The sequence below is a fragment of the Hibiscus syriacus genome, unplaced genomic scaffold, assembly GCF_006381635.1.
Source record: "Hibiscus syriacus cultivar Baekdansim isolate YM2019G1 unplaced genomic scaffold, ASM638163v2 tig00110597_pilon, whole genome shotgun sequence".
Taxonomy (NCBI): Eukaryota; Viridiplantae; Streptophyta; class Magnoliopsida; order Malvales; family Malvaceae; genus Hibiscus; species Hibiscus syriacus.
Window position 1 is genome coordinate 2,944,596 of NW_024062795.1, and position 57,603 is coordinate 3,002,198.

Here is a 57,603-nt window from a genome sequence, read left to right on the forward strand (position 1 = left end):
GATAGGAAAAGCACCTCCGGGACTTGCCAATTCCTTGGAAATATGCTGATTTATTGGTTTTCAAAGAAACAAAATTGTGTTGCATTATCTACCGCTAAAGTCGAATACATTTAAGCTGGTAGTTATTGTGCACAAGTTTTATGGATGAAACAATAACTTTTTGATTATGGAATTGAAGTTGGTACCATTGCTATCAAGTGTGACAATACTAGTGCTATTTGTCTCACTAAAAATCTCATCCAACACTCTAGAACTAAGCACATTGAAATAAGACATCACTTCATTAGAGACCATGTCACTAAGGAAGATGTAGTTCTAGAATTTATTGATACTTTGCACCAATTAGTGGATATCTTTACAAAACCTTTAGACAAGGAAAGATTTTGGACACTTAGGAGAGAATTAGGTTTGACCAATCTATCTTCACTTAGTGTTTAAAATAATTTTAGCACTTTTAAGACTAAATGAAAAATGCTTAGAATAGAAATTTTTGATTGCATTCATTGCTATTAGTTAGGGGGAGTTTATGATTCTTGATGAAAATTAACTTTATGTTCAAATATAGTTTAAAGATTAATTTGATTGTTTGAACGTAATTAATTTTCAATATATGAGTTGTCAATACCACTAGAGAAAATTAATTTAGCATTTTGAGTGTTTAAAATCGGATTTTAGCATTTTGGTGTTGAGGGAACCGATTCCCCCTTTGAAGGGGAACCGATTCCCCCTAGGGGAATCGATACCCCCCATGGGGTTCTGGTTTTATCGGGCAGAACCCTTGTTTTTGCCTCAAATCCTCTTTCTCTTTTCACGCCATTTTTCCTCTCCATTCTCTCAAATCTCCACTTTGCCTCAAAACAACGTTTTTAATCAGAATTCTCTTCAAATATCATCTTATAAACCTGCTAGCATCATTAAAATCGTGCAAACAACATCAAAATCCACTCAATCTCATCTTTCAAGGTAGAATTTTCTAAACTCTCTATTTCATTGATTTTAAACATAGTACTAGTTTTAATTAGTTCTAGATAGAAATAGTGATCGGACATTGATTTGTTTAGTGATTAGAAACTAGATATTACAACTAATTTCATCAAAAACACAAGAATTTTCCAAAAATTTTGAAATTTTCGAAATAAAAAAAAATGTTTTTCAAATTATTGTGTTTTAATTGAATTATGTTGTTTTTAGGAAAACTATACATATATTGTTTTTCAAAATCTTATTTTTCAATAGTTTTCAAAAACTTTGCCCATTAAGATTGATTTAGAGAACCATGAAATATTGAGGACTCAATTGAGTTTTGGGATTGATTGAATTGCATATATGTGTTTTTTAAATTGCAGGTTATCCATTCTATTTCGATTTCCTAAAACATGCCCAATTCTAAACGTGCTAGGTCATCATCTAGTCGCTCACACCGTCAACCAAATCCACCTCCAAATCCTCCTCCTATTCCTAAAATTCCAATTCCTAATCATAATCCAGTTGATCCCAATTTAACTATCCAAAATTCATGCTTCAATCATCCTGGTCACAGAAATCATCGTTTTTGGTATTATCAGTATTTCGACTCTTACAAAATTAGAGAAGAACGTATCCCTTCTCGTCAAGCTATGTTAGATATTAATTTTAAATATCTTCATCTTTTACAATAGTGGAAATTCGATAAACTTTGTGATCTTGAACCTATAGTTTACCATCAACTTGTTCGAATCTTTTATTCTAATGTCGTTTGTGTCAAAAACCGAGCTCAAACTGAGAACATAGAAGTTCGTTCCTACCTCCTAGGACAATTCTTACATATTAACCCTGCTTACATAGCCAAGGCATTAGGATTAGATAACGATGGTATTTCAAATGAAAAGTAAATTTTAGGTTCTCGTTATAAAGGAAGGGATAGTGCGAGTGTCTTAGACCTTCATGAACGTTTTCTTCACCTAATGATTTCTTGGTGGTTTTGACCATCCGGAGGTCGTTATTCTACTCTTAGAGCCTTGGATCTTTGGTGGTTACATTGTTTCGAAAACATTATTAAAATAAACCTACCTCAGATCATTTTTGCTGAAATTGTTGAAACCGTAAATCTTGTTCCTAACAAGAAACTTTGTTCATCTCTAGTTTACGGTTGCATTTTGAGTAATCTATTTTCTAAAGCCAGGCTTATAGTAGGTCTAGATGCCTCCTTTCCTCTAAAGAAACAAATTAATCTTCTTTCCTTAACGAGAGCGGGATGGATAAAAGATAAGGAAACCGGTGAATGGGTTCGATCTTCTGAAAATACTCCGGGAGCTAGTTCTTCACGAGCTCAACCAGAAGCTGACGACGATCCCGAGCTTGAACAATTAATGCGAGACATCGATGAAGTCGAAGATGAGCCTGAACAGCCCGAGGAGCAAGCACAACAAACGCATCAAATGCCTCCATATTTTCAATCTTTTATGAAGACATTCGATTTCCGATATGCTACCATGGATTCGCGCTTTACTTCTATAGAGTCTCATTTATCCACAATGGGAGCTCAACAATTAGAAATTCTCCGAGAGATGCGCACAAACAACGCTTCGATGAATGAATGTATTGATGCACTCTCACATGAGATGGCCGCTATGCGAGCTCGTTTTCCTCCTCCCGATCCGGATGTTTGATTCTGTGTTTAGCTTTAGAACATTGAACTAAAATATTATTGTTTCAACATTTTGAATATTTTGGAATGTTTGATTTTGTGGATTGTTAGACTTTGGATTTGTTTGGATGTTTGAATTTATATATTTGGTTTAGTTAAATTTATTGCATCATTTACATCATGTTAGATATATGACCAATTTTTCCATGTCACATTGTTTATGAATATTGATTATGAAACTAATGGCTAACGTTTCTCTTGATTGTGATCTTAGTAGCTTAAACTATATATAATCAATTGGCTAAATGATTTCAAAAACCTTGTTTAAAATCTTTTACGAGTCTTTTTGATTTAACAAAAAGGGGAAGAAGTGTTAAATGTTTTAAATGGTTTTAAATGGGAGAAGTGTTATTTTAAATGAGAGAAGTGTTAAAGTAAGGGGGAGTAATTTCAAAACTTGAATTCAAAATCTTAAAATTACTAAAATGTTTTGTTATATCAAAAAGGGGGAGATTGTTGAAAACATTTTGATATTTCGATATAACAAATTAAGTTAAATGAATTTTAAGATTTTCGAAAAAGATTTTCTAAGTATATTCGATATAATTATTCAAATATCAAAATATTACTCCAAATCTTTCAAATTTCATTTTTAATCCTTACTCAAGTGTAAAATTAAGTTTTAATCTTAAAGTAATTTCAAAACGATTTTACAAAATATTTCGAACCATCTCAAAGCCAAAAATTCCAGATTGCTCAGAGGGAACCGATTCCCCCCAAAGGGGTACCGATTCCCCCTGAATGGTTTGGCTCCGAGAATTCCAGTATGCTCGGAGGGAACCGATTCCCCCCAGGGGTACCGATTCCCCCCACTGTTCAACGGTCGAAATATTTGAATTTTACACTTAGGGAACCGATTCCCCATCAGGGGTACCAATTCCCCCCACGCTCCAAGCATAAATATTAATTGTTTTCACACTTAAACGGCTCCAAAAACTTCATTAATGATCCCCAACGTTCAGAAGTGATTCAAGATGTATTTAAGCAAGCTTAGAAGCCATTTATCAATAACAAGAAACATCAAGCAACTAGAATCAAGAGAGAATCAAAGAGAAAGCATCAAACCTCAAGTTTGAGCATTTCAAGTCTATTTTTCATTCAATATTCATTTTGCTTTCAAGAACACTTATTGTGCTCAATTGTATTCATTCTTGAGTGTTCTTTTCTTTGTTCTAGAATTGTGCAACAATCTACCTTGTGAGGATTTTCTTGTAAGTTTGCAAATTTGTATTGTTCTCTTTGGGAGAGAGTGTACTCAAGAATTTGGGGTATAATTCTTGAGGGTTTATAAGGTTACTCTTTGTCCTCAAAAGAAAGACAAATTAGTGAATTTGTGGAAAATCCTTAGTGTGGATAGCTAAGGTAGTGGATGTAGACTTTGGTTGAGAAAGTCGAACCACTCTAAATCGCTGTGCAATTTCTTTCAATGTTCTACAAAAGCTTCCACCAAAATTTTAATTACCAATTCACCCCCCTCTTGGCCATATTCGTCAATCGATTAACTCAACAATATATTTTCTAATTAAATATAAATTAACGTATATTAATTCATATAGGGTAAACTATACGTTTGGTAACTGAACTTTACTCTCTCTCTCCTATTTCACTCATTGTACTTTCAATTTTTTTCAATTTACTCATTGAACTTTATAGATTGAAATTTTTTGGTCACTATGCTTTTAAAAAATTAATGGTGTTATGGCATGGTCGTATTTTAATCAAAATGATGTTGTTTAGTCTAAAATTTAATTTTTTTTTCAATAATTCAAAACGACGTCGTTTTGATGTATTTCTTAATTTCATAACGTCATTTAATTATTTAACGGCTGAGCGATCAAAAAAATTCAATCTATAAAATTTAGTGAGTAAATAAAAAAATGAAAGTAAAGGGAGTGAAATAGGAGAAAAATAAAGTTCAGTTACCAAATTTGTAATTTACCCATTCGTATAAAATCTGACACTCAAAATCAAAATTTTATTTCTCAAGCCCAAATCCAGGCCTACTAAGTCAAATGAACTCCCAGCCCTTGCACATAATTCAGATTATACGCGGTTGACTTTATTTGTCTCTCCAAATCTTCATAATTACCAGCTTCTTCTATTAAAATTAGCATTATAAACAATTGAAAATACAGACTTTAAATAAGCTGAAGTATGGGATCGTCGATGATTTGCAATAAATTTAGAGCATTGAAGCTAAAAAGATAATTGTTGAAATTAATAATCTAAAAATCATAAAGATGTTCGAAAACTATAACATCAACATACATTTATATGCTATAATCAAAACGATCACAAGGAACGATATCATTTAGCCGATTTCATGATTGCTTTTAGTGCGAATAAACAGATGGACTAACATATGTTTAGTTCTATTCCAGATGAAATGTTGCGTATTTTACGTAATAAATGTTTCACCTCTTTATCTGTCTTCTTTTCTCTTGTAGAAAAAAAATGAAACATACCATAATTACAAAAGAAGACAACATGACTACCCATTTTTAATCTTAAATGCACGCCACCAGAATCGAATCCAGGTGTCTCCCGTCACTGGCCTTAGGCCTTACCCACCAATAACTACACTCTAGTGCGATGACCGTGACAATAATATGATTGTGGTTTCATATGAGAGAGATCTGTGACATTGATATTGTTGATAGCAATCAATTTATCTCGTGATCGTTGGCGGTTTATTGATGAGAGAGTTAAAAGTAAAAAGGACATGGTCAAGGAGAAAGTCTCTAACTCTCGTTTAATTTTGACCGAAGGAAGTTTATAATGGTGTTCAGGTGTAAGGAATTTTATAGATTTTATCTATGTATTATAGTTTATCCGAAAGTTATTAAAGATATTCAGTGATACATTCATAAATATTTTTAAGGATAAATACATATATATTAACAATATAATTTTCTATTCGTACAAATAAAATTTCATGAAGACGCTATCAACAAAATGGATAACTTACAAAATTTAATACTAAGCTAGGCACTTGTTCACCTCGAAACACATCTACATCCATGATTTTTTGAAGGTAAAAAATCCTTCTGTAACTTGGACGAACGGAAAAAATGTAAGATCTTTAGTTGGCAGAAAACTAGTAATTTCTTAAAGTCATCTTCGAAAGTAGAAGCTATTAATTTCAGAGATGGAGGCAAATTAAAGCAGATGGAAAAAGCCATGACATAGATCCATGATGGAATTAGAAGAAAGCATGATGGAAATGTGTGTGTGATGAGCTGTTAAGCTTCAACCCCATCCAAGCTGTAAACAAAGAATGCTCCGAAGTGGGGGGACAGCAGCATTAACAATGCCACCAGATCTGTCAGCCGAATCACCACACCAATCTTCATTCTACACTTCACCATTTGCACCATTCATTTCCTTTCCACCTAGACACTGCCTTCACACATTTCGTCAATTTATATGGTGATTTGATTAAACTGATACCTTTTAGCCGTAATTTTTTTTAACACCTTTTGACCAATATTTTTCGAAGTAGTACCATTTCGATTGAGGTAGCACAAAAGCGTATTACCGGAGATGTGCTTTACCTGATTTTTGCTGATTAGGATGCCACTCGTGTAAGGCGAATTCCCAGGGATGTGCTTTATATGGAATTTGTTGAGTCGGATGTCACGTGGGTAAGGTGCATCCCCGAGGACGCGCTTTCACCATTATGCCTCAGAAATAATAGATACTGACATGAATAGTTCTCTAGGGGACATGAGTGACATAATAGGACAATGATAATATATTATCTGACAAAATAATATAAGGCGCCCCCGGGAACGCACTTTCACCACTTTGGGTACTGACATGAATAGTGTCCCCGAGAGACATGAGTGACATAATAGGGTAATAATAACATAGTCCCGAGGGACATGGGTGACATAATAGGGCAATGATAACATATTCTCTGACAAAATAATGGAAGGTACGCCCCCGGGAACGCGCTTTCACATTCGCATTTAGACTACAAAAATTATGTTGATCCTGTATATCAACTTTCACAAGTATTCAATGTATATGAATTTGAGTTTCCGCCCATAGGAAACGAAAGAGACCAATATGAGATTCAAACTTGGCTTACAATTATATCAGATCCATTGCTATTGAGGGACTCATGTCGTCCAAAATCTACTAGAATACATTATGATATGGATATTCGAGAGAAGTCAACAGAACAAAAACAAAGTGGACATTGTAGAAACATCGGGCACAATAGAAAAAAATGTTCAGCTCTGTTATCATCACATAATCGTTAACCCTTATGTAATTAATATTATATTTAAATGAATGTTTTTGTTTCTAATAATTAAATGTAATTGCATTTTCTATAATTTCTCAATGTATGTACACCTAAATAATTTTTTTTAATTTTTATTTAAAAATTATTTTATTATATTTATTTAATATAATAATTAATATTATTTATTATAAAAAATTAATTATTAATTTTCAAATATTATAATAATTCCACCTTCTACGTAGAGACAAAAATATTAAATTAAACAAATTAAAAGTTATAAAAAAATTTATGTATATGATGACACATTTCATGTTCTGATTGGAGGATTAAATTTATTAAATTAAATTAAAAGTAAGACTAAATTGATTAAATATGTAAGTATTGAAGATTAAATGTGTAATTATACTAATTTTATTAACTTATGCATCAATATTTTCGTTAAATATTGATAACATATGACTAGATTGATAACATTTAAATAATTAAGTGATAAAATTAATAGATCGATAATCAAAATAAAAAAAATAATAGACATATAACCATACGTACAATATTATAATTTCATACATTTTTCCTATAACTACAATAAGATCAAAGCTGGTTTTGATCTATTGTTCCATCCGATTAATGTCGCATGGAATGGGTGAATGCCAAAGTCCCTGAAACATATAAAACTAAAACATAAATTCACTTCACCTTTAACACACATTTAAAAAATACATTCGATAATTCTTAAATTATAACCGAAACACTTTACCTAATATATTAATAATTTATAATAACAATAAAAATAATTTTTTTTATTATTAAAAAAAATAACAGTGTGACATCCGCTTTAGCAGATCCCATATAAAGCGCATCTCCGGGAATGCGCATTACACGTGTGGCATCCCAGTCAGTAAAAATCAGATAAAGTGTGTCCCTGGGAATGTGTCTTTGTGCCACCTTAACCGAAAGGGTACTACTTTAAGACATATTGATCAAAGGTGTTATAAAAGGAAAATTTCACACCTTCATTTCCATATGACCCAACATGTGGATGCAGCTCGCCTGTACAATATTTCAACACTTTCTACATACATTCAACAATAATTGATAGGTTTAAGTATATTACATGTATCTGTATTATTTTAAAAATTAATATTTAATTCTTATATTTTATTTTTTACGAAATTGAGTATATGTATCATTTTTTAATTTGAAAATCTTTATTTTTCTCTATTTTTATTTAGTTCCATCATTAATTGTTGATTTAATAATTATAAAAGGGGTAAAGGATTTCATTTATGAAATAAGTCAAAATATACAAATGTAAACTTAAATAGCTTGGTAAAATAATCAAAACTAATTAAAGAGAATCAAAGGATGACAATATCTAATAGCATATCACATAAGATCACATCTAATTACTTTAATAAATATGACATATATCTATCTATAATGAGAATGACATATTTTTTTAATCCAATCGATCCAACCGTATCAAAGTATAGTCCAATGGTACATTAATGGCATAAAGATACTCGAATCTCATCTCATCACCAAATAAAATACAATAAATATCGTACTTTCACTTCGTTGAGACCATATTTCAAATATACATCTTTTTATCTATTTAAAGATTAAAGTCTATACAAAACTCGTACAAAAATGTCAATTATATACGAGAATCGACTAAATGATCAATGACATAATTTATCCAAGATCAAACCTTATATCATAACCATCGCATGATAGATTTTCACAAAATTCATATTATCACAAAATAAGAGCACATAGTTCAATTTAGTCTGATTTCATACACCAAACTCTAGATTCGCATAGCATGCGATCATTTTCATAATCGGAACAAAATATAGTACGTTCAATTTTACATGTCACCAATTGAAATTTACCCAATCAACAAGATTGTCATCTAAAATGCTTTAATTGAGTCATTGCACGTAGTTTACTACAAATATATATATGCCAACCTATACAATCAAAACTGAAACACCTATATACAATCACAAAGACTTAATTATGACCAAAACAAAAACATGAGTATAGATAATAATCAAATATATAATTCACCCTTTTATTTAAAATTTTAAAAATTGTTTTCTATTTAATCTACAAGACTAAAAAATTACAGTGACAATTTCACGTTACTCATGATAAAATATTATATTTGTTACAATACAACTATAATTTTAGCACTTCATCAATACTGTCAGATTAATCGACTGTCAATGTTTGGTTGATTTTGACTCTCATCAAAATAAAATAGTATCAAATGGTGCTAAATTTATATCGAAAATAATTCCTTCTAATCCAAGGCACTTTAATATTTTTAGGACCACATAATAAGGCTTAAGGAAGGTCCCAAAAAAAAACTCTATTATGAGGTGCTTTACCTTTCTTTAAAAACAATAAATAAGGACCAACAAGGTTTATTTCTAGTGATAAGTAGTTTGATATCGTTTAAGTATGTTTTGAGTTCGAGTATGTGTATGCAGAAAATATCCGCAGGGAGATTCACTTACCAAAGTCAGGTGTACGACCCGTAGGGATGACAAAAAAACCCGAACCCGACGGAAAAAACCGAAAACCGAATTAAACGGGGACGTGGAAAAATTGTTTATGTTAAACGGGGACGGGGACGGGTTTAGTAATCTCCGCCCGATTACCCGGCCCGATAAATATTAAAAATAATTATTATATATATATATAATATTAATAAATTTAATTTAAATTAATATATATATATATAATATTTATATATTTAATTTAAATATATATACCTGGCCCGATACCCGTTTATGCTAAACGGGGGATACCCATTTCCCTGCGGTTTTCCCCGATTACCCGATGGAGATCCCCGTTTAAATCCTCATGATTTTTTATACGGGGACGGATATGGGTTTTTTAAATGGGGACAGGGACGGGGGACCAATACCCGGCCCGTTGCCATCCCTAACGACCCGGGTCGGTCTGGATTAATCAGAATGAAGCATTGAGAATAAGGCGGACAACAGAAAAACAATAAATAAGATCCAATTTTAAAAGTATATAAATAGGGAAAATAGTCATAAATTTTAAATATAAAAAATAAAATTTTCTTAAATAATATACTTACATTAATAAAAAATTATAAATAATACAAATATTTCAAATAATAAACTTCAATCAAGCAATATGATATCATTAATTTTTGTTTAAGATTCTTTATATTATTAATATACAAAATCTTTTAAATCCCAAAGCCCAAAATTATAAATATGTTAGAAGTTGATGGACAAATTTGAAGCATAATTAGAGGTTATAAACAACATGTAAAACAAGTTAACAACCATTAGAAGAATTTGATTTCGTATAAAAAAATAAAGGGAAAGAATATTCGTTCCTACCGAAGAAAAAAGACCTCTCCACGCGAAACTATAATTCGTAAACTACTGTCCTCAAAAACAAGGAATTCTTAAACAATTCGAAAACTTAACTAGTAAGCACTATTTTACAGATTTACCCTTGTATTATTAGTGGGGAATTCTCAATAATCGAGAACGGGCCCCGCTTGGACCCACCAAAAACTCCCAACAATTTAATAAGTTTGCAAACATAACGCGATGAATAGAGTATTTCAAAGATATTCCCTTTAAGAGTACGGGAATAACTTTTAAGTCCTAATTTGCGTATAATTCTTCTTCTCCTTTTTGAAGTAATTCGTGTATAAATATACGTTTATATATCATCAATTACATTACATAAGTCTCTCCCTCTTCTCCTCCCTCGCTGACCTCGAAAACCTCAGCCGCCACCAGAATCGGTGTTTCACGGTGGTCCTAAACCCAATGTCGAGACGTTACGCGCCTTCGCTACCCGCTCACACGCTTCAACGAAGCGCTTTACGCAAGCAGCGATCATGGTGTCCTGACGCGGAGCGAGAAGAGGCGTGGCTCAGGAAGAAGGAGCTTTATGGCCGGGGAATCCGCCGTACTCAGAGCTTGACCGATCATGATATAGAGGAGCTCAAAGGCTGTATAGATTTAGGTTTCGGCTTCGAACCAGATTCGCCTGAATTGGATCCGAAACTATCCCAAACTCTACCCGCTTTGGAGTTTTACTGTGCCATTAATCGCCAATTTAACGGTGGAATGTCGAGGTCTTCGTCCATGTCATCGATGGACACTTTAAGTGACGCTGGTAGCACTACCTCGATAATTGATCAAGGTAAAATTTAGTATCGAAGTAATTTTCTTATTAAGTTCAATCAAACTAAACTCGCATCGTGTTCTTAATTGTTCGATTTTGATTTCCCCCCCCCCCCTGATATTTTAGGCGACGATCCGGAGATGGTTAAAACTAGGTTGCGTCAATGGGCGCAAGTGGTAGCATGTTCGGTGCGGCAGATTTCAAGGGAACCTAAGTGATTCACCGTGGAGGTTCTCTTTTATTTTTTGTATAGAGGCTTCAATAATATTCGAGATAATAATTAGTTTTTCTTTCGGTTTTAGGTTTAAACTTCAATTTTGCATCCTAATACATAATTTAGGTTTAGGGTTTAGGATTTGGATTTATCATATAATGCAAAAACTATAAATTTTCAAGGTGCCGGATTGATTGCGAGTTCGAATTTAAAATTTCTATTGAAAATCTTTGAGCTTATTACTATGTTCTTCAATTGTTTACTTCCTTTACATGTTCAAGAAATCTACTGGAGAAGTAGTAAGATCTTATATTGTAGGTAAGTACAGAGAAGCATCCCTTGCTGCAGTGGTAAATCTAATTGAGCCTCAATCTGCTACCATGTTTTTTGTCTTCATTTTTTACGTTTGTTACCCTGTTCCGTGCTAACTCCTCTATGCTTTTTAACTTTTGCATTGTGCTTTTTCCGTGAACCTGCATCGTTTTCCTGCACGTGTAAATAAACAAACACGTTATCTGCCCCTAACATTGACAAGCTTTTTTGGTTAGGTTACTGGTTTAAAACCGGTGAAGGTCTGTCATCGCGATCTCTCTCTCTCTGAACATCACATGATTGGTACAGTAACTTCATGATTTAGTTGCCAACTTGCCTTGGTTCTGTGTACCTTCGAATTTAGTGAATATACAGCCTGATATCTGCCTGGATTTTGTAGCTAATTACTATCACAAAAGATGATTGATTCCGGAGAAATGAGGATTTGTAGTTGTATGGTTCGTTATTTTTTGGGTAGAAGAATGGATTGGACGAAGATGCAGTGGGGATTGGGGTGACTCCACTCCACTTAACCCTAGGTTTCCATTTTACCCAAAGACTATGTAGTATGATTTTATGTAGGGAAAAATTATATTAAAAATTTTAGACTGAAATTATAAAATTTTAGGAGTGCAAAATTAGATCACTAATAGAAAATATGAAGAAAATATTTAAATTATATAAAAGCTTAAATTTTTTATGAGTTGAATCGCGCCCTAGCGTTTCTCGATTCATCCCTTACTCGATCATATCCACACACACTAGAAATGGAAACATGCCCTGTAAGGAAGAAGAATTGTTTCGGTAAAGGTCCAGCGTTAAGGAACATAATGATGCGACCTGTTTTTGCAGTACTAAAGGTGACTCTAAAAATGATGTTAACTTATTGAGCTTGTTCTAAAAAGCAATTGAGATTTCAATGCCTGCTTTGCTCTGTAACTGTAAATGGTTGGTTGTAGATTTGTGATGCAGACGCGTAAACAGAGTACGATATGTTTACTGTTTAGGACGAAGTTAAAATTGAATATTAGAAGACACAAAGGTGTATTAAATATTTAAATAAAAAAAATTAAGAGAAAATAATATTTTTATTTAATTAATATATAAACTAAATAATATCTAAAATGTTATTATATCAAAATATTTAAAAGGGCCGATACCTCTGCCATGCAAAGAATGATACCGTCTAGGTATGTTTTACCAATGCCGAACAAGATTATATATAATATTATAACTAAGATATGCTCGACTAATATATATTATAAAATTGTAACTTGGATGGGTTCTCTGCATTAAAACAAAAAAAAATATCATTTTAAGAATATTATAACATTTATGTAATAATTAATTATATAATTGTTATTACATACAAATTTAAATTATATAATATAGATGAATTTAAAAAAAAAAATTCAGTTTAAACTGAATTTGAACAAACATAAAAATATATTAATCATATTCATAAACTCAACCAGAACCATTAACTACTTACAAGTTAGGACTTCAGAGTCTTCCCTTTTGTCTTCCAATTAACTCTGTCATGGAGTCCAAACTCCAAAGCCAAATTGCGAAAAAATTGCGAAAAGTCCCAAAATAATTTTCAACAAAAATGCAGTCTGTCAGCATCTTCCATAGACCCCCGTCCCCTTGGACTTTCTGAGCGACCAGGAGCATCAAGTTATTAGCTTCTTTTGTATGACAACTCTTCATCAGAATCAGTTTCTTTTTCTTAATCTCCTTAGAAAGAACCATACGCCAAATTTCATCTCACTAATATCTTGACATTTAAAGAAAATCAGGTTTACTACCTCTTTTCTCCTGTTTTAACACTGAAGTCCCCGAGCTAGATTGTGAGAGACAGAGATAAAGACTCTGTTTTTGATTGATGGGTATTATCTCAAACCTAAGAGGGTCAAGAACCCAAGAAGGCTTGCCATCTTCTACATCTGTTTCCAACAGGAGAAAATGGTCCAATTTGATGCCCTTAGTTGTGGCCCTCGTTGTCATTGCTGAAATTTCGTTTCTTGGTCGCCTTGACATCGCTAAAAACGCCGCCTTTTTAGATGCCTGGCCCGACATGTTTCATAGGTCACGCTCTTCTGATGAAGTAGAGGTTGCTGGCGATCAGAACTCGGTTACAGAGAGCTGTGAGGAATGGCTTGAGAGAGAAGATGCCGTGGTTCATTCAAGGAATTTTAGCAAAGATCCCATCTGGGTTTCTGGCAATGAGCAGGTCCCTTCACTACTTGTGCTTCTTTTACAATTTCCTTAGATATTTATATTAAACACTATAGCTTAGCTTTCAAGATATTGAACTTTTCAGTGATTGTCTGTGCAATTGTGAGGATACTATTAGTGTTATTTGCAGATAACTATTGACCATATCACACTCCATTGTTTTTTATATGGATAATAGGATGCAGGGCTTTGTAAAAGTTCTTTATTCTCCTACTAACAGTAGTTTTAGGTTTAATTATGTCTCATTGTGTATTGTTGGCTTCCTCTTCATGGTATGTAGGAATGGAAAACTTGTAAGTTGTATGTTTGGACTTGATCCCAATAGGAAACTTGATGCTGCCTTTGGTTTGCCTCAAGAATCCGGGGTAGCAAGTGTGCTGCGCTGAATGGAATCAGCTTCACACTATTCAGATAATAATATTGCTAAGTCACGGTGGGTAAACAAACACATATTTTGCCCATGATATTGTGGACTACTTTGATTCTCTACTGTCTCTTTTAACAAGCCTTTTCCCCCTATGAAAGATTTTAATATTGAATAAGATATTATGTGGATTACTCTTCAAAGCTATGATATTTGGACAACAACACTAACGTGATGCTTCATCACAGACATGTTTGATGTTTCCGGGAATCCAGGCTTATGAGCATGGCAATACACGTTCCATTATATTCAGTATAAATGAATTTTACTATTTCCTTTCGCTACTGGGAATGTGCTCGTTTTTTCATTGGAAAGCTAGGCTCCAAAGTGGATTCTAGTTACTGGGGAAGTCTCTGTAAAACTAACAGATTTTTTGACCTTTTGATTTAGGCGGGGTTATAATATTGTAATGACAACTAGCCTCTCGTCGGATGTTCCTGTTGGATATTTTTCATGGGCTGAGTATGATATCATGGCACCAGTGATGGCAAAGACTGAGAAGGCCTTGGCCGCTGCTTTCATTTCCAACTGTGATGCCCGCAACTTTCGTTTGGGAGCTCTTGTTGGGCTTCAAAAGATGAGTATCAAGATAGATTCTTATGGTGGTTGCCATAGAAATCGCAATGGAGAAGGTGAATTTTTGTATCTTTATGCTCTTTATTTTAATTATAAACATCACTTTGAAGTTGATACTGCTAAATGTTGTATATTCTTAATTTTCAGTATGTCCTATATGTTGTCTCATAAGTTATTATTGTCTACATTTTTGTTTAGTTTAAATATTTTCCTGCATTTCTGAGGTTACCGGTTCTCTATGCCCCAAGGTTTCCTTTTTTTATTTAAATCTTGCAGTGGAGAAACTGGAAGCTCTTAAATGATATAAATTTAGCTTGGCTCTTGAGAACTCCAACGAGGAGGATTATGTCACCGAGAAATTTTTCCAGTCTCTTGTTGCAGGTATGAACATTACTTTGATGTTTGATGTAATGACCGAGTCTCTTAAATTGAACTTAAATGTTACCATAAGGATTTCTTTTTGTGTTTTTTGCCAAAAATTGGAAAACAATTGTTACAACCGATTTATCGAAAAGCTTCAAGAAATAGGATAGGGAAAATTGCAATCCGGGCTGGAACGAATTCATGCACTTGTTCTGGACTTGAATATGACGATACCAATTGTTTTTTTTTGTTGAAACCTTTGATTACTGAAATGTTAAACTTTTATAGGAACTATACCTGTGGTGGTTGGTGCTCCAAATAATGAAGATTTTGCTCCTCCTTCCGGTTCAGTTTTACATATTAAGGAATTAGCGGATGTTCAATCAGTTGCAAAAAGAACGAAGTATCTTGCAGAAAACCCTGATGCATATAATCAATCATAAAGGTGTAGCATGGTTCAATCCCCGGAACAAATTATGCCGATTTACGAGAAGCTTACTTTGTATTTTGGAATAGTTGCACAAATCCCTCTCCTCTTATGATGTTTGTTGATGGTTTATGAGTTATGTTTCGGTCCTTAAACTTTTCAATGTTCCAATTTCATCCAAAAATTATGACTATCATTTTAAATTAATCCTCAAACTTTTAAACAGTTTAGTTTCATCCTCAGACTATATAACCTTCATTCTAAGTTGGTTAACCCATAAACATTAAATGCTAGAAAGTGATTATATATATTGAATAGTTTGAGTGATTATAATATAATTTTTACTCATTGACAATGCACATGTATTTTACATATATAAATACTCGAATCTAGAGCCTCAAGAGAGAACAATACTCCCTTTAACCACTAAAATTATTTAATAATATATATAAATTGAAAAAAATAGAAACGGTACATTAGATATTATTTTATATAAAAGCTATTAAAAAGTGTGGCGGTGGTTTTGAATGATAAGCCCACATGTTTAATATTTGTTAGTAATTGAAAGCGAACAAACAAATGAAGTGATCCTGAAGCAGTGGCGGCGAGTCAACCAAAGTGCCCCTTGGCTCATTGTAAAGGCTCCAAAAGTAAATTAGTAGAACTCTGCGTGTGTGGTGCCCCTTTACAAACACAAGCATACATGAATGGTCATCTCATCATCCTCTTTACTATATAATTAGTCTTATGTTTAAAAATAAAATATCCATATTTTTTTTAATAATTAGAGGTGAACATGGATGATAATACAACTATTAATACTAAAAGGTAGAAATTAAATGATTTTATTTCCCAATTTTTTGAAGTTAATTGATGGTGATGATAATAATAAAAGGGTTTGGATGGGATGAAACTTGAAAGTAGCGGCGGAACCAATTGACCCTATGCCGCCCGCAAGTGAGGTCCAACTGAGAAGCAAAAACAAAACCAAACACCTCGATTCCCATTCATTCTTAATATTAATTAAATTATTATGAGGAAATCTTTTTCATTAAGGAAAACAAATTTCAGTGCAAATTAAAATCCAGTTACAAGAATTGAATGCTTTATAATTTTCCATTTTCACAAATTTCTTAATATATATTTGTATCCTTTTATATATTCATTTTATTATTTAGGTTTGGGATTTGTACCTATTTCTCTAAACACGCTGTATGATTATTGACTTTTCTTAGTTAATTATTTTTTAATCCACTCATAAACTAAATATAAAAAACAAGGTCGGATAAATACAATTCTAGAAGAAAATCATAAGGATAAATTACACAGCTAGTAGCTAAACTTTAAGGTTGTATATCAATTATGTCACTAAAATTTAAAAACAAATCAATTTAAGCATTGAGATTTAGTTTGAGATCCAATTAGGGTACTAAACCATTAAATCGTTAACAATATGATGACATGACCATATATTCTCTATTTTTGTATAGAAAATCATCAACTTCTCTTATTGTTCTTGTCGATCAATCATTGTCCATCATCGGTTGTCATTTATTGCAAGATTTGTAACAATTTGTTCGTATTTCACTTCTACATCCCTTTCATATATTGATTTTTTCACAAAATTCACTCAAAACTAATGAATAAAACACTTTGAGATTAAATGTGTTGATGCTTCGATCTCCTCCAACAACTGCCCAATGAGACTAGTTTAAAGATATGTTGTTTATCTTCTCAAAAGAATGTTTCTCATTATTTGAATTTTCGAACAAACACTCCAAACTCGTTAAATTCGAGAAAGCCTTCAAATCCTCAAAAATAGTGATTTTTTTGTGTTTAATTTCATGAGGTTTTAAAAGATTCTAAATTGATAAAAGATGATGAGATAAGTTCATCAATATTTAAGACAACCATATAAAAAGAAAGACTTTGAAGAATAATTTCAAGGAATAAATAGGAATATTTAAAATGAAAATCTTAATTTTAACGAAGAATATGGTGAAATAAAAAATATGTTTGAATTCCATCACCATACCAACATCAAAATTGTTGAATCATTACACCGTTTCGAATTTAACGCCCCAGTGCTCTAATAAACCATACCAACTAAAATTTAATTCTTAAATTAAACTATTTTAAAGTTCAGTGACAAACTTAATACGTAACATAAAGTTTAGTACCTAATGATATATTTTACCTTAAAAATAATATTAAATCGAAATTAAACTAAAAACAAAACCACCAGTTGCCATGTTTCTCAGCTCCTTCTTACAAGGGGCTTGCGAGCTTGACCCTTAACACCATCGAAGAGTCCCCTTTCCCCAAAAAAAACTTCTCCTCTGCTCTTAAGGTCCCCTTGTTTCCATTACAAAAATGTCCAAAACTCTTATATCCCTTCACTTATCTTTCCACCACCACCACAATTCTCACTTCCAGCTTCTCAAACAACTAATCCCACCCCATGTCTTCCTTTTCAGTTCGTTTCTTTACGCCACAAGCGCTTCCTTCCACCACTTCCTCTGTCAGGCCCAGAACATGGGTTCTCGCCGCTCCCACGTCGGCTCCTGCGGCTTCGGTGGATGTCGACGCCGCGAGGTTGCAACCCCGAGTGGAAGAAAGAGATGGTTACTTCGTGTTGAAAGAGAAGTTCAGAGAAGGCATCAACCCCCAAGAGAAAGTCAAGATTGAGAAAGACCCTTTGAAGCTTTTCATGGAAGGAGGGATTGATGAGCTTGCGAACATGTCGCTTGAGGAGATTGAGAAATCTAAGCACACAAAGGATGATATTGATGTTAGACTCAAATGGCTCGGTTTGTTCCATCGCAGGAAGCATCAATGTAAAGCCTTTTTTTCTCCTTGATTTTGAGTTTTTGTTTTTTAAGCAATTGATTATGTTGAATTTCTCTTCTGTTATTGATGGTGCAGATGGAAGATTTATGATGAGATTGAAGCTACCAAATGGAGTAACCACGAGTGCTCAAACACGGTACCTAGCTAGCGTGATCAGGAAATACGGGAAAGAAGGGTGTGCCGACGTTACGACCAGGCAAAACTGGCAAATCCGTGGGGTCGTGTTACCCGATGTGCCGGAAATACTCAAAGGTCTAGAAGAAGTAGGCTTGACAAGTCTGCAAAGTGGCATGGACAATGTGAGGAACCCTGTTGGCAACCCTCTCGCCGGCATAGACCCCGAAGAGATCGTCGATACACGACCTTACACGAACTTGTTATCGCAATTCATTACCGCCAATTCCCGTGGCAATCCGGCCTTTGCCAACTTGTAAGTTTTCATTTACAAATCCATTGTTCCTAGAAACTATAATGTGTCTTGTTTTTTGATGTTATGTTTTGGTTCGAATAGGCCTAGGAAATGGAATGCTTGTGTGGTGGGGTCTCATGATCTTTACGAACATCCCCACATCAACGATCTTGCTTACATGCCGGCCACAAAAGACGGACGATTCGGGTTCAATTTACTGGTTGGTGGGTTCTTCAGCGGCAAGAGATGTGATGAGGCCATTCCTCTTGATGTTTGGATCCCTGCTGATGATGTGATCCCATTGTGCAAAGCTATGTTGGAAGCCTTTAGGGATCTTGGTTTCAGGGGCAATAGACAAAAGACAAGAATGATGTGGCTGATTGATGAACTAGTGAGTGACGCACTTTAATTTCATTGGTTTTGTTTTTCATTTTCGTATTCGTATTCAATTGTTTCCGGGATTGTAGCCTCATAAACATCGTTAAAATGCAGGGCCTTGAAGTATTTAGATCGGAGGTAGCCAAAAGAATGCCTCAAAAAGAGTTAGAGAGAGCATCTCCTGAAGATTTAGTTCAAAAGCATTGGGAAAGGAGAGACTACTTTGGTGTCCATCCACAGAAACAAGAAGGTTTCAGCTACGTCGGTATTCACATTCCAGTTGGTCGAGTACAAGCCGACGACATGGATGAACTAGCTCAGTTAGCCGACACATACGGCTCGGGCGAACTCAGACTCACTGTGGAACAAAACATCATAATCCCGAACGTCAAGAACTCGAAAATAGAAGCATTGCTTAACGAGCCTCTATTGAAAGACCAGTTTTTGCCCGAACCGAGCATTCTCATGAAAGGGCTAGTTGCTTGTACAGGGAACCAGTTCTGTGGACAAGCCATTATCGAGACAAAGGCTAGGGCCTTGAAGGTAACAGAGGAGGTGGAAAGGCTAGTGTCGGTAACCCGGCCGGTGAGGATGCATTGGACCGGTTGCCCCAATTCATGCGGACAGGTTCAAGTTGCCGACATAGGTTTCATGGGGTGCATGGCAAGGGATGAGAATGGGAAGCCATGTGAAGGAGCAGATATATTCTTGGGAGGGAGAATTGGGAGTGACTCACATTTGGGACAAATCTATAAGAAGGCTGTTCCTTGCAAGGACTTGGTACCTGTAGTTGCTGATATTTTGGTGGAACAATTTGGAGCTGTCCCTAGAGAGAGGGAAGAAGGGGAAGATTGAATCAAAATCAAGTTTGTTCATTACTTTTTTAAATTTGTTTTTTTTAAAGCAAGCTTTGCCTGGAAGAAAAAATGGAGCTTTTAAATGGTACCGGGGTGGATAGTGATCAGTCAGTGGGATGATCAAATCAGAATCTCATGTTTCTAACAGCTTGGTGTATGATAAAATGTATTAACATTTTCAGCATATGTATCGGAATAAAGTTACTGATAATATATATTCAGTTCAAGATTTTCTTTTTCCCATTTGGTTAAGTCGTGTATGTAAATTGTAATTAAATATACGTTAAAAAGCAATGAACTGAAAAATAATGAAATTTACAAGTCTAATGAACGGAACTGGATCCTTATTTACTTGGTTTAGATAGAATATATTCAAATTGCTTGACGTAATTGTAATAGGAATGATTAGATTATTTTCAAAAAGTTATAGATTTAATTTTTTAAATATAATTATCGATATTTCATTTATTTACTAACTAATTCAATAAAATATTATAGAGGTTTGTTATGAATATAATCGTCTTAAAATGTTGTTAGTGGGCTGAGATGACGAATATTTAAAGGCTTCCTAGAGGGGTTATCGTCAAGCAATACACATATAACTTTCTGGGCTCACAACCCAAGTATTGCTATATTTGTAAGGGAAGCACGACGACAATGGCCACCATAATCTCTGCAGTGATTGTCGAGAGCGACTCGACAAATTTGGTTCATCAATTGCTTATCGCCACCATGATCTCTCTACGGTAAGTTTTTACATGGTTGAAGCACGACGAATGCTCGACGACAATGGCCACATCCATCTTTAACATGTTCGGCAAACGTTACAGCTCACACCCTCCCTCGATGGGTTGCTTCCACTCGATCAATTACTTATTTCTCTTCTGATCATTCAGAATGTATTTATGATATTGTTCGTACTAATGTCGCTTTCAGCTAATCTTATAAAATATGGTTAACTTACTTTCCAAAAAAAAAAACAACAACAAAGGAAGCAAATATGTAAAAGTTAAGAATGATAAATCTGATTCATATATTTCATTGGGACAACCCCACATATTTGCTCCATTGCTCGATGAGTTTGAATCAAAGAGCTCTCAATAATCCATCCACAATCACATTAATGAGAGATCAATACCTGACCAGAAGAAGATAACAAAAAATCAACCAATCTCGTGAGAATCCAACCGGCCTTATTAGATCTCGAAAACGATAAATCGTCGGATTTATTGTCCCTGAGAAAAAAACGACTCTCTTTCTCCGAGACTATTGATTTCGATCAGCCACATATGTTGCAATCAGTCCCTGCAAGTTTGCGGAGTTGGTCAATTGATGTCGTATTGTTTTAGAAATGTCTAAGGAAAGACAACCTAATATAAGGTTAATAAAAGATATTACCGGAAATGTTATAACATTTCCGGTAGAGTGCTACTTAAAATGTTATTTTTTCTACCGGAAATATTAATGTCGGACGCTACCTAAAATGTTATTTTATCTACCGAAAATATTAACATCGAAAATATTCATTTTAGGTAACGAAATTAACATTTCCAATATAAAAAATAAATATCGCTTTCTTATTTGCTGCGGTTTTACGATATTTCCCGGTACTGGGAGACATCTGCAAACTTCATTGCCTTCCAATTTCCGACATTAATCTCCGTTAATGAAAGGGAACAAATATCATATAATTATAATATTAGGATCACATTTAAAAATATATAATAACAATAATAATAGTACATGTATCTTATGAACCAAAATTCATCTTTTCATTAGTTATGTTTAAAAAATATTTATTTATAAAATTAAATTAAAATAAAATTTGAATAGAGCAATAAATGATTAAAATATTGATTTCCAATGTAAAAAAGGCAAATGTCTGAAGACAGGGAAACCACTGCACTTTCAGTGTTAGAGAGTCTGCAATGTGGCATGTAAGAATCTGGACTAAATCCGACCGATCTTGTGAATTCCCTCAAAGGTAAATTACACGTTTAGTAACTCAACTATCACTTTTATTATGTTTTAGTCACCTAACTACTTTTTAAAATCATATATAAGATTTAGTTTTGGTTTCATTTTAGCCACTAGCTGTTATAAAATTAACGATAATGCTAACGTGTCACCATAAAGTAGTGTCACATTATCATTGAAAAATCAAAAAAATGATGCACCAATAAATTTGTTATTTTTTTAACAATTGATGACTAAAATAAAATGTAACTTTAGGCATAATTTTGAAAACAAAATAATTGAGTGACCAAAACAAAATAAACTTGATAGTTGAGGTTTTGAACGTATAGCTAACCCAAAATTTAAAGGTTGATTATAATATTTTTTAATTACTATTTTAACAAGTCTCCACCAAATGTTTCAAAATAATTGGTGAAATATTAGCATGCATCCGTCTCTCTTCATTATTTACAAGTTAAATCAACCATAGTGGGGGGGGGGATATTTTTTATACTAGTTTGTTCACAAAATTAATAATTTCCTCTATATTATAGGGAAAGAAAATTTTCCAAAAAATATAGTTAAAATATAAATATTATTCTTTGAGATATTTACGGTAAAAAAATTCTTCACAAATGATATTAATATATCGTTATGAGTTTTTAATTAATATTTTAAATAAATACAAAATACATATAACGATGTATTAATGTTACTTATGAAGATTTTTTTATATTAATATATCAAATAATTATTTAAAATTTATATTAATTTATAATATGATACATAGTTTTTTTTAATTACATTGTGTTTTCACTAACTACCTACCACCATTACTTGATAGTATTTTAAATAAAGATATGATACTTTTATATCATGTAGTTTTTTTTTAGTTTTACACAGATTTAAAAATATCGAATGAATAGAAATAGACGGGTGAGATTAATAATAAAAAATGAGAAGATATTCACTGAAAAAAAAATAATGAGTTAATATCGACCATCTATTTTCATTCATCCAATGATCCTAAATTTGTATAAAACTAAAAGAGTTTTATATTGTGTAAGTGAATTCTAAATATACATAATTGAATATACAAACAAATTATTTTTATATAAAAATAACTAGATTTATTACCTATTAATTCAATATTTTAATAAAAAAAAATTGTTCCGAAGACACCACTAAATTATTTTAAGAAATCTTAAGATTTATTTGAATATCTAGTTTCGGAACGACCTATCGAGGAGATCACTTGAAGTTATATAATTTTGATTCTTCTTAAATACGGCACTCAAATAATAATTAATAAGAGATTCATTGTTCAATATAAAAAAAGATAAAAGAAAATAAATTCAAGCTATCAGATCTTAGGTTCCTCGTCCAACAATCTCTTATCATCATGATATCCCAAGTCGATAACTATCACTCATGAGGAAAATTGAGGACAAGAGAGGGATGTGAAAGGGCATCTTTTTTGCTCTATCCTTCCATATGAACCCATTTATCCATAATGAAAAAGGTTTTGATATGTTAACAGCTCATAACCTGTAATTTATGAGATTATTTACTCAAATAATTAGAAAAATAAAAATTTCAAATTATTCAATTAAGAATATTTCTCAGTTTAAAATATATTAAAGTCACATATAAGTATAAACTCTTATAAAATAATAAAAAATTATAAGTGAAGGATTAATTTACTCAATTGTAAAATATTCTTTTTCTCTACTATTGCATGGTCATGTTAGTATTATTGTGGTATAAATAAATATTTAATTTTTTTAGTATAACTATCGATATTCGATCTATTGATCAATTAATTCGGATCGAGTATCGCAGAGGCAATGACGACAATTACGACTCTCTCAGTCCAGTTTGCTCCATTCGCAAATGTCAACATTCGAACATCTAACCTTACTTAAGGAATCTAGTACTTCATCTCATTAGACCATCTAGTTGTTGGTAACAAATGTCTAACTTTGAATATAATTTTTTTTATTAATATTATGATATATAAAATATAAAATTTGATATATATTCTTTGTAGCAATTAATTTCAATTAATACATAAAGTATATTATAAGAAATGTACTCTGTAAAATTCATTTTATAAAAATTGAGCTATTACTTGAATTAATAATTTATTAATTTACTATAATTGTGGACCTAATATGATGTTGACTTAGTGGAAGTAAGACACATATCGTTGTTTAGTAGTCATGAAAATAACACAAATCTTAGCACTACATATTATGGTAAAGAAAGTGATGGATGGTTAATAATTGAGCATTAAACCCAAGTATTCAAGGATTTTTATTTTGATTTTCCACATTGTTTCTTTTGTACGTGGTTAGAATATATTGGAAAGGGCAAAGTTGTAATCAAATGATAAGCGACGAGCAAATTCGTGCGAACCATGTGTTTATTAATGTCAAAATAATAATCGTTAACAAAGTATTTTTTTTTATATAAAGCATTCTAAAAAAAAGTTAATATTATTATTCTATATATTTGATAATGAAAATTTTTAATTCCACAAATGATTTTAATCTATCTTTGTATGTTTTATTTATATAGTATCAATCGAATTATTATTTTACATATTGACAGTCAGTGCAATAGTAATTAAGAAAAAATAGTAATTAATAATTTAATAAAACTTCACAACTTTTTTTCCTGAAATCAAACATTTTAAATATTAATTTAAAATATATAATAATAAAATAAGATAATTAATAAAAATAAAAATTTTACTATAAATATATCAAATAATTATTTAAAATGTTATTATATTCTTAGAAATTTCCACGTGGACTGAGAATAAATAAGCCAGCAATAAAGTTTAATTTTGGATAGAAATAGAATATTTGAAGTCTTGAAACAAAGAAAGCGACAACGTAATTGTGGGTATCGAACCTTCTATTTCCAAATTTCTACCTTAAAAAGGAAATATTGGCCCTCGGTGAAAAAGATTTTCAAGCACCCTAAATTGAAAGGTAAAATTATAATTTTGGTTCCTATAATGTTTTTATAATTTACGTCTAGGCTTTATATTTTAATTTGGTATAATTTGATGTCTCTGCTTTAATGATGTCATTAGTTGGTCAATGAATGTACCTTGCAGATCCTTCTATTATAGGATTCGAGTCTAATTAGATCCTCTACCATTAAATTGATCATTTTAGTCCTTGTACTCATAAAAGGATTTAAATAAGGCTAAATTTTTACAAAGTTAACGTTTACTATTTAAGAAAAATGTCTATTATCTTTTTACAAAATTAACATTTTTATAGATTTTATAGTTATACAAATAAAATATTCTGTTTAGGGTTGAACCGCAAATTAAAAAAAAAGTATGTCATATTTTAAACAATAAATGTTAACTCTATTAAAATTTGGCCTTATTGATTATTTACATTAATATAGAATCGATCAATTTAGTAATAGAAGGACTAGTTTGAACCAATTCCTATAATAGAAGAACTCGACATGTGCTTTCTCTTTAGCTAGTCCAAACAACAACACAATTAACTATTCTATTCAAATTATTGACTTGCATTTTTATTTTTTTTATTTGACATCATTTTATCTCTTCACTAATGTAATTAGTTGGTCCAAATATATAATGAGTTGGTTAAGAAAGATGGGTGAATGGAATGTTATTCTCCCTAGAGATTATGGGTTCGAGCAATCGTGTCTGCAAGATGTTTATGCGTTATCAATTGGTTAATAAAGTTTTAAATATATAATATATTATAATCACACCAGACTAATAAAAAAACCCACTTTAGTAGTTTAAGTGAATAGTTAATGTGTTAATTGTTTAGATTAAGTGTATACAATAAAGTAGTTATCAAATTGTATCAAATTAAAGTATTGTAATTGAATTTCAAATTTGAGCATATTGGAGGGATCAAAATCATTGTTTGACCTGAATGGAATACCTTAACCTAATTTGTGCTGCTTGCTAATGCGTGCGTGATTGCTATCCAGATATTGACAAGCTAGAATTCAAAACTTGAGAATCAGTCACCTCTTCTTTATGGAAAACCAGTGGGTTAAAACCATGTGTGTTAATGACAATGTCCTCAATCCCATAATTAAAATTTACTCCCTCCATAGCAAACAAGAGCCGTACAACACCAAAGCTTATCGAAAGTGATGTTATAACCGATCCATTTCATATCTTTCTAAAGTTAAATCATAAATAAAGTTTGTCGGTTATTTTTTTTATTTTATATATTATTTATTAATTGAATAATTCAAATCGAATATTATAAAAATTTATTATAAATGAATCTTTGACAATTCATATTCTTGTATTTATAAAGTCAATATTTAAATTTTCGACTTTACTTAAGAGATTTAATGTCTCATTTTACTAGATGAAATTATAATTTTTTTAAGTGCCCTTCATGTTCCAAGACTTTGTCTTGACTAATCCAGACCGACCTACGTCGCACACTTGGCTTTGGTGGGTGAGTCTCCCAACAAGGATTTTTTGCATATACAATGATTCAAACTCGAAACCTTACTTAAGCAATATTAAATTGCTTACCACTTGAACCAACCCTTATTGTCCAAACTGAGATAAGTATCTAAACATGAAGAAAACTAAGATAAGGGGGACACATCTAGAATAAACCTTTTAAACATGAAGAAAACTCATTACACTAATTGAATGCTTAACCACACGGCATACACACTCGTGTGCCACCATCTAATGTTGTTCCACTTGATTTGTTGTAAATATGTACCTTTAACACGCACTATACATTATATTTATTATTTTTAGACAAAATTTATATATATATATCTATTTTTTTAAAATTTTTAACCTTTTTTTTATCTAATCTGTGATAAGACTTTTGCAATCATATCGTTACGTAAACAGAACACGTGTCCTATAGGTCACACTTTTAAAGATATGTTTGACGTGATCTATCTTTACTTTACGTTACATAAAGAATGTTAATCTTGAAAATAATTTAAAATAAATGTTAATCTCAAAAAATAATTGTTATCAGGTTGATATTTAAGTTAAAAAACCTAGGTTTAAAAGCTATTTTAATATAGATATATATACACTAATGATTAATAGCTTCCCTTCTTTAGTTGTTTCATGCATCAGCATAACATGTGCAATGTGTCACAAGTGGAATAAATAGTGCATATTTAGCCATGTTTTTGCAGTGCCCATCGTTGGAGAGAAAAAAGTGAGAAGGATGGAGAGATTTCAGTGCCGTACTGCTCTGGTCTTTCTCTCTTTACTCAACCATGAATCGGAATGAAATCTATATGAAGGATTTTCCAATCCTTTTCTTCTTCTGTTTCAAGACCAGCCTAGTAAGCCTACATGTCCCTAAATTATGTGGTCCATCAATGCTAAACATTGACATCATTACAAGCATGGAGATGGAAAGAAGTTTGAAGCACTCCCATGCCTTGGATCTCCTGGATATGATTTAATTTTGGACCAGTTCTGATTCCAATTTCTGAACAATATCAAGTTGAATTGCGTGTTGCCTAAGCCCTAGCCCCAATCTTCTTGCTAATCAATCCAACAAAACATTCACTACTTTGCATATATCCCATCGAAGAACTCACCATCCCTTATTCCCTTAGTGATGCTCAAATCCTTGTAACACTAAAATTATTTTTTTTAATAGTCTGGAGTGATTATAAGTTATTATTTGTTCAAAGTTTTCTTAATCCATCGACAATGTATAAATTACTTTATAGTCGTGACTACTCAAATCCAAAATCTCTAAGATAATATTTATTTCTACCATCGAAGTCATTTGATGAATTCACCAAACATGTTTATTAAAGTTTGTTTATGTTAATTACTTCACTAAGTACTGTCGCCATTAATATAGCCTCTGGACTGTACAATTTTGAAACAACAAACGTATGTTGGCTCTTCCTATAAATAGATAAAGCCAAACCAGTTTGATCAATTTAAGTCAAAACCTGCCCATAACTAGAATCTCCAATTTATTGATTTACTCTGGATTCGATTAAAGCCATGGAGAAATGGCCATGCACCAAATCAAAATAATTATATAAAAAGACCAGACAAAATAGGCCGCCTGAATTATTGTTGATGTGGAATAGAACCTATTTTATATTCGTTATATAATTCATATTCGAAGATTATAATTGTTTCTCTCAGTAATATTCTTTTTATGATTTAAATCTAATTTTTTTCTTTAAAAATATAATGCATTTTATCACTGTACTTTACCACTTATTAATATTTCGAAAGAAATGTTGGAATGCATCGTGTATGGTTAACTTTTAAAGTTGGGCTTGGGATTTGATTAATTGACGTTTTGATTAGATAAGTATTTTTTTTATAGAAACTTTTTAATAAAAGTATAAAATATCAAAATTACGATGGAAGTTTATAATCACTGTTGCAAATTAAATATATAATGAATATATTTTTCTTATAATCATTAACATAAGAAAACTAGTCACCTAAGATCTCACAAGGGCCATAAAAGGAGAAAGATAAAAAATAATCAAATAAACTCGAATAAAAGGTAAATATGAACATATATGTCCACATCGATAAACAAATCACAAAAAAAATCAAGCTATTGAAAGACAACCGATGAATGACAAATCAGAGTCGAGTGACGTAAAAAAACTACCCATGAATGCAAATCGCGTATCCAAATCCAATCCGAAAGTGCAAAGCAGTGAAGAGCAATATGATAATAAATAAGAGTCATCTTGATTAATTGTGACGATGTCAAATCCAACTATAAGAAAAATGATAAATGAAAACAATGGCAAAAAAATGTTTCATAAAGACAGAAAAATGTGCCATAAAAACATAGAAAACGAATCATAAAGACTGAATTATTAAAAATTTAAAAATAAATAAATTTATTCTATAATAAAATAAAATAAATATTGGCGGTCAACGAACAACACTAAGAATAATATCATCACTTATCACAAAGATTTGATAAGTAAATTAACAATTAGAACATGGGAAAAAGTGGGTAAAGAGAGAAATTATATTAGAAAAGAGTGCAATTAGGACATGATTTCCTATTGCTTTCTCAAGCTTCTTTGCCTAAACATCTTTTTAAGTTGGTAAGCGCATGGATTGCAAAGTTCCACATACACATTAATTAGGTTATGTATGAGTTGTTTAGTTGATATTATTGTTGTTGTAATATTTAAGAGATTGTGACTTCAAATATATTTAAATATAATTATCTAGGATTTAGTAGTTAACAAGTTATGAGTCATTTAAGTATCTTATTTTGTATATAAAAAGTATTGGTTTGTATTTGTCAATATAGTATATAATAAAAAATAATCATATTAATATGAAACATGTCAATAATTAAAACTATTTTAATTATGAATGGTAGAACGTGAATTGTTAATAAAATACAAAATTTCTAAACATATATTACCTTATAATTATTTCATATTATTTAAAAAAAATATGAATGGTAGATCCATAAGTATTAGATGAAGTAATAAAAACACATTATACTTCATGATATACATGAAAAATATTAAAGAAAAACAACATAACATAGATTATACTTTAGGATAAATTATACCAAATATGACTAACCTTTAACATGTATATTATCTTTATTATTGAACTTTAAATTACTTAAATTTGAATATTAAGCTTTAGCTTCGGGTTTAATTAGGGTACTAGATCATTAAATCATTAACAACATGGTCATCAAAGTTATTTTTTTGGTTTCATCAAAAGGTAGAGTCGATATTGATCGTGTTGAGCTAAGTATAACAGAGTACTTTCAGTTACAATCTGCGTCTTTATCTAAGATAAAAAAATAAGATTAAAAATCAATTACGTTGAACAAAATTGAAATTCCCTACTATATCTAAAATTTATATCTTGTAAAGAAAATATATCTCATTCTTTTAAAAAAGAAATGAAACATACACGTACCAAGAAAAAATCATAACATAATTAACTACATTCGGACTTTGGCCTTTGGCCTTTGGCCTTTGGTAGACGACCATTGCCTCTTGTTTTACTGATGTTGTATAAGCAATTAAGCACACTCGGCAACTCAGATGTAAACTGCTTTGGTTTCGGCTCTCCGTCTCCTAACTCTCTCGCTCTAGATCACCAGATTCAGAACACGTGTACGTTCCAGCTATGCTTTGACCCTGGCTCCACCACTGTGATTCTTATTTCACATGTTTTTATGGGGAAATTCTCAGGTGGGTCCCTTTTCCCGTTTGCCGTCTCACACTCGCGAAGCTTCCACGTCTGCTTTCCCACGAGGAATTCGGTACCCCATGACGTGGCATGGGCCCTGGCTGATCTGGTTGTTTTTAACGAGAAGATCCTAACGGCTCGACCTTGTGAGCTATGATGCACCGCAAGTATCACTAATGGGTCCCGCCTCGGCCGAGTAGACTCGATTTGCCTTTAAAATGCGTCGAGTTTAAGTTAGTGTTCATTGCTCACTAGTAAATAGATATTATCAGTTTCGGTCAGCGAATAGATTGTACTACCAATTTATTGGTTTAACCGATTGAAACGATTAGATCGGTCAGAAGAATCGGACGACATCATAATTATTTAAAAATTAAATAAAAATACGAAAAATATTTAATAAAAAACTAAAAAACATTTAGGTTGAACCGGTTCGAACGGTTCACAGTCGATTCAGTGGTTCTTTACGGTTTACTAATAGCGGTTTAATCGGGGTAAAATGAACTAGACTAGGCAGCGATTCCCGATTGAACCGACCGATCCGATCCAGTTTTAAAAAACACTGCTTAATACGGTAGAGCTCAGTTACCTGCTCTTACTATGCCTTTTGTACTAACTACTTAACGAAATTAATTCTATTAAAAAGGAAATTTAAAATAAATTTAGTTTTTGAAAAATGTAGTTTTTTTATTTCTTCAATTTTATTAAGATATATTAAAATAAATTTAAAAGTTAATAAAATATATATATTTTTAAAAAATATACAAACATTCACACATCAAATTATCACAATTATGATTCTCTTAATTTTAGTTGAAAAATGAATTATTTTCCGTAACAAAAAATATGTTCCATCCTTTAAAAACAAGAGACTTAATGAATTACTTTATTTCATTGATTGAAAATCACATTACCGGCAATTAAAAAACCTAATCTAAATCTAATTAATTTTATTTTATTTATTATTATAATTTAATAAATATATGTGATTATGTTAATTATATTTATAAAATAACTATATATATATCATCTTTAGACTGTAAGAAAAGTGAAAAAATTATACATATATAAAGAAGAAGATAAGGTTAGTATCAGCCTACCAATAAGATATGGAATTTATATATTCCCTTTATGTGGAATTTACATTTTTTATTTTTATATGAAATTTATGTCTATATTATTGAATTTTTATTATGACTAGATTTAATATCAATTTAGTTTAAAAAAACATTTTAAAGTTATTGTTAAAATTATAATCAGTTTTAATTTAATTTGATTTTGTCTCTACCAGTGGTGTCTGACTTTATTCGAAACCCGGAAGCTATCGTTCGTGGGGTGCTGTAATGGAGATTTCTGGTGCTGCGATTTTGAGCTGTTTGTTTTAGCTTTGTGTGGTTCACTTTGGCTTTTGCTTTGGGTGGACCAGTCTGGCTACTGATTTCGAATTGGAATTTCGTGAGGGCTGCTCGATCATGTAGCATCTTTCTTTGAAGTTTTTCAGCACTGTTTTATTGTTGAAGAGTTTTTCCTGATTCTTCTCGTTCGTCTCTTGGTGCTATCTTGTTTTGGTCTGCAGTATGTTTTGTTTTTGGTCGTGTATTCAACCGAATGTCTTTCCTTCTGTGTTGTTCTTTTCTAATGTTCATCAAGCAGCTCCAACAGGGGGTAATACGTATCCATTCATTTGTAGCTTGTTATGAGCGGTTCTGGTGGTATAGTATTCGGTTCAGGTTTTGTTGTAATTGGGTTCTTCTTGTCTTTATAGTCTTCTTCCATCCCAAGGTTCACTTTTTTTCCTCTAATTAGGTCTAGAGAGGTTTTTTAATGAGATCCTTGGGGTGGTGTACTTTGGTTGCCTAATACAAAGTACCCATTTTTCAAAAAAAAAAAAAAAAAACTTTTATCATTAATTATATTTGTCTTCTTTAAATTGATATCTTAGTTCTATCCATGTCATTGACTGACAACATGTGAATATTATTATACAGGAACCAAGACCACAATAAGACTAACTGTAAATTACATGTTATTATATTGCAAACGTAAAATTCCAATTGACAACATGTTCAAACAAGAACAACTTGGGGAAAATTGACTGAATGTTCAAACAAGTAGTGGGCAACTAAATGATTGGGATCATACTCTTGTGGAATCGATTAAGCTAAGTAGAAAACAACAGTTGGGAGAGAATTTATTTACCGATTCTCCTGCTATAGTGAATTTTGTCGATTCGATTGAGTAATTTCTAGGAGTTTTTTCTTTTCTACTTGAGAATTGAGATTCTTTTAACTTCTTGTAAAAGCCTAATTACATAGACAATCCTTCCAAAACCACAAATAATGAATTTTGTCCCTATCAAACTTTCTGCCATTCATTTAATCCCGCTCTATATAAAGTACTCCCCCATAACCTTCTCAACTTCAAACCAAAGTATATCGTTCACCATTGATGTTTGTGTTTTTCCTGTAACCTCTTCCCTGCTAGTTGCAACACCACAATTTCATCAGATAAAGAAAAAGGAAATTAAGGATTTCATTTTTTTTCCCAATGGAAACTACACTTTTCATTTTACTATACGTGATTCTCTTTCTTTCAACTCTTCTTTCATATCCATTTCTTAGGAAGAAGAAGAGAGGGTTTCGTATAGGAAGACCTAAGCTTCCACCAGGTTCAATGGGTTGGCCATATATTGGGGAAACTCTTCAGCTTTACTCTCAAGACCCAAATATATTCTTTCTTACAAAACAAAGAAGGTTTCCGTTGTTCTTACCTTACCAGGCTTTGTTCTTCATTTTCCTTTGTTCTGGTATACTGAACTCGGATGGTGCCTGCTGCCATTGTTTGTTTCTTTGTTTTCCCTTTTGATGTTTCAGATATGGAGAAATATTCAAAACCCAAATACTTGGTTGTCCATGTGTCATGCTGGCTAGCCCTGAAGCTGCAAGGTTCGTGCTGTTGACTCATGCTCACTTGTTCAAACCAACTTACCCCAAAAGCAAAGAGAAGATGATTGGCCCTTGCGCGCTCTTCTTTCACCAGGGCGAGTACCACACTCGGCTAAGGAAGTTGGTTCAAAGGTCGCTATCCCCTGATTCCATCAGGAAGCTAATTCCCGATATCCAACGCATAGCTCTCTCTGCCTTGGACTCATTGGCTGCCTCTGGACAAGTTATGAACACCTTTTCTGAGATGAAGAAGGTATTTTTAAACATATTTCTAACCTGTTTAAAGAGTGCTTTTTTTTTGGCTAATCTAAATTGCCCTACAGTGTTCTTCACTTTTCTCACATTGTATCATGATTTTATAACATGTACAGTTCGCTTTCGATGTCGGCATTCTTTCAATTTTTGGTCACTTGGATGGAGGCTACAAGGAGAAGTTAGAGGAGAACTACCGGATATTGGATAAAGGTTACAACTCTCTTCCCACAAAAATTCCTGGGAGTGCATATCATAAAGCACTCCAGGTAAGAACTCCTTACCATAGAAAGATATGTGTATATGATACCTCAAGAGGCAATTCTAAATTGTTTTCCTCCTCATTGAAAAGGCAAGGAAAAGGTTGAATCAGATTCTGGGTGAAATAATTCGTGAGAGGAAGGAGAAAAGGTTGGTGGAGAAGGATCTTTTGGGACATCTGTTGAACTTCAAGGATGAAAAGGGACAAATTTTGACTGAAGATCAGATTGCTGATAACATCATTGGAGTACTTTTTGCTGCACAGGACACCACTGCCAGTGTCATAACATGGATTCTTAAATTCCTCCATGATGACCCCAAGCTTCTCGAAGCTTTCAAGGTAAATCATCCTACTATTCCACTCGAAGACGACTTAAAAAAATCGAACGTCTCGATTCATGGTTTCTCACAATTGTTGCAGACGGAGCAAAAGGCCATAAGCCAGTCAAACAGTGGAAGAGAGGGGCATCTAACATGGGCACAAACAAGGAACATGACTCTTACACACAGGGTATAAACTGTTCAAAGTCATACATGTTGTTTCAACCAAGGATTTCAAGAAACCTCTAAGGTTTTGAGGATTTAATTTCAGGTCTTACTAGAGAGCTTGAGGATGGCAAGCATCATATCTTTCACATTCAGGGAAGCAGTAGTTGATGTGGAATACAAGGGTAAATAAATTGAAGACTTAACTGGAATATTCTCTTATATGTATTGGATTCAAGGTGGCATTAATTAATTACTGTTCTTTTAACTTTTACATGTGCAGGATACCTAATACCCAAGGGTTGGAAAGTGATGCCATTGTTCAGGAATATTCATCATAACCCAGAATTCTTTTCTGAACCTCAACGCTTTGATCCATCTAGATTTAAGGTACTTACTGTTTTTTTATAAAGATTATAGGCAAATGATTGGCATAGGCTTACTGTTGTTGTTGTTCCCCCCCCCCCCCTTTCCTGTATATGGGTTCAAGCAGGCAGCTCCAAAACCCAATACCTTCATGCCATTTGGCAGTGGTGTACATGCCTGTCCAGGCAACGAACTAGCCAAGCTGGAGGCTCTTATTTTCATCCATCATCTAGTAACACGGTTCAGGTATAATTCACTCGAACTAGATTAGATATCTAGTAACACAATTCTGGTATAATTTACTCAGATGACAAAATATGATTGAATTAGTTATCTAGTAACACAATTCATGTATAATTCACTCGGACTACAAAATATTACTGAATTGAATATCTAGAATAATTCACTCAGATTATAAAACATAACTGAATTGAACATCTAGTAACCCAATGTATAATTTACTTGGATTACAATATGTTATTTGCAGGTGGGAGGTGGTGGGCTGTGAAAGTGGGATCCAATATGGCCCATTTCCAGTACCTCAAGGAGGACTCCCAGCCAGATTTTGGAAACAATCCAGCTGTTCTTCCCAAGGTATGTGCCCATAACTGACGAATTTGGGAAATAAATCAAAGAATCCATCCAGCAGTGCAGCAACCAGAACTTTTCCTGCTTCCTAACCAAACCCTGCTATTTTTTTTATCCATCATATCAGATCAGATTTCACCTTCATTTACTACAATTATTAACTTATTGTAATTTATGCAGCTAGTAACTGTTTAACTTTTCCTTTAGAATATGTATTTATATTATCGATTACAATAAAAAAATAGTAATGAAAAAAATGATTTCTCCAATTTTCTCACAACTACTCCTTCAAGTTTTTTGTTTTAAAAATAATTAAGAGCGATTAAAAATTAGTATTTGTTTATAATTATTTTAGTATATTAATAATGTGTACACACTTTATAGATATTATTATTCGAACCTGAAACCTACTTTAAGAATAATTTCTTTCCAATTATTCTTGAGTTCTTCGTTTAACTTTTATTTTAATTTATAATAAATGGGAAATTCTAAAGTAAGGAAGTTAAATTAAGCTTATAATAAAAAAAATACACATGTTATTAAGAAATTGAGCAAGTGTAATTTCTCAAAACATTATTGTAATATTTTATGTGATTGAATAATATTTGTCTAATTAGATAATTACAAAAAAATTATAAAATTTAAATAAGATATTTTAAAATAATAACTTCTTAAAGAAGGAAAAAGAAAATTATAATTCTAATACGTATAAAACCTAACCCACAACCTAAGAGAGGAGAAAGATATTAATTGAAAATTTTTAATCATCTTTTTATTATTAACATAAAATTTTAATCATTAATATAATTTGAAAATGTTTTATGTAATTTTCTTGTCGTAATAAGGCTACTTGCCTAGGAACTACCCATAATAAATAGGTAAATTAACAGAACATTTGCAAGGTTGCAATGCACCGCCATTCTTGTCTAGGCAATACGTGTAAGCATGTGCACAATGATTTCACGTGGCAGTGTGCACAAGTGGGCATAATAAAGGCCACGTGTCCATCCATTGGTTGGGCAAAAAACCAGAGGTGCCTTCGGCTGGAGGGCACATTCTCTGTTAAGGGCATGCTTTCTTCATGTCTAGTGACTAGTATGGAATGGGGAGCCCCATATAGAACAAAGTACATTACAACCAGACAACTACTTATATTTGAACGAAAATATTTGAATAACTCAACAATGTTCTCAGCAGAATGTATAATTTGATAAAAAAAAAAACTGACAGTCGAAAACATGTTTAGAGCTTACTTGAAGAGAAAGGCAAAGAAAGTGTATTACAGCAGACAACGGTTCATGCATGTAGATGTGAAAAGCCTGTTTGTCTTGCAAAACAAATTCCTCGGCATTGATTCCATATAAAGACAGCTTCACTCATGATATCTAAAATCTTTTTATGGGTGTTGGTGGGGGAGGCAGGAGCATTGAGAATTGGATCTGAGTTGGGAATGGGCAATGGGTTGGTGTAGGATTAGGGCTGGGTTCAAATTTGGTCCAAACTCAGACGAAACCGAATTCCTTCTAGATGGGATGGGATGGGATGTGGCGAATTGGGGCATTTGAACTTGTCAAACGCGGAGGGAGGGGCGGACCCTTTGACTGTCAACCCCTAATAACTTCTTACTTGTCGCAAATTGGCAGCTACTTCAACTCCCAGTGACACACATGTACGTTTTTCCTGCCACCGTACCTCACTGTTAAAATCACTAGCTGTTCTTGAAAATGACATTAAACTGTTTCCCTTGCATTTTAATTAAGGCCTTCCGTTGACTGTACGCAATAATATATCTTGTGGATTTCGTTCACTGAAAACCTATCACTTCTCTGTGTGAATCGGTAAAAGAGTTATAAAGTGCAAATTTATTAAACAAATATGGTCAAAGTAGTTTTTATTATTTAATTGCTTCATTTATTAATTAAACTAGTTAAAATTTCTATAACTTAATTTTTTTTTCTTATGAAATCCAATTTTTTTTAAAAAAATAATGATTTAAACATTGTCATTAAATTAAATTATTAAATTTAACTACTACTTTTATATTTATGTGTATGTAGTTTTTGAGAATATATGTATATAATTGAAATATATTTATACATATATAAAATATATTTTATTTAAATATTAAACATCACATCATAGAATAAATTTATAAATATTTAAAAATATTGACAAACTCAAAATGATACACATAAACACTAATATGCATTACTATAATATGGTACTAACAACCTTCCATTATATATGAGATACTTTTCAAAAATTCACCTAACATTTATATTTTTAACCAAGATAAATTTATTCTAAAATATTTAATTGAAATAAGACATATAGTGTATATTATATTTTACTAGATTCATTATTGAATAACATAAGATATACTACATAAAAATAATTATTTAATGAATCATTATAAGTGAATCGTAAAAATATATTAGTCGTGTGTTTAATTCTTAAATATTAAATTTAAATTGTTTTAAACATCATTTTTAATATCATTAAATACTTTATAAAAATTAACATTTTGATTTATTTTTAACTTAAATAATAGTGTAGATACAGATTTTAATTTTCAGCATCAGTAAGACGAAACTTCTTGGGTGTCGAAGAAATTGGGCCTTTGTTTCCAAATCCCGCGTGTTTTCAGCGTTACTCTCATAATAGTTGCCACATGTTAATTTTATTATTCTACATTCCCAATTAAATACCACGTGCGAGCACTTTCAAATCCTTTATTACAAGTTATGACCAGAGTTCCGCGTGGGGTAAGTGTTCCAGCTGGCATGCCACGTCAGAGTCCTTACAAGTCTCCGTATAAAAGCTCCTCCGCTCACTTCCCATTTCCTCAAAAAATCCAAACCTTAACACCCAGAAAACAAAGAGAACTAAAAGAACTCAAAAAAAAAAAATCTCAAAAGTCAGAAGTAAATCCCCAAAGACAAACTCACTACAAATATACAGAAGCCCATGAAAAGACAGAAACTTAGCTCAGCTCCCTCATCATCGGTTCCGCCGCCGCCACCACCACAGATTCACCGTCTTTCTCCTGAACACGAACTCTCCGTCATGGTCTCCGCCCTGAGAAACGTCATAACCGGCATCACCCCCTCCTCCTCCGCCGCCTCCGTCGATATTCCATCCGGTTTGTGTTCCTTTATGACTTCCACTCCCGCCGGTCCTGTTGATAGTGGGAGCGTGTTATTTCAAACGAGTGAAGTTATGGATAAGTGCCACGTGTGCAATTTTGACGGCTGCTTGGGGTGCAATCTTTTCCCGCCAAGTCAGCAGGAAGAACAAAAGGGTACAACGACGACGACGACGACTATTAGTAAAACAAAACGAGTAAAGAAAAACTACAGGGGAGTTAGGCAAAGGCCGTGGGGAAAATGGGCGGCGGAGATTCGAGATCCGAAACGCGCAACCAGGGTCTGGCTCGGAACATTCAACACGGCGGAGGAAGCTGCTCGGGCTTACGATAAAGCAGCCATCGATTTCCGCGGACCAAGAGCTAAACTTAACTTCCCATTCCCGGCAACCTACGGCAATGACGAAGTAACAACAACAGCAGCAGCGACAACTGTAGATGTCTCCGATCAAGAAAATAGCCGATGGATGAATTTTAACACGGGAAGGGACACGGAAATGAGAGTGGGGACGGAGTTTTTGGATGGAATGGGGCAAGATGAGATTCAACATTGGATGATGATGATGACGACGGATTTTGATTGGGACAATAATTCCTCGGATTCTGCTACGACTCTGGGACTTGATTAATGAACAGTCGAAATTATTGTTTTGCTGCTTTCATTTTTTTTAACTATTTCTTGCTCGTCATTGCTTCCGTTAAAAATGGAAAGTAAAAGGCTATTTCTTGCTGTATTAGTTGCAGGAAAGGGTTCATCAATGAAGCAACTGTACAATCGTTCTTCAAATAATTCAAATGGCATATATTTCCCGTAGTTTTTGGTCTCTGTTCTTTTTTTGTTCTTCTTTGACATTCAAAATCATGTTTTGGCATTTATGATTGTGGAGATGACGCTGCAACTGCAAATTCCAGGAGCACTTGGTGGGTTCGATTTGGCTTGGAAAATACAGTCAATTTAAAAGTTCAATCCATATATGAGACTGGAACATGCATAAGCACCCAATTGAAAGTGAAATGAACTATGAAAATGACATTTCAGATAAACATTTCAATTTTAAAATAAAATAAAATTATTAAGAAGGATAAATGTAAGGTTTATTATGCATTTAAAATATAAACTATGAAATGAACGTGAAATTTTTTAAATATGTATATATATCATGGAAAAAGAGGAAAGTAATATCTCACCTGATGAAAGACAAGGCAGCAGAAAACAAAAAGGAGGTTTGGCTTGTGTCAGCTAGCCGCCAGATGGCAATTGGGACCCTCCAAGGATCATGGCTCAGGTCATACTCCTAAGAAAACGAGTACAAAGCAATGATTGGTAAGTAGACTTGACGACTTCACACCTAAAAAAAAAATAGAATTTTAACTATAATTTTTATAATAAGATAACGGTATTATTTTCCATAATAAATTTATGATTTAAAAAAATATTATTAAGTAACAAAAATCACATAGTGAAATTCAATAGCAAGAACCAAAAGTGAATTGTAAAATTTAATTTTAAAAAACAAATTTTGTAAATAATAAAAAATCAATCAATAAATATACAGTGAAATAAATATTTATTAACGAAATTTCTGATAAATTTACAATTAAACAGAATAAAAAGCAGTAAAGGTACTTAGGGTGCGTTTGGTTCACGGAATATAAGATTACCAGTGGGAATAAAAGATTACCAGGGAATAGGATTACTGGGAATGTTACATTACTATGTTTGGTTTGTTTGGCAGGAATGTAAGATTACAGTGTTTGGTTGAAGGAATAAAAGATTACTGGAATGTATATTTTACCAAATTGTCCTTGTTCTATATTTTTAACAAGTGTAATTCTAAATATTTAAATGAAAATATTTAAACAAAAATTCATCGATAATATATTACTTTATTATTTTTAATATATATACTTTTTTAATAAAATATATATAATTTTTTTATAAATTTAAAAGATAAATGTGTAGAATAAAGAGAAAATATATCATGTATTATTTTAATTAATATTAATATTAATTTTTACATAATTTATCTAAAAAATATATTAAAATTTTACATAGCTTCATGGAGATCTTTCTCAAACAGCTTTTCCAAAGTCGGTGCAAGAACACATGGTTGTGTAAGTTCTTCATGCAAATGAAGGGGAGACCTCCAAAACCGAATTTTCGATGAACACATACTAGTCTTTTCTTTCATGAATGCAGTCCGTTGTACACCATATTGATTAACTATATAATTGATGTACATACCTCAAACTTCAAGTACCCAAAAAACTATTATTTTCTGTTTTCGCCCTTGATTTTTTTAAGTTAAAATTGTAAAAATGTTCAGACATCATGTAACACTCCACCTTCGGACAATGCACATGGTCATTATATGGTTGGAAACATTTTATTCACGCCATATATGTTTGCACGTTCTTGTCTTGCAATACCGCTTTATGTGGCTATAGTTATATATTTCATCCACAGAATCTATAATATGCTGATAGACACCAATAAGAGAGATTCCCAACTGAAAATTACAGATTTTGGTATTGTCAACATCATACACAGGCTAATTCTCAATCTGGGTGAGAAAGAATTACGGTCGACATATCCGGAATTGCGGTCTAGCCGCAAGAAATCTGTAGGGTTTTTAGTAGTTGGCTAGGTAAGAACTTGAAGGCTTTTAATATGATTTGTTAGCTCCATATAGTTGAGGGTTTGTTTGATAGAACACAACATCACCGGTGTCACTCACATAATGATCCTTTTTCAAGCTTCGTACAAGGATCCCGAGCAAATAAAACGGGAAAGGTCCAGATTTCTGTGGCTCCCGGTAGTATTTCCCAAGCATCGACTTAGCTGTTTCGGTCTGCAATTCAAGTTCATGTAACATTTTTTTCAGTATGGGGAAACATGATTGATGTAGGAAAAGGAGATGGTGATATACTCACGGCTTCAATTAAATGATAACGTGGGATTTGGGGAAGAGATGATGTATAAAATGAGTTTCGATATCGTGATGGATGTTGTTGAGCCATCCGTAGTCTTAATCGAGTGTCGTAAGCTCTCCTCTCAAATAACTCCATTCATGGTTAATAAACATAGAGCAGTTCAATAACAGAGTAGAAGTTCAATAACATGATGTTCCATGGTGTAGCTGAAACAATTTCCAAACCTTCCCTCGGTACCACAGAAACTTCTCGTCGTGGCCGTGGTGGTGTAGGTAAGTTACCAAGTCGAGCCACATGAAGAATATCTGCAATTTATACCAAATTCGAGAGATATAATACAGAAAAACAAATACTTTGAAGAAATATGTGCTTCAAGGGACTGAAACATACCCAGTAAGGAATCCCGTAGAGCTTAAGCAACTGAGTTGGCCCCATTGCAAAAGATAAATACACAAGCAAACCAATCGTTGCTGCCCAACAGGCAATGGAGGTGATTATATATGTTCTTTCATTTGGACCGAACAAATCGCTCCCTGAATCGAAATGTGAACCACTTTTCCCAGGACTTCGACTCCACTATAAATGAATCGATATCAACGCAAATCACAGGCTCATAAACAAGAATTCAACAGACGAAACCATCGACGGCTTACCATATAGATTGGATAAGCAAGCATGGGAAAAGGCAAGGTGAACCTCAGTAATCTAGTTGCATTATCCAAACTCTTGTAAATTTTCTCAAACAACTGCAAAAAGGAAGAGTAAATCATAATCACTCGAAATGAAAATCACACTTGTTTACTCCATCGCAGAAGATCGAAGACGTTACCGGATGCCACGTGTTGTCGTTTTCAACATGTCCATGATTTTGATTATGTGTTCTATGGCTGATTCTCCTGCAAATTGATATATATAGTCAAAATTGTCATCAGGTTCATTCATATGGGACCAGATTAAGAGTATTCAAGGCACTAATGACTAACCATCCATGGTATGGGGCAAGAAGAATGAAGAGGATGACCAGCAACACTGTTCAATACCGTGTTGTTGGAGAAACTACCATGTCCACTGAAAAGAGGAAAAACAACAAAACCAAAAACACATAAATCAATGTCCAAATTGAAGAAAAAAAATCAAAAACATCAATGTCGGCCAGGTTGAAAGGAGGCGGTGCAGCAGGATCAAATCCCCCATCATCTTCTTCTTCTTCTTCAACCCCATTAATGGTCTCAACAACCTCCAAAGGAGCACTCACATTCAAAAAACCCACAAAGCTCCTTTTTCTACACCAAGTGGAGACCTTGAATGGAGAAGAACCAGGTAAAGTTATGACCTTTAGGCCATTGTTGTTGGTGTTTGAAGGAATTGAAGGTATGGGTTTTGAATAGAATCTGATTATAGGGAAGGGTCTTAAGCCGCATTCTGACAAAACCCAACTGGCCATTGCTTGCTGCGAGTCCTCAAAGATTGTGAGGGCTAATGCCAAAAAGTTTCAGCCTTTAAAAAGGGCATCTGATAAGAACAGAGAGATATACATGGAAAGAAATAAAGCAGACAACGAACAATGTGGTCTTTGAAATCAGAAGAGGGATTGAACTCTATGAACTTTTGTCGCCAATTCGAAGAAGATGACTATTTTCCTTCACAACAGCAAGCTAACTGGGAGAAGAATATAAGAAAGGGTATTTTAGCCCTTAAGCACGGGAATAAAAGAATACCTAAGTTAGCTGTGGGAATAATATTCCCAGTAAAACAGATCCAAAAAATACTGTTGGTATTGAGATATTACCATCACTTGGGAATGTAATCCCATCCAAACCTGGGTATCTTAACCCAGGAAATAAATATTCCCTCAGGAATGCAAAAATCCATGATCCAAACGCCCCCTTATTGTAATAAAATATAAAAGTATTATTGATATACAATGAAGTTCTTTTTCGAACAATAAAAGTTAATTTAATGTTTTTAAAAATAATAATAAAGGACATGTGTTGGTATGAAATCATCACATTCAGCATGTGTTCAATTGAATTCATAACATGCTAAGAAAATGGTTGCCATTATAAAAAGAGAGAAGGGTGATTGAGGGATTGGGTTTTATTTATAATAAAGGTCCTTGAATAATTTGTGTGTGGGAGTGGGGTCTTATCATGTCTGCTACATATTGTTTGATTCTACTTATTTATTAATTATTGCATTGAACTCGCTTCATTGTTATGTTGAAAGTTGTGGCCAAGCGCGTCTGGTCAACTCGTATATTCGAATTGCATTAGGATGATTAAGCTTAATTTGCCCAATATATTTTAGTTTTGAGGCTACACGACCTTCTTATGTTTGGTGAAGCAGTATTTTTACTGCTCTCCAACTCCAAGAGTTTCTAATCAGATTCCACTGGCGTGTTGACATGAATACTCGCATTCTCATGCTACGTACCTATTCATCTCACTTGTCTCTATGACGACAACGCTATACAACCCCTGCTTTGTGGTCTGTGGAGACTCATGGTAGACCATGTTCCACACTGAAAGTAGGGGCGAAGCTTATTGAGGTACGCCCCTATTAAAATTTGTATATTCAATATAATTTTAGTCAAATTATATTTTGGTTTATGTAAAAATAAATATTTAAATTAAAAATATAAGAATTTATTAAATATTTAATTAAGTAGGTAACATACTAAAGAAGGATAACCTATGTTCTCAAAATTTTTAGTCTAATAACAATTTAGTTCAATGAAAGTTTAAATATTACATAAATTAAGTGTTATCTTGTGAATTTTGAGTTTATATATATATATATATATATATATATATATATATATATGATGAATACAAGATAATATATGTACAAAGACTTTTAGCTATTTGACAATGAATGCTCATACCCCCATATACACAGCGCTCGAACTGGAGACCTTAAGGATAAAAGTATGTGTTATCTGCTGATGATGCGCACATGATTTTAAATTATTGCCTGATACCTCCAGTGGCATCGGACAGGTTGATTTGGAGTGGCCATTTCAATGGGTCATACTCCGTTCGATCCGGTTACACATGGCTTCAGTGCCGGCAGAATCTATCTCGCCTTCCACACTTCCACAGGTTGGTTTATTTGGGTGGCGGGCTGCGCATGAGGCGCTCCCCGTGGTTCGACGATTGTCTCTGGCCGAGATTTCTGATGGCCATTGTATTTTGTGTGGTTCGGCCAATGAGATTGCTTCTCATGCCCTGCGAGACTGTCCTTCGGTGCAATCAGGTTTCTTTCAACCAGGTTTTCAATGACTGGTGCTCCGACGTCCTTCTCTTCTATTGGTGCTTGGTTAGAACATCTCATGGGGTGCATGTCTGTTCATCGATTTGCGGCTTTTTTTGGTTCTCCTGTGTAAGCTCTAGCATGGACGAAATGATTTCTATCATGAGTCCCAACTTCTATCCGGCCGGTAGCTTATTGCATCCGGTGAAGCCCTTCAGTCGGCTTACCTTGCCGCTATGTCTTCTTCCTCATCAACATCTTTTTCTTAGAGTCGTTGGACAAAAACTCCCCATGGCACTATTAAAATAAATGTTGATGGGGCGTGTCCGAGATTCCTTAGTTATCCAGATGTTGGGATTATTGCACGCTATAGCAAGGGCTCCGTGGTGACTGGTCGTGCTCTTCCTGTTTTTGGTTATCGAGATCATGCTCTCCTCCAAGCCACTGTTATTTGTCATGGGGTATGGCTATTGAGATAGAATTCCCAAGTGCTATAGTCGAGAGTGATTCCTTCAATGTTGTTCTACAGTTGGTGGTCTCCTTGATGCTCACCTCTGACTCTGAGTTACAGTTCATTCTGTTCGCTGCGAATCCAATGGCGCGGCTCATGCATTAGTTACATATGCTTCTAATACTGTTACACCTTTGTATTTTGATACTGTTGTTCCTGTATGTCTTTCTATTATTGTTGCTACTCATGCTAATTTCAATTAATGAAGGCATGGTTTACATTTAAAAAAACGCTTAACTTGAAGATCAAATGACCGAATCATTCTGAAAGGCGAAAAAGCATGGCTAGTGGAAAATGAAATAGAACCGCATGAACTTGGGAGAGAAGAAAACAGGGTGTTATTTGAGTTGAAGGATGAGAAAGACTAACATTGTTGTCTTATGCTTAAAGATCTGGGCATGACCTCTGTTTCTGGTGATAGGAGCACTATAATATCAGTTTTCCACCGCTCTTAGGGAATGTAAGATTACAAGTAGGAATAAAAGATTACCACGAAATATGATTACTGAGAATGTTGTATTTTGTATTTGGTTGGTTTAACAGGAATGTAAGATTACCTTGTTTGGTTAAAGGAATAAAAGATTATTGAAATATATATTTGACAAAATTGTTCTTATTATATATTTGTATAATATTACAAATTGTAAAATATTTATATATTTTCTTTAAAAAATTAAATTCATAATATTTATATATTTTTTTACAAAATTAAAAATATAAAAAAGGTTTAATGAAAGGGTAAAATTTTTTTAACCACTAAACTTCATATAAAATTTTAATTATAGACTTTTTTTGTAAATCTAAAATAATTTAAGGATAAATTTATAATTTAGCATTCGTAGAGTTTTTATTATTCAATGACAGAAGAATAATATTTTTGAAAAAAAATACAAATTTAAGGGCATTTTAGTCTAAAACGCTGATAATGTTACAATACCTAATGGAAAGGAGGTAATGACATTCCCGGTAATATACCCAAAAAAATCTACTATTAGTAATAAAACATTACGGGGAATGAGATTCCCGACTAACCAAATATGAAAATGTGGAATTCTCATCCCATGATAATCCCACCATCCTTGAACCAAACACCCTTTAAAATGTTTGAAATCAAATTTGGGGTCTCCTTTTGTTTAAGATTAAAAAAAAATAAAACAGCTGAAATTTATGTTCTTTGAACTGGAAGAAACTGACAAGGTTGATTTGAAGATAAAAAGGTGGGCCAGTCAAATCCTCTATGGAAAGTTCATATCCAAATCTGCAGATAGCAGTGAGAGCTCTGCGAACATCTCCACGTTCTTTGTTGTTCATCAATCTCCAATCCCAATTTTTCCTTTTCTCCCTTTCATATTTTACTCTTTCAATTCTTACTCGAATGTTATCTCCAAACCCTAGCCTTTTCCACGCGAAGCCCTCCCCACTCCTCCCTGTCCTTCCACGAACCTCCATCCGCTGCTTCGCCTCCGCCGGCGGCATTCCTGCCGGCCCTACACCCCGCAAGCGGTTCCATTTCCCGGCCACCACGTTGACTCCCGACATTTACGGAGGAGGTGGTGTAAGAATTGGACAAGACAACTTCGAAGGTCCATCTGGGAGTAGCATCAAGGTTAAAAAATGGTCGAGGAATCGGGAGAATTATTTGACTAATGACGATGAACCTCTTCCCCTTCCCATGACGTACCCTGATTCTTCCCCTGTTACCCCTGAAGAAATCGATAAGCGACTCCAATGTGACCCCGAAATCGAGGTTTGTTTGTTTTAATGTTTATAATCCAATTCAAGAGTTAAGCGTTACCTTTCAGAGATTAGAATTGGTTCATCTTTGATGTGTTTTGTTTGTAGGATTGTAAGGAAGTGGTTTACGAATGGACTGGGGAGTGCAGGAGTTGCCAAGGGACTGGACTTGTTAGCTACTATAATAAAAGAGGGAAAGAGATCATTTGCAAATGTATACCTTGCCTTGGAATTGGTAATTTCTTCTTCTTGTTTGTACCCATATTGTTGATGTCAAATTGCAATTTGGAAGAGTGTCTTCCTATCTGCCTTCTCCTATGACTGCAATAATGCATGCATATTGTTGCTCAGACTCGAGTGTCAGTTAGGCGTAATGGTCAAAATTTCCTCCCTAAATTTTCTTGTATTTGGAGGTTCTTTGAGGATCATATTCCAACGCCCATATCTGGATATGTGTTTAGTGTGGATACTTCAAGAAAAATGACGAGTCGAGCGCATATATTGTAATTATGTTGTAACTCGATTAACACACTAGGAAGCATAGTTAAACATGTAAAGAGTAACCAAATCTATTCAAAGTTTATATTGATTAAAAGAATATATGTAGATTCATCATGGTTTAGACTTAACAATGCGTTACCACTTAAGCTTAGTCAAATACTGTGTAGAAATTTAAATGTGTACCCAGGAACCATTTTTTGTGTTCTTTTTTTCCCCCTTCTTCAGATTCCTTATTTTTATGCATTGGTTGTGAAAATGAAGCTGTGTTGAGATGCTTTTTGAGAAATTTAATAACATGCTTCTGTTTGCTGAGATTTTGATGCTGTTTTAATCTTGTATTTAATAATTAAGGAGTAAAGCTAACCACTTTTACATATGTTTTTTCTATGATAGATTAGACTACTGAAAATATGGCAGCCATTGACTAACTCGTGTTATGATTTTTTTTTTTTTTTTTTTACTTTGGTCCTGTATGTAGACACCGCACAAAGGCGATGAATATGTCAATATGACAAGTGATGAGTCATTCTCTTGGATTGTTTGACGATTAAAGGAACTAGTGTTTGGCATTTGTTCCATATAGCGACCCCGAAGTCACATTCATCATTCTTTGCAGGTTACGTGCAGAAGATAACAGCTCGGAAGGATATTGAAGTGATGGTGGAAGTGGATAATGGAAAGCCACCTTGAACTTGGAAAGAGTCTTTTTTCCTTCTTTTTGTCTGGAATAATTTGTTAACACCTTTCCAGAGTTGTATTTTTCTAACACCTTTCTTCAACATGTCATGTAGAGTATATTCCTTGCATGTGTAGAGGGTGAAAGAGAGCCTCTTTGAGGGAAAATGGAAAAAATGAAAAGAAAAAGTCGAGATTTGTCTGATTGAGACTTACAAGAGGGAAAAAGAATAACTTGTAACTTTATTAAAGAATGTTTTCATATGTTTGTCTGCCTTAAGCCACATCTCTGTTCTAATCCTCTACTTTTGCCGCTTTAGAATCGTTTCTTCATTGGTGGCCTACAAGCTGATAAAGCATGAAACAGTAGCCTTTGCAATTTATCTCTTGCTTTAGAATTAGAATAACTTAGTCTCATCTGCCATGTACCTATAAATTTGTAAGGCACCCGAGTTGCGAAAATAGAACATTGAAACTTGAAACCTGCATCGACTTGCACCGTTTTTGTTTCTTGCGATCTCCAGGGCGACAATACCATAAGATATGTCGAATGTCAGTTTTCTTGAATTCCAATACAAGCTTTTGAAAAACAATTTCTTGTGCAAACCGTCACGCTTGTTTTCCATAGACAGGCAAAACTCTGGGTTGTCGACTGCTTTCCAACCTGACTTAGATAAGCTGAGGAAAGTTTTTGATAAGTTCGATTCCAACAAAGATGGGAAGATTTCTCAGATGGAGTACAAGGCCATGTTGAGGGCTCTAGGGCAAGGAAATATGGCTCAAGATGTACCCAGGATCTTTTGGGTGGCCGATTTTGATGGAGATGGGTTTATCAGTTTCAAGGATTTTGTGGAAGTGCACAAGAAGAGCGGCGGGGTAACAACGATGGACATACAGAATGCTTTCCGCACATTCGATCTCAACTGTGTTGGCAAAATAAGTGCAGAGGAAGTGATGGAGATGTTAAGGAGGGTTGGGGAGAATTGTAGCTTGGAGGAGTGCAAGAAAATGGTGAGAGCAGTGGATTCCAATGGCGATGGAATGGTTGACATGGATGAATTCATGACCATGAAGCTTGAGTAAACGGGGAATTTCATTTCAGTTTGGATCCAACAGTTTCTTCCCTTAATATATGCTATTGTAGCTTTGATTTCTCTGTTTAGAAGAAAGTCTGTATATTTCAAAGAACAAAACAGTTGGATGATAAACACAGTAGTGATGCTGCCATTTCCTTTGCATAGTTGCAATGCAACAGGTTGCGCATATTTCATTTCTTTCCCCTTTTTTGTTGGCTTTGAGTTACTAATAAATTCACTAGCCTTAAAATATGAAGGAACTGCATGTCAACTGTGCTATGGCATTTGAATTCACACATTCAGTTCTTGAAAACGGTCAAAAACCGAAACAGATAAAGATGCCAAGCCGACCAACAGATTGCCATCAAATTTATCTAAAACATGAATGATATCGGGACCAATAAATATATTCACTGTTGCAACATATTTTCATGCTGGACTATTATGCTTCTGAACCCTGGAAATTTACTGTGAAGCCAAAGCTAAATGTCATATCTCCAATGAACTAGTCACCACTTCTTCAATGTTTCTACACTCGACTCCTAAATATATCGGAACACAAGAAAACAGAATCTGGTAGGTTTTATTCTGCAAAAAGGGATATGTAGAATAGCAGACACTAAAGACAATAAAATATTACTAATTAAGCATCAGAACAAGCGGAAAAGTATACATATCTCCTAATAATGAACCGTTTACTTGAAAACACAAGCAACGAGTCAACAATGGTTCTGTTCGCAGCAATGCATATTCCCTAAATTCTGGAACTTTACATATCAAAATCTAAATAGAAAGAATTCACAAAACTGATCGCGAGGCCTTTTACCAGTAATCACCACAAGAATATAAGCTATCCTTGAAATGATGGAAGCGGTTGATCTCTCTAATAACCCATCCTTGCAATGATGCAAGACCTTTTACCAGTAATCATCACAAGAATAAATGCTATCGTTGGAAGCTTTGATCTCTCAAATAAGCAATCCCTGCAATGATGCAAGGCCTTTTACCAGTAATCACCACAAGAACATAAGCCATCGTTGAAATGATGGAAGCGCTTGTTGTCTCTAATAATCAATTCCCCCCCAACAATCCTAGATATGATCTTGATGGCATTGTGACAGTCACCGCATACACGAAGGTTCTTAATGATCCTAAGAGTTTGCCTAGCTGGGGTACTGATCAGACCAAATGCAATTGCCAATCGCTCACTGTGGTACAACAGTGCTTGTTCTTTAGCTTCTTGGTCAATGTCATGAACATACTGTAACACCCCAAACCGATGCGGGTAGCCCGATCCGATTCGGGAAGTCACATTAGGGTCACCGGAGCGACCCACCGTAAAAATAACGGAAATTTTAAAACTTTTTATCAGAACATGTAAACTTATAAAATCATTTATCACTATTTAAAAATAAAACAGATTTCCAAACTCGTATATAAATCAAAATACAATTACATGCCCCCTAATCACAAATACCATACTCTGCAACCACGCCGGAAGAACTCCCTTACTGAAGTCGATAGATGCACTGGTACAATTGTTTTAACCTGAAAAGGTGAGTAATAGAGTGAGCTTTGGAAAGCTCAGTAATACAGAACTACCAGATGATGCTACATGACATGTAGATAAATAGAAAGCCATATAATTTCCTTATTGAATCATATGTATACCAGCTTGTAGAATAATTTGGGGTTCCCTTAGAAGTTCATCGAGTAGAAGCCATGAATCTCAGTTCATAAGAAACCTTTCAAAGTATGACATTTTCAGGAGATCGAATAGGATGTCTAGTGTGTTCCAACAGTATAATAAAATCATAATAGGTACAAATCATAGTCCAGTAAATATCACAATTTCGTAAAAGAGTTTAACTTTTGAAAATCATAGTTTAAACCCTTTTTTTTTGGTACACCATCAGTAGTTGCCAAAATTATTTTCCATATAGCTTACTTTATGCACATAGCAAAAAGAAAGCCGACTTAAGGATAGGCTCTGAAGCTTGTATCCTTAAGCCCAAGTCAATAAGTCCATATAGCTTACCCTAAGCACACAGCAAAGGAAAGCCGACCTAATGAAACATCTTGGGGCCCTCAAGAGTCACATTAGGCCCAGTTAGCTTGATCAGAGCTATTCCATCGTAATTCAATTCCAAAATTCAATTGCACCGTGACATAAATTCCATAAATCCAAAAACATGGTAATCATATACCATTTCAAAACAAAAATTAGATAGCAGCCATATTCCATAAATTGTCACATTAAATTGGTGCATCCATAAAACAATAACCAATGAATTCGGTGTACCACGTATTAAAACCAATAAAATAGTTCAATAATAAGTAGGGAACACACTAGAGAATCCCAGTATTTCCAGAGGCCATTGTAGTTATCATTTTGGATAACATGAAACTTATGAAATTTGATCGAATTCCTGGAACAAGGTCCTATTGAGGAGAATCGATTACTAACCGATCTAGCCAGACATTTAATGTTGATACATTAGAATCCCACTATATTTTCGTGTGCTTTAGGAAAACGTTCAGGAACCTTTATACATAATAATTCTAAATTCAGATTTACTGCGAGTGATTCCATTACCCAAACAATCAGGGGTATTCAGGAATATACTTTAAATTCATAGGATTTCAGCCCAATTGAACCAAATGAGATATTCAGAATCTTTTCCATCTGCGTTACTTGTTTTTTTTTTTTTTTCAAACATGACCGAAGTGATTTTAGATGAAATATAGAATCGAAGATTCAAGTCATTTACAATCTACGACTATCGATCATATTATCAAACAACTCGAGTTACACAAGTCTCAAACTGATGCATGTCAACAAGTCAATTCATTATCCTTCCAGTGTATTCACTCTTTAATACCATAGTGCAGATCCATAGATCATCCCCATAATCATCACTGAATAAATCTTCCAACGGTCTTTATTTCATTTCCACGTTTCAACAATATCAGGAAATACTGACGTACTTGATCCATGGCTCATAACCCATAATGACAATTCATCATGTAAGTTCAACAGTGTTTCCAAACTCATCAAATCACCTATTTAATCCTTACTCATTGATGTTACTTAGTTCGTTTGGTAAGCAAGTCTATCTCGATTTCTTTAAAGTTTTCCAGAATAATTCAGACGTTTCTGAATTTCAAATACACGTTGTACTACATTTCATTTCAATTTATTCATATAATAAAGTCATTCTGGTATTCGTGGTTGATTTGACTAACGACTACTCACTTATTAGTACTGTATGCGCTCTAGAGTTGAGCTGCGCCAAGTACTTCCAGAATTATCATCGATCCAAATTTGAGCTGATGAACAAACATTCAAGTGATACTTATATCATTCAGGTAATGATATAGTACTAACGTTGGTTAATCACTTAAGTTGCGTTTCACAACTTTTACTGGTAGCACAACATCCATGTTTATTTGGATTTCTTAATTAATCCAAGACATTTACTTATTCTAGGTCATAAGGGCATTTTGGTCATTTTGGTGCTTAACATTTTTTTTCTATTCATTTCAAAGCTTGAGTATATCCATTCATTCCTGAGCTTGGTGACATTCTTGAGTTATTTCCATTCCAGGGGTAATTTGGTCATTTTATAATTCTAGAATATTTCAATCATTTCCTTCCATCCGGTCTTATTATTTAATTCAATCTTATCATTTACTTCAGTCCTTTCGAACAATTCTGTCAGCAGAATACCTCCAATAAATTACTCTTCAAGTATTTACCCCTTATTCGAATATTTTCGGGTCAAGTGTCTTCTCAGATTTTACAAACGGAATATTATAAATTTTTCTGTACAAAGACAGGATCTTAACAATTAAATTCGTACTTAATCGAGTTAAGTACAAATCCTCAAAGTACTCTCTCATTCAGGGTCAATTCAGACTATTTTATCTCTCAAGGGCATTTTCGTAATTTCTTAACCAAATAATTTCAATATTAGCACTTAACGAAAATAATTATAATTTAGAGATCCTATGATCAATTGCTTTCCCGAACATTCTTTGATTTTGAAATGATTCCTTCACAAACTCTCATAGGATTAAAACCGGTTATCCATAATTTCCAAATAAAACTAACATTTCTTATGCACATCAGTAGTTATATCGGATCAATATGTCTTTTCAGAGTTATTAACCAACTTCCAGGGGCAATTCTTATCATTTTCCAACATAAGGGTAATTTCGTAATTTTACCATATCGGAGTATTCTCATAATTTTTCATCCAAGTATCCTTAACATTTAACCCTTGATGATATAAAATATAAGTTACAAATCCAGAGCTGATTTCTTTATCACCAATCACAAACTTGTAATTTAATTCTAACAATTATCAATCTCTTATCTTAGTCATTCGATCCGTATTCAGTTACAGAATTTCTACCACATTCATATCGAGTGAATAAATTATTCAACTCCACAAAAGTGACCAACATTATCTTATTCATGCATTTACCAATATCAACATGTTCCATAAAGCATAAAGAGGTAGTAAAGTATTACCTCGATTTCCGTGTAATACTGATCGACCATAAAAATTCCATTCGAACGCCTTTGATCTTCAATTCAACTTCCAATAATTCCTCAGATACATATCAGCATAAATTATATCAGAAACGGAGCTTAATTACGATAAACGGATCGAATCGGGTGATAAATCAGTGAAAGACGGCTTACCGGGTTTGAATTTGGCGAAACGGACTTCGGATTCGGATTCAGGACGTCGAAAGCATAAAATATGACTTTTCGGAAATTTGGAATTTTTGGTCAAAATCAAAGTCAACGGGTTTGACTGACAATTACGAGGTCTTCGGGTTCGAATTTCGAAAAACGGACAGCGGAATCGGATTTGGAACGTCGAAAAATGTCAGGATAGGTATACTCGGTCGAAGTCAAAGGTCGTTTAATGCCCGATCAAAGCCGGTCAAAGTTTTGGTCAACAGTGGTCAACTCCGGTCAATGGTCAACGGGTCAACGGTCAACGGTCGGGTCAACGGGTCGGGTCGGGTCAATGGGTCAGGTAAACGGGTCGGGTCGGGTCAACGGGTCGGGTCGGGTTGTGACCGGTCAAACCGGTCAAAACAGTTCCAAAACCGGTCAAACCGGTCACTTTTTCCTTCCCCACGCGCAGTGGCGGCGCGTGGGGGCGCGTGAACAGTGATAAAATCCCGGAAAAATTTCTAAAAATTATTTTGAGCGATTTCGAGATACTTACAAAGCTCGGTTCACAATTTTGAACGGCGGAGAGCTCGATTTCAACAAATCGGGAAGTTTGACCGGTTCACCTCCCAACGCGCCGCCGCCGCCGGAGAAAAAGAAGAACACCGGTGGACTCGGAACGGCACAAGGAACACGATGGTGCGGGAGGTGTCGTAAACAGATGACCCGATCGTCGTGAATCGATGAAAAACCAACTAAAACCGAGTTATTACCGACGATACTTCCAACTGAAATTCACGACGAACGGTGATGATTCACGACGAAAGGTTTGAGGGGTTTTGTTCCTCGGTTGGCAACGAACACGATGGTGGTTTCGGCTCGTCGATCGGAGGTCGGACGGCGAGTAGATCGGAGTTCGAAGTAAGGAGAACGGGAGAGGAAAACTGGAAAATTTTCCAGAAACATACGGGAGTCTGGGGGTTTATAATATCTCATAATTAAAAATGGCTAAACCAAGAGTTTAGCCATTGAACTTCCTGCACTTCTTAAAACGGTCTGTCAACTTTGAAATCTTACAATTTAATCCCTTATTTCTTTCAAAATACCAAATTAAATCCACCAATTTATATTTTCTTAAATTTAGCCCCTAAATTGGGGTGTTACAATTCTCCCCTCCTTAAAAAAATTTCGTCCTCGAAATTCATTCATGTCACATAATTGCATAAATAAAACTTCCATCAGTTCTTTCAAATCTATCAATAGCTTTTATAAAAGTACGATTCCTCCACTTATCCTTAACCAGCTGAGCATACATTCTTATCATAAATTTTCCTTATTTCAATAAAAGAATTTAAAATTTTCTCGAGTAATCAATCTCTTCAGAATTCTCCCTCAGTCTAAGTAAATAATCAGAACAACTTTATTATTGTGAAATCAATTCAGCATTGGATACGTGAATAGGCTCGTAGAGCAGCAACATATCTCAATTTCATTTCCGGAGTCGAGTCAGAAATTCTCAGATGAATAACTCTCACATGGCTCATGAGATACTTTACAGCGTTTAGACAGATGTTACTGGTATTCCTTTTTGTACAAGTATAGCCTTAGCAGATAGAAACTTTGGTTTACTCAATACAGATAGGGACTCAGCCCTGGAGTTCCGGCTCAGAGAGGTACGATTGCAGTCTAGGGGCATGTACTGATCAGACATATTTTGACATTTGACCGGCCGGTCTATCTTGAAAAATCTTAACTCAAACCAAGGCTCTGATACCACTAAATGTAACACCCCAAACCGATGCGGGTAGCCCGATCCGATTCGGGAAGTCACATTAGGGTCACCGGAGCGACCCACCGTAAAAATAACGGAAATTTTAAAACTTTTTATCAGAACATGTAAACTTATAAAATCATTTATCACTATTTAAAAATAAAACAGATTTCCAAACTCGTATATAAATCAAAATACAATTACATGCCCCCTAATCACAAATACCATACTCTGCAACCACGCCGGAAGAACTCCCTTACTGAAGTCGATAGATGCACTGGTACAATTGTTTTAACCTGAAAAGGTGAGTAATAGAGTGAGCTTTGGAAAGCTCAGTAATACAGAACTACCAGATGATGCTACATGACATGTAGATAAATAGAAAGCCATATAATTTCCTTATTGAATCATATGTATACCAGCTTGTAGAATAATTTGGGGTTCCCTTAGAAGTTCATCGAGTAGAAGCCATGAATCTCAGTTCATAAGAAACCTTTCAAAGTATGACATTTTCAGGAGATCGAATAGGATGTCTAGTGTGTTCCAACAGTATAATAAAATCATAATAGGTACAAATCATAGTCCAGTAAATATCACAATTTCGTAAAAGAGTTTAACTTTTGAAAATCATAGTTTAAACCCTTTTTTTTTGGTACACCATCAGTAGTTGCCAAAATTATTTTCCATATAGCTTACTTTATGCACATAGCAAAAAGAAAGCCGACTTAAGGATAGGCTCTGAAGCTTGTATCCTTAAGCCCAAGTCAATAAGTCCATATAGCTTACCCTAAGCACACAGCAAAGGAAAGCCGACCTAATGAAACATCTTGGGGCCCTCAAGAGTCACATTAGGCCCAGTTAGCTTGATCAGAGCTATTCCATCGTAATTCAATTCCAAAATTCAATTGCACCGTGACATAAATTCCATAAATCCAAAAACATGGTAATCATATACCATTTCAAAACAAAAATTAGATAGCAGCCATATTCCATAAATTGTCACATTAAATTGGTGCATCCATAAAACAATAACCAATGAATTCGGTGTACCACGTATTAAAACCAATAAAATAGTTCAATAATAAGTAGGGAACACACTAGAGAATCCCAGTATTTCCAGAGGCCATTGTAGTTATCATTTTGGATAACATGAAACTTATGAAATTTGATCGAATTCCTGGAACAAGGTCCTATTGAGGAGAATCGATTACTAACCGATCTAGCCAGACATTTAATGTTGATACATTAGAATCCCACTATATTTTCGTGTGCTTTAGGAAAACGTTCAGGAACCTTTATACATAATAATTCTAAATTCAGATTTACTGCGAGTGATTCCATTACCCAAACAATCAGGGGTATTCAGGAATATACTTTAAATTCATAGGATTTCAGCCCAATTGAACCAAATGAGATATTCAGAATCTTTTCCATCTGCGTTACTTGTTTTTTTTTTTTTCAAACATGACCGAAGTGATTTTAGATGAAATATAGAATCGAAGATTCAAGTCATTTACAATCTACGACTATCGATCATATTATCAAACAACTCGAGTTACACAAGTCTCAAACTGATGCATGTCAACAAGTCAATTCATTATCCTTCCAGTGTATTCACTCTTTAATACCATAGTGCAGATCCATAGATCATCCCCATAATCATCACTGAATAAATCTTCCAACGGTCTTATTTCATTTCCACGTTTCAACAATATCAGGAAATACTGACGTACTTGATCCATGGCTCATAACCCATAATGACAATTCATCATGTAAGTTCAACAGTGTTTCCAAACTCATCAAATCACCTATTTAATCCTTACTCATTGATGTTACTTAGTTCGTTTGGTAAGCAAGTCTATCTCGATTTCTTTAAAGTTTTCCAGAATAATTCAGACGTTTCTGAATTTCAAATACACGTTGTACTACATTTCATTTCAATTTATTCATATAATAAAGTCATTCTGGTATTCGTGGTTGATTTGACTAACGACTACTCACTTATTAGTACTGTATGCGCTCTAGAGTTGAGCTGCGCCAAGTACTT

The 57,603-nt window shown here is 33.7% G+C and overlaps 6 protein-coding genes, 2 long non-coding RNA genes and 2 pseudogenes across 10 annotated transcripts; 7 read left to right on the plus strand and 3 right to left on the minus strand.

Moving 5' to 3' along the window:
- The first annotated feature begins 10,673 nt into the window (after window positions 1-10,673).
- On the plus strand, window positions 10,674-11,614 carry LOC120134350. The gene is made up of 2 exons (XM_039150783.1): window positions 10,674-11,147; window positions 11,256-11,614. Exons 1-2 carry the CDS (start codon window positions 10,769-10,771, stop codon window positions 11,345-11,347), a joined length of 471 nt encoding a protein of 156 aa, XP_039006714.1. The 5' UTR covers window positions 10,674-10,768; the 3' UTR covers window positions 11,348-11,614.
- Window positions 11,615-13,210: 1,596 nt separating this feature from the next.
- Window positions 13,211-15,824, plus strand: LOC120134514 (annotated as a pseudogene).
- Window positions 14,391-34,488, minus strand: LOC120134524. Its single transcript, XR_005517176.1, has 3 exons — window positions 34,359-34,488; window positions 17,150-17,157; window positions 14,391-14,400 (listed from the first exon to the last, which is right to left on the minus strand). It is a non-coding gene; the product is annotated as an uncharacterized LOC120134524 (long non-coding RNA).
- Window positions 18,145-20,260, plus strand: LOC120134506 (ferredoxin--nitrite reductase, chloroplastic-like). Its single transcript, XM_039150933.1, has 4 exons — window positions 18,145-18,520; window positions 18,609-18,963; window positions 19,045-19,333; window positions 19,435-20,260. Exons 1-4 carry the CDS (start codon window positions 18,145-18,147, stop codon window positions 20,173-20,175), a joined length of 1,761 nt encoding a protein of 586 aa, XP_039006864.1. The 3' UTR covers window positions 20,176-20,260.
- LOC120134508 (abscisic acid 8'-hydroxylase 4-like) lies at window positions 20,310-35,508 on the plus strand. 3 transcript variants are annotated; one of them, XM_039150937.1, is made up of 11 exons: window positions 20,310-20,314; window positions 26,191-26,195; window positions 32,913-33,119; window positions 33,240-33,564; window positions 33,683-33,832; window positions 33,916-34,164; window positions 34,246-34,335; window positions 34,417-34,495; window positions 34,594-34,700; window positions 34,801-34,922; window positions 35,164-35,508. In XM_039150937.1, the coding sequence occupies exons 3-11, from the start codon at window positions 32,914-32,916 to the stop codon at window positions 35,282-35,284; spliced, it is 1,449 nt and encodes a 482-aa protein (XP_039006868.1). In that variant the 5' UTR covers window positions 20,310-20,314; window positions 26,191-26,195; window position 32,913; the 3' UTR covers window positions 35,285-35,508. The 3 variants fall into 3 exon arrangements, with proteins under 3 accessions (XP_039006868.1, XP_039006867.1, XP_039006869.1); XM_039150936.1 differs by lacking the exons at window positions 20,310-20,314; window positions 26,191-26,195 and adding an exon at window positions 32,786-32,811 and having other exon boundaries at window positions 32,892-33,119; XM_039150938.1 differs by lacking the exons at window positions 20,310-20,314; window positions 26,191-26,195 and adding an exon at window positions 32,786-32,811 and having other exon boundaries at window positions 32,892-33,119; window positions 34,804-34,922.
- Window positions 34,805-51,312, minus strand: LOC120134523. The gene is made up of 3 exons (XR_005517175.1): window positions 51,300-51,312; window positions 44,198-44,203; window positions 34,805-34,938 (listed from the first exon to the last, which is right to left on the minus strand). It is a non-coding gene; the product is annotated as an uncharacterized LOC120134523 (long non-coding RNA).
- LOC120134515 (ethylene-responsive transcription factor ERF109-like) lies at window positions 38,201-39,221 on the plus strand. The gene has a single exon (XM_039150944.1). The coding sequence runs from the start codon at window positions 38,232-38,234 to the stop codon at window positions 39,036-39,038; it is 807 nt and encodes a 268-aa protein (XP_039006875.1). The 5' UTR covers window positions 38,201-38,231; the 3' UTR covers window positions 39,039-39,221.
- On the minus strand, window positions 40,894-42,846 carry LOC120134511 (annotated as a pseudogene).
- Window positions 46,443-48,296, plus strand: LOC120134517 (protein disulfide-isomerase SCO2-like). Its single transcript, XM_039150947.1, has 3 exons — window positions 46,443-46,853; window positions 46,949-47,075; window positions 47,958-48,296. The coding sequence occupies exons 1-3, from the start codon at window positions 46,482-46,484 to the stop codon at window positions 48,029-48,031; spliced, it is 573 nt and encodes a 190-aa protein (XP_039006878.1). The 5' UTR covers window positions 46,443-46,481; the 3' UTR covers window positions 48,032-48,296.
- Window positions 48,457-49,114, plus strand: LOC120134518 (calmodulin-like protein 30). The gene has a single exon (XM_039150948.1). The coding sequence runs from the start codon at window positions 48,560-48,562 to the stop codon at window positions 49,097-49,099; it is 540 nt and encodes a 179-aa protein (XP_039006879.1). The 5' UTR covers window positions 48,457-48,559; the 3' UTR covers window positions 49,100-49,114.
- Window positions 51,313-57,603: the final 6,291 nt, after the last annotated feature.

Excerpts from the sequence above, each read along its gene's own strand:
- LOC120134350 (XM_039150783.1), top strand. The coding sequence starts at position 10,769 with ATGTCGAGACGTTACGCGCCTTCGCTACCCGCTCACACGCTTCAACGA. Across the intron at positions 11,148-11,255 it reads TACCTCGATAATTGATCAAG|GCGACGATCCGGAGATGGTT; the intron begins GTAAAATTTAGT and ends CTGATATTTTAG.
- LOC120134506 (XM_039150933.1), top strand. The coding sequence starts at position 18,145 with ATGTCTTCCTTTTCAGTTCGTTTCTTTACGCCACAAGCGCTTCCTTCC. Across the intron at positions 18,521-18,608 it reads CCATCGCAGGAAGCATCAAT|ATGGAAGATTTATGATGAGA; the intron begins GTAAAGCCTTTT and ends TTGATGGTGCAG. Across the intron at positions 19,334-19,434 it reads TGTGGCTGATTGATGAACTA|GGCCTTGAAGTATTTAGATC; the intron begins GTGAGTGACGCA and ends GTTAAAATGCAG.
- LOC120134508 (XM_039150937.1), top strand. The coding sequence starts at position 32,914 with ATGGAAACTACACTTTTCATTTTACTATACGTGATTCTCTTTCTTTCA. Across the intron at positions 34,701-34,800 it reads TTGATCCATCTAGATTTAAG|CAGGCAGCTCCAAAACCCAA; the intron begins GTACTTACTGTT and ends TATGGGTTCAAG. Across the intron at positions 34,923-35,163 it reads CATCTAGTAACACGGTTCAG|GTGGGAGGTGGTGGGCTGTG; the intron begins GTATAATTCACT and ends TGTTATTTGCAG.
- LOC120134515 (XM_039150944.1), top strand. The coding sequence starts at position 38,232 with ATGAAAAGACAGAAACTTAGCTCAGCTCCCTCATCATCGGTTCCGCCG.
- LOC120134517 (XM_039150947.1), top strand. The coding sequence starts at position 46,482 with ATGTTATCTCCAAACCCTAGCCTTTTCCACGCGAAGCCCTCCCCACTC. Across the intron at positions 46,854-46,948 it reads AATGTGACCCCGAAATCGAG|GATTGTAAGGAAGTGGTTTA; the intron begins GTTTGTTTGTTT and ends TTTTGTTTGTAG. Across the intron at positions 47,076-47,957 it reads TATACCTTGCCTTGGAATTG|GTTACGTGCAGAAGATAACA; the intron begins GTAATTTCTTCT and ends CATTCTTTGCAG.
- LOC120134518 (XM_039150948.1), top strand. The coding sequence starts at position 48,560 with ATGTCGAATGTCAGTTTTCTTGAATTCCAATACAAGCTTTTGAAAAAC.